The sequence below is a fragment of the Tasmannia lanceolata genome, unplaced genomic scaffold, assembly GCF_043159265.1.
Source record: "Tasmannia lanceolata isolate RefF3 unplaced genomic scaffold, GAP_Taslan_0.1 ptg000037l, whole genome shotgun sequence".
Classification (NCBI taxonomy): domain Eukaryota; kingdom Viridiplantae; phylum Streptophyta; class Magnoliopsida; order Canellales; family Winteraceae; genus Tasmannia; species Tasmannia lanceolata.
Window position 1 is genome coordinate 42,213,941 of NW_027518714.1, and position 72,089 is coordinate 42,286,029.

The 72,089-nt window shown below is 40.1% G+C and overlaps 2 protein-coding genes across 3 annotated transcripts; both read left to right on the forward strand.

The window, feature by feature from the left end:
- The first annotated feature begins 4,190 nt into the window (after window positions 1-4,190).
- On the forward strand, window positions 4,191-32,346 carry LOC143861455 (uncharacterized). The gene is made up of 3 exons (XM_077372385.1): window positions 4,191-4,588; window positions 4,733-5,031; window positions 32,207-32,346. Exons 1-3 carry the CDS (start codon window positions 4,191-4,193, stop codon window positions 32,344-32,346), a joined length of 837 nt encoding a protein of 278 aa, XP_077228500.1.
- A 12,824-nt stretch (window positions 32,347-45,170) lies between these two features.
- Window positions 45,171-49,830, forward strand: FRO8 (ferric reduction oxidase 8). Of its 2 annotated transcripts, XM_077373297.1 has the most exons (9): window positions 45,171-45,374; window positions 45,459-45,552; window positions 45,914-46,099; window positions 46,190-46,427; window positions 46,971-47,031; window positions 47,176-47,298; window positions 47,812-48,070; window positions 48,390-49,063; window positions 49,393-49,830. In XM_077373297.1, exons 1-9 carry the CDS (start codon window positions 45,221-45,223, stop codon window positions 49,566-49,568), a joined length of 1,965 nt encoding a protein of 654 aa, XP_077229412.1. In that variant the 5' UTR covers window positions 45,171-45,220; the 3' UTR covers window positions 49,569-49,830. The 2 variants fall into 2 exon arrangements, with proteins under 2 accessions (XP_077229412.1, XP_077229411.1); XM_077373296.1 differs by having other exon boundaries at window positions 46,971-47,298.
- The last annotated feature ends 22,259 nt before the right edge of the window (window positions 49,831-72,089 follow it).

A 72,089-nucleotide genomic window follows, 5' to 3' on the forward strand; every position in this document is an offset into this window, starting at 1 on the left:
CCTCTCCTGCTATCTTAAGTATAGTAGATCAAATCCCTGATGGGGCTAATCCTGTCCCACTCATCCTTGGAGAGACTCTCAATGGTTTAGACGACATTATTGAAGATCCAAGTCTTCCGTTCTCATGGAGCCCCATCCTACTGTACATCTGGCTTTGTTTAAAGCTTTGTGTTTTTATTCCTCAGTCTAGGATAAGCGTCACAATCTACAACTTCAATACATGAGTCTATCCAAATATACTAGGACCTCCTCAAAGCAGCGATAAAATATTGGGATCCTCGGTACCATGTCTTTTGCTTTGGTCTAGAGGAAATGTGTCCTACCTTCGAAGAGGGTTGTGCTCTGTCATAGTACCTAGATGACAGACCTCTCATCCGCCTTGAGCTTAGGTACGGATCAAACAAACTCCTATGTCTTTAGCTACTTTGTATGCCATTGCAAGATCCTAGTGACTTCATGACACCAGAAGGTGTTTACGTAGATAGGCTTATCGAAACCTATGCTCTCGTTGGAGACCCATAAGACCTGTTATTTCAACAGCATCATCACGAAGCCTATGTATTCTGTGTATATGCAAGGCATCTTCTGTGTCAAAGGTCCAATGCAGCCTCTATGTCCCTCCTTAGTGTGGTTGACTAGTTGCCATTAGATGCCAATCCTATACCAACCATACTCGCTAAGACTTTCAATGGGCTTAATGATATCTTCCAGCATCCTCATCTCCCATTCACAGGGTGTCCAACCCTCTCCCGTTCGTATCGGAACCCCTCGACCTTGGAAAATCGCTTGCATCCTGAATTTCGAGTGGTCTAACTAGCTAGGAACCCGTACGAATGAGGACATACTCTGGAGACTCCGAGGTCTCAATATTGCCACCATAACTACTTTCAAATCCAACTACGTTCACATCCTTGGCCTTCATGATACTTCGGAGGTAAACAAAGGCCGTGGGAACCTCTCCCACGCTTCTATCCACCAGAAGAATTCGATGCGTACATAGCCAGGACTGTGTATTCAGCGTGGCAAAAGCACAGATTAGTCTCTATCTACCACATTTTCGTTCCTCGTAAAGACAGGATACATCCAAAGTACTACTCAACACTCCGTATGCTACTTCCCTACGGTATCGAACCTTCAGACGTCTCCACCGATTCAGAGCCATAGGGCTTGTTCAAACATCGTCCTTACGGCTCAAATTTGCCAGTCAAGGGACTACTTCCATAATAGAAGATATCAAGTTCCTTTCCTTTTTTGTAAATTTTGTAAAAATGCTTTTGAAAATCAGGCTAGCACATGCCTCTTGTACAAATTATAAAAGTTGATCAGACATGTAAATAAAATGAGATGAATTCCATGAAAAATTTTGTTTGAAATCATAAATGTTTGTATAAACTCTTTCTCCTTGCATGAAAAAGCTCTAAAGCTAGTGTATGGTTATTCTCATCTGCAGGTACAAAGTTCATACACTCGAAACCATTGCACCTAGGAAAGAGAAAATCTGGTCCCGAATCAACTCTTGATTGGTGAGAATCTCAGAACTACCTCGTTCTTCAACTCCTACTCACTCAGTAGAAATTTCAGAACCATCTAGTCCTCCAGCTCTTCCCACTATCATGGCAGAACCCACGAATCAGTCCCAGGTCATCCAGGAAGTCCAACAGGCATTAACATGCTTCTTTCCTGGACTAAACCAAATATCTGAAGAGGATGCTAAGCTGAAGACCCATCTTCAAGTTAAACCAAGTCTTGGAACCATTCGGAAAACCAGAATTCAACGGGTCCGACCAGCAGTGCAGCCGGTTGCACCATTGTTAGATCTGTTTCTGCAAGAAGGAATGTAGATGAGACAACCAAATTTGACTTCCCTCTCCCTACATCACATGGCCGTTCATTGTTTCGGAAGTCTCATAAATTTCGTTGACACTGGAAGTAAAATAGAGGCCCACATGGTTCATTGATGGATTTATGAGGCTAAACTTTATACGAATCTTGCTGTGCCTAAAAAGCCACCCGTGTCCAAAGAAGTTAATACGACGAAGTCAGTCATAGAAACCTCTAGATCACCTGTTGTCTAGCAACATGGCGATGAACCCCAAGGGCTCACAATCGTAAACAAACCTCCAACGGAATTTACTCCTTTGCCTGCTAGCCTTTCCACTATCATGAGAATTCTCCTTCAGAAAAAGAAGTTATCCTTACTTACAGCCCGTCAGCCTCCCAACCCTCTGCCAAAAAATTGGAACAACAGAGAGTACTTTGAATACCACCAAGGTAAGGGACACTTAATTGATAGATGTATCGCTCTGAAACATGCTATCCAAGATCTCATTGAAAAGAAACAGAATAAACACGAAGAAATGGCGGAGTTTAACCAGAGTGATAGCTTGGCCCCTGGGCTGCAAGAACCCTTGTTCCTAGAAGATCTTCCAATAGTTTGCATGATCGAGGAATCCATTCCATTATTTTCCCCACAGGGTATGATTACCAAAGCTGGCAATGCAGAACTCTCCAACTGGTCTGATACCTTCATCCCATTGCTCACTTCGAGCATCCCTTCAGATGCAGACTTCTCGTCCTCTGAATCAGAATTCATCTCCAATTCTGATACTTTCTTTTGAAACATTGTCAAATGTAAGTGAGCTCGACGAGGGCATGTCAATCAGTTCTTCCTCTAATGTATCTTGCAAATCAATGAAAGAACTTTCTTTGTACACTCCTTGTCTCAATTCTTCTTAAATATATGCTTTAAATAATAATGAACAATCCTGCTCGGACGAGAATGCAGACGAAACTCCCCTTAAGATTAAAGAATTAATCAAACGAGAGGAGGAGTGTCGAGCACAACCTTTAAAAGATGAGATTGAAATTATTAACATTGGCACTAAATCCTTACTTCAGGAGATAAAGATTGGCAAAACCTTATCCCCTGAAGAGCGCCTTATCCCCTGAAGAGCGTGCGGGATTAATCAAATTGTTAAAAAAAATTCAAAGAAGTCTTTGCCTGGTCATATGAAGATATGCCAGGATTAAGTGAGGATATTGTCCAGCACCATATCCCTCTCTACACAGAATTTAAGCCAAAGAAGCAGAAGCTCGGAAGAATGAGACCAGAATGGGTTCTTAAAATCAAAGATGAAGTGATCAATCAGTTGAAAGTAGGATTTCTAGAGGTTGTCACATATCCCGAATAGTTAGCAAACATTGTTCCAGTACCTAAGAAGGACGTAAAAGTTCGGTGTTGTGTTGATTTCAGAAATCTGAACAGAGCCAGTCCAAAGGATGACTTTCCTTTGCCTCATATTGACATCCTGGTTGATAATATGGCAGGTCATCCCTTACTCTCCTTCATGGATGGATTTTCTGGATACATCAGATAAAGATGGCTCCAGAAGACAAGACAAAGACAACATTTACTACACAGTGGGGAACCTACTGCTACATGGTGATGCAATTCTGTCTCAAGAATGCCGGTGCTACCTATCAAAGGGCCTCGACTACCCTTTTACATGACTTGATTCACAAGGAGGTAGAGGTGTACATCGACGACATGATTGTCAAGGCCAAGTCTAGATCAAATCATGTTGTAGCTCTGAAGAACAAATTCTTTGAAAGGATTGCAAAGTATAAGCTTCTGCTTAATCCTAATAAGTGCGTTTTCGAGGTAACCTACAAAAAATTACTCTATTTCCTTGACAGCCACAGAGGAATCAAAGGAGATCCTACCAAGATCAAAGCAATTCTGGAGATGCCATCTCCGAGAACTGAAAAAGAAATCACAGGTTTCTTGGGAAGAGTTCAATACTTAAGTAGTTTCATAACCCAGCTCATAAGTACATGCGAACTAATTTTCAAGCTTCTAAAGAAGAACATGTCCAAATGGTGGAACCTTGAATGTCAAGAGGCCTTCAAAAAGATCAAGAATTGTGTCATCTCCACCAATGTTATCACCTGTAGTTGCTGGGCGACCGTTCCTTCTATATCATTCGACCACTGATACATCTCTCGGATGTATGTTGGCACAAGAGGATCCTGAAACCAGAAGAGAAATGCCAGTTTGCTATCCCAACAAGAAGATGTTGGAATATGAACTAAGTTACACTCCATTGGAGAAAACTTGTTTAACATTAGTATAGGCCACTCAAAGGTTCAGGCACTACTTGCTATCTCAGAAGATCCTTCTCATATCTCGAATGGATCCATTAAAATATCTGTTTGAAAAACCAGCCCTGGTCGGCAGGACCACTCAATGGCTCTTGTTGTTGTCAGAATTCGACCTTACATATGACACTCAGAAATCCATCAAAGGCAGAGTCATAGCAGAACAGTTAGCTGATGCACCTACTGAAGATACAGAGCTGAGCCGTGAATTTCCAGATGAAGGAATCATGATGATCAGAGATGCACCTAGAGACATTACATGGATTATGTACTTCGATGGTGCTTCAAATGCTAGAGGAAGAGGAGTTGGCATTGTCTTTGCCTCACCTCGGGACGAGCACATACCAATTCCCATCAAGTTGCAATTCGAATGCACCAATAACATGGCTGATTACGAAGCTTGCATAGCCGGTCTCAAAGCAGCCCTATCGTTAGATATACAAGACCTTGATGTATAGAGAGACTCGCTCCTCATCATTTGTCAAACAAATGGGAAATGGCTGACTAAAGAAGATAGGATGATTCCGTATCACACTTATCTCACAAGCCTGATGAAAAGTTTTCACAATATCAGCTTTACTTACATCTCTAGATTGAGAAACATATTCACGAACGCTTTAGCCACACTCACATCCATGGTTGATATCCCGGTAGAAGTGAAGGTCCATTCTTTGGCAATAAAGCGACATGTGATCCCAGCACACAAACACACAGTTGAGATAACAGCCAGATGTCCAAATGAGAAACCTTGGTATTTTGATATCAAGAATCTTATCTCCGACAGGGGGCACCCCCCAGATGCCTCATTAAAGGAGAAAAGAGCATTACAGAAACTGGAAGTTAGGTATGTCATTTATAAAGGAGAGCATTTAGGTATGTCATTTATGAAGGACAGCTGTACCGCAGGTCCTTCGACGGAATTCAATTCCTGTGCATCAATGAAGACAGAGCAGTAGAAATCCTAGAAGATGTTCTTTCAAGGGTCTGTGGTTCTCACATGAACGGTAGAATGTTAGCTTAAAAGATCCTTCATCTTGGTTACTTCTGGACTACTCTCGAACCAGACTGCTTCTCATTTGTCAAGAAATGTCACCTGTGTCAGATTCGTGCAAATTTGATACATATGCCACCTTCATAGCTACACTCTCCTACTTCTCCATTTCCATTCTCAGTATTGGGTATTGACGTTATCGGAAAAAATTATCCAAAGTCCTCCAGCGGACATGAGCATATACTTATCGCGATTGATTACTTCACTAAATGGATAAAAGCTCATTCATATGCTCCGATATCATTTGCATCGGTTGCCAAGTTCATCAGGGCCAACATCATCTGCATATATGGAGTCCCGCACGAATTGATACCATACAATGGCTCCCACTTAAAAAAGTAGCTTCATTATGCGAAGAGTTCAGAATCAAGCACCATAAGTCGTCACCGTATCGGCCACAGACTGATGGTGCTATCGAAGCAGCCAACAAGAATACCAAATCGATCCTTCGAAAGATAACCCGATCTTACCGGGATTGGTCAAACAAGCTTCCGTTCGCACTATGGGCATACTGTGGGACCCGATCCCGCGAGAGGGGTGGGGCGCGAGCCGCCGCGCTCTCTCTCTTGGTCTCTCGTACCCACGCGATTGGCGTGTGCATTTTAATGTTGATTTGAATTAATCTTTCCTGTGAACTTGGGATCACTAAGGCAATCCGAATTCCACACGAAAGAGACTGACAGAGTCGCCACCTAGATGTGGGATCTAGGACCCGTAATTAACCAGAAATCTAGACTCGCTACCTGGTTACGAGAATGGAAGGTATGGGGAGTTATCCGCCACATGCACCATTCCTGCCCGATAATCGGTCTTCGATTCCAAAAGCTAATTCTTTTAAATTTATTTTAAATGGCTCATTCAACTCTATGTTAATGTGCGAACTAAGTGACATGCATCCTATGATCTAATTTTAATGTGAATCCTAGATGTGTATCTTGATTTATTAATTTGTCTGGATTCATTCTAAGTGAAAGTTCTCCTAGAATTCTAATTTCATGGAAAATCCTAAGTGATTTGATTAAGCATTTACAAGAAAATTAATATACAAAACACCACAATTTGTTTGTGGTGCCGACTCGCGGGTGGTATGCCATCAGACATCCAAGCTGCCTACGTACCCAAGCCTTACTGGGATCAGAGTCGACGTAGTTCGGTGCACCTAAGCTAAGCTACTTATGCCTAACTCAACTAGGACACCGACCTAGACAGAATTGACTGTTTCAACAGTTTTGAGAGAAGTTATTTAATTCAAGTTGAGGATTTTATTATCTTAGGATTTCATCTGAGATGCTATATGATTCTTATCTAAATGCAAATTGTTCCTTAGACTAATGCAGGTTTGCCTACATCCTAGTTTACTAGGCTTGTCTTAAGGAAAGATTGGGTGACTAGTGTGACTAGACCTATGGCACGGTTGTTATACATAACAAACGTTCGTGATGAGGCTGGACTCCTAACTCTAGGACTCCCTAAAACCTAGGACACGACCTGACACCAGGGTTCCTAAATTGGGCTCTAATGGTTCTTAGATCGGAAACCATGATCCAATGGTTCCGAAAGACACAAGATAAATCGATTTGAGTTCTTGAGGTTAACGAATTTCAGATTTTAAGGATTTTCAGTTTTTGGACACTTAAGGAATATCAATGGTTCTAGGGTTCACCAATTTCGGCCCAGAATGGCATCCAAAGGAGGGAATCGTGCGCTCTTTCCTTGTGCAATTTAGTACTTAGGTTATAGCATCTTATTGCCTGGCAAATCTCAGGATTTCCGTGGACAGTAACCTCGGAGCCAATAGCATGTTATAGCTTAAATATTCAAATTGTCAAAGATTGATTGCAATTGGGATACGATTATGGATACACTGGCCATTTTTCCAGGGAAATCTAAAGATCCTAAAATTTCTGTTTCAATGGATTAAGGAGTGAACATGTGACAGAATTTTAAAGTTCTTTGGAAATTTTCACAATGATTTTTAATTAATTTCGAATTTTCAATGGATTTTATCAATTTTAAGCATATGAGTGATTTTACAAGTGAAATTATTGCAAACAAATTCGAAATAAGTTGAACTTTTTACAGTAGCAAGATGGGAATGTATGTAGCTTACTGTATGAGTTTTGCAGATTTTTACATTAATTTCACATTTAATCTTGATTAAACAATTAAATGACCAGATTGCACAATTAACACAGAAACTAGTAGAAATATAAATCTAAATTCTATGAAATTTCTACAGAAATAAGATATGAATATAAATAGCATGCAGTGAGATTTTCATGAATTTTAGAAATTATTTACTACTGACTTCGGATTTTTCAATTTTCAGCCCAGATTATGAATTAACACTACACCACACATGAAACCAGATCCAAATCACTTGAAACTTTTACAGCAGAAAGAAATGTGAAATATAAGACTTCTGTAAAAAGTTTATGAATTTTAATGATGATCTGATGTTAGTACAAATTATCCTAAAATCTGATAGTTTTCAAAGAAAACATTAAATAATATACCAAATAAACTCCAAAAATCTTTACAAATTCATGGTAAAATGAATCAGTAACATATTATTTTCCCACGAAATTTCAGTATTTTTGGAATCTGTTTAGTATATCTTTTAGTTTTCTTCGTTAAAAATCATGTATACCAAATAATTCTGAAAAATTCCGAGAACAGTGTACCTACCTGTGATGAGTTCCTTGCCGAATCCAAAAGCCGAAAAAAACACGAGAATCCCGCCTATGTGCGATCGCTTCCGCTCTTCTTCCTCTTGATCTTTTTTTTTCTTCTTCTTTGTTCTCCTCACTTTGAATGGGGAGAGAGAGAGAGAGAAAGGGTTTTTGTTTTTAAGAGAGGGGTATAGCAACTTTGTTAGAACACATCATAGAAGAGAAATGAGTTGTCCCTTTTACTCTCCCTCATTGAACTATTTATAGCAAAGGAATGGGAGGGTGGTGGCCACCATTGTGGACTTATTCCATGGTAGGTGGCCACCATTGTGGACATATTCCATGGTAGGTGGCCACCATTGTGGACATTGAATTTTGACATGTGTGTGGCCCCATGCATGTTTTTTAAAGTCCTTTTGAGTAGGTAAAAGATAACCCAAGTGGGTCCCATATGTGACCAAATTCCCAATTGTGCATAAAATCATATGCCCCACTCCAAAGTATGATTTGAACCGTTCATTTGATGGGCGACAACGTGATTTAATTTGTGCTCCGCTAATCAATCCTATGGGCTGATCCAAGCCATCCAATAGATCAAAATGTGAATATGTTACCCCATTTTTAAATCACTCCCATTTGATGATCCGAACTGTCCATTTGATGGGCGACAATTGATGATCTTGACCGTTCAAATAGTGGGCTGCGATGTGATTTAATTTGTGCTCCACTAATCAATCCTATGGGCTGATCCAAACCATCCAATAGATCAAAATGTGAATATGTTACCCCATTTTTAAATCACTCCCATTTGATGATCCGAACCGTCCATTTGATGGGCGACAATTGATGATCTTGACCGTTCAAATGGTGGGTCGCAATGTAAATTGGTTGTGCCCCCTCAAATCATTCCTCTATGACGATCCAGACCATCCAATTGATGGGTCCCCTACCTAAGTAGGTTGTGTCCTCCTAAATCATTTCAATGGGCTGACCTGAGTAACTCAACCTGATGATCATTTCAAAATTGGTTGTTAAAACGACTTCTCTGAGATCTTGACCGTTCTCTTGATGATCATCTTTAGGTGTTGGATCGAAGAAGGTTTAACACTTATTTTCATTGAAACAATATGCGGGCCCCTTGATTGATCCAAATTTAAACAAATATCCGATACGGGCCCACCGACGGTCCAAGCTCCAATAAATGTCCAATGCGGGCCCACCGAATGGGTCTGAATTCTCCCCTAGCTTGGATTCTCCTGAATAACCATCCTCAACACTAGCGAAAAGAAAAATGCGGAACATTGCAGAATAGATCGGAAAGATTGAGAAAGCATAAGGGACGAACACGGGAATGGAAAACACTAGAATTCGACAACATCACACTAACTTCTTTGTTGATTAAAACGAATCAAAATGGGGTGTCTACAGATGCCCCTCTTTGGTAGAGATGATGTAGTTATCGAATACCAAAGCAAAGAATGACAAAACCATTTTGCGTAGCTTTAATCGACAAAGGACTCTCTAAACACAACGCAACCTAATATAATGCAAGACCTTAGATGAAATCCTAGAACTTGAACATATATCAAAAAGCACTTACTCTAAATACCATGAGATGGCAGTTTAGAATAGCGGAGAATCGGATTTATTCTGAATGGAAAGATCTTGCAATCCAGAATAAAAGATGCGGCGCCGTTTTTGAACAGGCAATGAAGGAATGGGATACCATTTTCAAATGGATTTTAGGAGGGAAAGGAATACCGTTTTTGAACGGTTTCAGAGGAAACAAGTCGCCATTTTCAAACCGTCTCAGAGAGAATAATGGGACTTTCGAAAGTTTTTTTTTTTTATTATTATTATTTTTTTTTAAATTTTGTTTTTTTTTTTTTTTTTTTTTTTTTTTTTTTGAAGAGAACGAAGCATCATTTTTGAATGGGCTCAGATAAAACAAGGCTCCATATTTGTATGGATTCAAAGGACATGAGATATTATTTCGAATGGATTCAACCAGAATGAAGCCTCGCATTTGTACGAGGTCAAAGGGCTAAGAGACGTATCTGTATGGATTTGATAAGAATGAGACCCCGTAGTTATACAGGCCCACAAGGAATGAGATATCAGAATGAGACACCATCCTTGTACGGTTTCCCAAAGAATGAGCAACCATATTTGTATGGATCCCAAAGAAGAATAAGAGACTATTTTTGAATAGACGAGGAAGGACGAGATATTTATACGACTTTCAAGAGAGTAAGAGATGTCATATTCGTATGGATGAGATATCATTGTTGTACGACGTTCAAATAGAATCAAAAGAACATTTTTGAATGGACTCAGAATGAAATATCGTATTCGTACGGCTTTCAAGGAAATGAGACATCATATTTGTATGATGCTCAAAGAGAATAAGAGACCACAGTTGTATGGATTCGAAGAGAATGGAACACCGTATTTTTACGGAGTTCCAAGGAAATGAGACATCACATTTGTATGATGCTCAAAGAGAATAAGAGAACATTTTTGAATGAACTCAGAATGAAATACCGCATTTGTACGGTTTCCAAGGAAAATGAGACATCATATTTGTATGATGCTCAAAGAGAATAAGAGACCATAGTTGTATGGACTTGAAGAGAATGGAACACCATATTTTTACAGAATTCCATGGAAATGAGACATCACATTTGTATGATACTCAAAGAGAATAAGAGAACATTTTTGAATGATCTCAGAATGAAATACCGTATTTGTACGGCTTCCAAGGAAATGAGACATCATATTTGTACGATGCTCAAAGAGAATAAGAGACCATAATTGTATGGACTCGAAGAGAATGGAATACCGTATTTTTGCGGAGTTCCAAGAAAATGAGACATCACATTTGTATGATGCTCAAAGAGAATAAGAGACCATAGTTGTATGGACTCGAAGAGAATGGAACACCGTATTTTTACGGAGTTCCATGGAAATGAGACATCACATTTGTATGATGCTCAAAGAGAATAAGAGAACATTTTCGAATGAACTCAAAAAGATAAGAAAGTTTGGGTTTTGATAAAGATTATCAGGGAAATGGAACTGAAATCCCCAATTAACAACTTTGGAAGCAAATGATTCAATACCACCATGCAGCAAAGGTCTTTCAAAGCTTGAATATGAGATGCCACTTCATTAGCATCCTGCCCCAATTTGAGGCACTCTAACTTTCTTCTAGTTATTGACCAGAGATCATTCTTCAGAGATTTTTCGCCATTCGTGACAGTCGCACCTTTTCCAAGTTTCTCGGAATCCGTTAATGAACCTGCCTTCAGAGTGATTGCATCCTACAACAATTCTTTAAAATAGCATTTGTAAATTTTTCTAAAAATAGAACCACAGACATTGGTAATAAAAAGACAAAATAAGAAAGATTACTCAAGTGATCTCGTGATGCTTCTGACTTATCAGTATTTTCTTTTGGGTTAGGTTAGCCTCTTTTAAAGAATGTTTCTCCACTGATAAACATCTTCACTTATTTTTTAAGACAGTGATACTTCATATATCCTTCTATCAACTTTCGGATTGTTTTGAAATTAATGCCCTTAGTTTCGGGAATCATTGTTATTTTTGCCTGACCTACTGAGAGTTCAGAGGTCGATGTAATTCTTCTGGCGTGAACCCCATCTTACCACGACCAAGTATTCCTTTTTAGATTTTCAACTTGGCGGACCGTTCAACCTTAACTTCTGCCTGAATCGCCTTTTCAGGTTTTCAACTCAGCAGGCTACCCCCTTAACTTTTGCCTAAGCTGCCTTTTCAGGTTTTCAACTTAGCAGAGGAATGATCCTAAATTTTGCCTAGATCGCCTTTTCAGGTTTTCAATCTAGCGGATCTTCAAGCTCCATTTTTTTTTTTTTTTTTTTTTTTTAAACACCAAAAGGACTTTACAGGTGAGGTAGAGCTTTTCAAAGAATGGCTTAAGGTTTTGCAAGAGTTTCGACCGAACCTGTGAACAGGTTGCCTACGTATCCCAGTGTAGGAATCAGGTCATGCGTAGTTCAGGGGAATGCCCCTAGTACATTGGGTTTTGAAGGAAAATTTTATGTAGGCTCGAAAGGGTTTGCAAAAGGTTATATATTTTTTGATTTTGGGTTATGAATTTGGGTTTTATTCGGCCAAAAGACGGCCTTCTGGTGTTCAAGCATAGAACCTCTTGAGTTGATCAAGATTTGTTGGTTCCGACAATATTTCTCCATTTAAATTACAGAGCTTGACGGCTTTTCCGGGTAAGATTTGGTCCACAATGTATGGCCCTGACCAATTAGGCTTGAATTTACCTCTTGGGTCAAACACTGGTGCTCGGTTTTCTTTTAGAACAAGATTGCCTTCTTCGAGATCTCTGATTTTAACCTTTTTATTAAAAGCCCGGGCTATTCTGCGCTGATAACCCTGCACATGGTAAAGCGCTTTTAACCTCTTTTCATCTAGCATATTCAGCTCTTTATATCTGGCGTCTGCCCATTCATTTTCTGGCAACTTGACTTCAGTCAATACTCGGAGCGAAGGTACACGAATCTCTACAGGTAGCACTGCTTCCATACCATAAACAAGAGAGTAAGGGGTTGCCCCAGTTGAAGCTCTAATTGATGTTCTGTAAGCCCACAAGGCGTACGGCAACTTATTCGACCAATCCTTATGAGTTTCTGACATCTTGCTAATGATAGTCTTGACATTTTTGTTTGCAGCTTCCACTGCTCCATTTGTCTGCGGCCGATAAGGTGAGGATTTGTGATGCTTAATCTTGAACTCTTCGCAAAGAATGATAACTTCTTTCTTGAAATGAGATCCGTTATCTGAGATAAGTTCATGGGGAATCCCATATCTACATATGATGTTGGTTCGTATGAATTTAGCAACTGATGCGGATGTAAGCTTTGCATAAGAAGCGGCCTCAACCCACTTAGTGAAGTAGTCAATTGCAACGAGTATGTACTCATGACCACTGGATGACTTAGGGGAAATTTTGCCAATAATGTCAATTCCCCATACCGAAAACGGCCAAGGAGAAGTAAGAGAATGCAATTCGGTAGGTGGTACATGGATGAGATTCGCATGTATCTGACATTTATAGCATTTCTTCACAAATGTGTGACAATCTGCTTCCAATGTTGGCCAATAGTACCCCAGACGTAGGATCTTCTTTGACAACATCTTCCCATTCATATGAGGTCCACACACCCCTTCATGAACATCTGCGAGAATTTCTTCTGCCTGATCTTCAGTGACACATAAGAGTTGAATTCCATCGAAAGACCGTCGATATAACTCTCCTCCACAAATGACAAAGTTAACTGCCAATCTCTGCAAAGTCCTTATCTCCTTATTCGACGCCTCATTGGGATGCCCCTGGCCCGAGATGTAGTTCTTTATGTCCGTATACCATGGTTTACCATCGGGACATCTTGCAGCTATCTCTATAGCATCAACATATGCAGGAGCCCATTGCTCTTGAACCGTGATGGGCCTCATCTTCATATTGTGAGGTATGTCAATCATAGAAGCTAACGTCGCTAAGGCATCGGCGAATCTATTCTTCAACCTTGGCAAATAACTGAAAGTGATGTGCTGGAATTGCTTAGCGAGAACATCCAAGTATTCATGATATGGCAGCAACTTTTCTTCTTTGGTTCTCCATTCTCCTTGGGTTTGGCAAATGATTAACATTGAATCTCCATATACGTCAAGATTCTCTATGCCTAAGGCCAATGCAGCCTCAAGCCCAACAATGCATGCTTCATACTCTGCCATATTGTTGGTGCAATTGAATTGTAACTTAACGGCAAGGGGAACATGCTCATTTCGAGGTGACACAAGCAATGCCCCTACTCCCTGTCCTGTTTGGTTTGCTGCTCCATCAAAATAGAGGGTCCAACCAGTTTCTGGATATTCATCTTCTACCATCATGATCTCTTCATCTGGGAACATCGTCTTGAAAGGCTGATTTTCTTCTTGGGGTGCTTCTGCCAATTGTTCAGCAATGGCTCGGCCCTTTACTGATTTTTGGGTTACATGGGTGATGTCAAATTCAGACAACAATAACAACCATCTGGCAGTCCTACCTGTCAGGGCTGGTTTTTCAAAGAGATATTTCAGAGGATCCATCCTTGATAGGAGCAAGACCTTATGTGATAAAAGGTAATGCCTGAGTCGCTGAGTAGCCCAAACCAAAGCTAAGCAGGTTTTTTCTAGGACAGTATACTTCTGTTCGTACTCCAACATCTTCTTACTAAGATAGTATACAGCCTTTTCATGCTTGGTTTCCGGATCTTGCTGTGCTAACATACAGCCCATTGTGGTTTCTGTTACTGACAAGTAAAGCAGCAATGGATGCCCCGGTATTACTGGTGCTACTATCGGTGGTTCAGACAAACTTTGCTTTATTTTCTCGAAGGCCTGTTGACATTCCTCCGTCCACTCTTTGGAAGAGTTTTTCTTTAATAGCTTGAAGATAGGTTCACAAGTTGAAGTCAGATGAGCAATGAATCGTCTTAGGAACTGTATCCTTCCTAGGAACCCCCGTATTTCCTTCTCGGTTCTAGGTGGCGGCATCTCCTGGATAGCCTTAATTTTCTGAGGATCCACCTCTATGCCCCTTTGACTCACCATGAATCCAAGCAACTTACCAGAGGTAACCCCGAATACACACTTGCTAGGATTCAAGCGAAGCTGGTATTTGAGTATTCTTTCAAAGAACTTCTTGAGGTTCGGGATGTGATCTCTCCTTTCCTTGGCTTTTACAATCATATCATCGACATAAACTTCGACTTCTCGATGTATCATGTCATGGAGTAAAGCTGTAGCTGCTCTTTGATATGTTGCACCAGCATTCTTAAGACCAAATGGCATTACCCGATAGCAATATGTCCCCCATTGTGTAATGAACGAGGTTTTAGCCATGTCTTCGGGTGCCATCTTAATTTGATTGTAGCCCGAGAAACCATCCATGAAGGATAGTAATTCATGCCCGGCCGTATTGTCTACCAAGATATCGATATGTGGTAGAGGGAAATCGTCTTTCGGACTTGCCTTGTTCAGATCTCTGAAATCTACACACATTCTCACCTTTCCATCTTTCTTCGGTACAGGTACTATATTTGCAAGCCATTCTGGATATTCCACCACTTGTAGGAACCCAGCATTCAACTGCTTAGTAACCTCTTCTTCTACTTTCAAGACCCATTCGGGCTTCATTCTCCTTAGCTTCTGCTTTTTAGGTTTAATTCCTGGCAACAAAGGTAGCTTGTGCTGAACAATGTCTTCGCTCAACCCGGGCATATCTTTGTAGGACCAGGCAAAAACTTCCTTATATTCCTTAAGTAGGTTTATTAATTCATCGCGCTCTTCAGAGGATAGAGTATTTCCAATTCGTATTTCCTGTATTAAATCTTCTGTTCCGATGTTTATAATTTTGATTTCATCTTTAAGAGGCTGGGCTCGGCGTTCCTCCTCTTGTTTGAGCATATGCTGCAATTCAAGGGGAGTTTCGTCGATCCCTTCTTCCTCGTCTGAGGAGGGAGTGTTATCATTATTAAAGTCAGAAGCAAACACAGAGACATACTGAGAATCGGATTTCATTGAATTGAAAGAAGTTACATCATTATTCTTGGACTCATCCTGAACAGGCTCAGGATTCATATAGTAAATAAACTCAGAAAACGACTCGCCTGGACTAGGCACTGACACTGATTCAGTTGGCTTGACTAGACTTGACTTAGCCATAAAATAAGATGGAAAAATATCAGAACTCCAGTTGGAAAGATTTTCTGTTGCAGGTGCAATCTGACTCTGAGGTTCAGTAAAGGTAGCATCGTCCTGAATAACCGCCACTAGCACATCTTCACAGTCAGTCTCTTCTTGCTTTTTAGAATGATCTAAAACGGGCAACTCCTGACAAACAACATCAGGCACATCTTCTTCGAACAAAGACCCCAACATATCTGGCTCAAGGCAGACTATCCAATCCTCAACAGTTTTTTCAACACAATATACCGGCGGTTCTGTTTCTGGGAGAGCAAGGCCACTGAATATTTCAAAACCCGGTATCATGATCCCTGTTACTGAGTCATACCATGGTTCAGAAAACCCATAGTATGGAGAAGTCTCACCTTCTTTGATAAAGTGACCATTCATTGATAAGGAATATGGAGTCATCGGGAGTACCCTTCCAGTGCGGCGGATTTCTTCCTTCAATTTCAACAATTCTTTCATGGATTCCTCCTCCTCCTCAGTAGGTATATACCCAAGACCGAAAACTCCAGAGTTTGCTTTGATTGGGCGCCAGTGAGACGCTTTGCTTGGATCACGGCCTAAATTCATACCCGGAAAGTAGTTCATTTTTCTCATCATCTTGGCAACCACAGGACTGATGGCAAAAGGCAAATACAACTCCTCCCGAGAGGCATCTTCATAGGAAATAGCAGTAACATCGAATGCGAAACCATTCAAGTTGTAATCATCTGCTTTTGTAACTGGAAGGATCCGAGCTTCTCCTGTTATCTGCCCTATTTCTGGCTCTTCGTCACCTCTGACAGTGATCAATTTTCCATCTTTGATGAACTTCAATTTTTGGTGAAGGGTTGAAGCCACAGCACATTCCTTATGCAACCAGGGACGTCCCAGAAGCATATTGAACGAGGCCTTGATATCGATAACCTGAAATTCCACCTCAAATTCTTGACCGCCTACAACGATCCTGGTGGTAAGGATTCCGACCACATTTCTGCGGGTGTTGTCATATGCGAGGATACCAAGGGTTGATTCGGCAAAATCAGTGGGACCGAAACCCAAGGTAATGGCAGTTCTTAATGGACACACATTCAACGCAGATCCATTATCGATCAACACAGATGGCACCTTCTTGCCTCCACAGATAATAGTGACATGAAGAGCTCTAGTATGATTCCGACCTTGAGGAGGCAGCTCCTGATCTGAGAAACTAATGGCCCTGGTGGCCTGGGTCAGAGCGACAACCTCAGCTAGTTGCTCTGGAGATATTTGTGAGGACACCGGTGTGGTATTCAATTCTTTCAACACAGCCTCTCTGTGTTTCTTCGATGCTATCAACAACCCCCAAACAGATATAACAGCCTGTGTTTTCTTCAATTGCTGCACAACTTCATCATCCGGGTCTTTCACATATTGCGGCTCCTCTCCTCGAGCTAATGCCCCTGGATTCTCGACTCTCAATTCAACAGGTTTGAAAATTCTTCCGCCCCTTGTCACATGTCTGACTTCACTTAATTCAGGCTCATCATAAGTGATAATTTGAGGGACTTGTGGCTCATAGGTGATTACCAAGGGAGGTACAGACTCCCTCAGGTATGATTCATCACAGAAGACGATTTGGGGTTCAGGAATGGGTTCTAAAGCACATATGAGGGTGAGAGGGTCAAACTCAGGATCTCCTATGGTTATGGCATTAACGGCAGCGGGAGGATTAGCATGACCGGGTAGCGGGTTTTGGGTGACATTGGGTCTTGGCTGGAATGCAATGACTTTCTCATCAATAAGTTTCTGGATTCTATATTTCAAGGCAATGCAGTTGTCAGTAAGATGACCAGGACCTCTGTGGTACTCACAGTGTAGGTCAGCTCGCCAATTTGCAGGTAGAGGATTGGGTGGAGGCCGGATGGCAGGTAGGGTTATGCGACCTGAAGCCAGACACTGCTTAAGCACCTCTGAAGATGGAATGGGGAGAGGGGTAAATTCTACCCGGGTTTGTTGCCGAGGTGCGGTTGCGGTTTGAGCATAGTCCATTACTAGAGGTTCTTGGGACCTAGAGGATTGAGCACTGGAACGGGAAATGCTATTGACTTGGGCTGGAGGGGACTTTTTGAAATCTCTGGGGTTTGGGTTGCTACGGTTGAATACACCTTGAGCCATAGCCTCTTCTATCTGGGTACCTGCCACTATGAAGTGTTTGAAGTCTGGATAGTATTGCAAAGACATGTGATATTGGAGCTGGGGGGAAATATTTTTCATGATTATCTGGACTTGCTCTTCCTCAGACGGACGCTCCATCATCTGAGCTGCTAATCTCCTCCATCTTTTCACAAAAATCAGAAAGGATTCCCTCGAGTCTTGCTTTGTTCTCTCTAAATCCTTTCTGGTGATTTCTGTCCCATCATCATATTTGAACTGCCTGATGAATTGCTCGCCGATATCCTTCCATGTCCTGTAACGAGTTTTGTCCAAGACCATGAACCATCTTCTAGCAACCTTGGTTAGGGAAACTGGGAACAATTGAGCCATTTGCTCAGGAGATAAGCCTTGAGGCTGACACATGATGGTGAACATTTGCAAATGTGTGATTGGACAACCCACACCATCATATTTGTCGAAATCTGGCATTTGAAAATTAGCAGGAAGGCGGATTTCGGGAAATAGAGTAAGATCACTGGGATTGAAACCACCCTGGTCTTGAAACTGAATGTCTTGAACTTTCTTGGTAAGAGTCTCTAATTTCTCCATAACAGACTTATCAACCATGAACTGAGAAGGCTTACTGTGGTCCTGACTGTACTGCTCTTTTTCCAGATCTTCTTCAATTTTATCAGTAATGGGGATAAACGCCGGCTGGGCAGGTGCGACTGAAGTAGCTGTATGGTGCATGGGCCTTTTATCTTTGGACAACGATTGTCCGAACTTCTCAGAAAGCTGAGCCTTGATAACTTGGTTCTCTTCCTTGAGCTCTTGAAGCTGCCGGAGAATCAAGGTAAGAGTATCGGTGATAGCAGCGAGTGGAGGACTGTCCTGGTTTTCTGCCATTGGTGAGGATGAGGACGGGAAAGAAGGAGATACTGGGGTTCTCAGAGAAGGTGGCGGGGATACAGATTTCCTCTGCAACCGAGAAGAGACCCGAACCCAAGGAGTATTAGGGTTAGCTATGGTGTCTACGGCCCTGTAATATTTGAAAGACATATTTAAAATCAGAAAGAAGTAGACACTGATGTATGCATAGACGAAGATACTGAAAGAAAAAGGTGAACTTTTATTGATAGATCATTAAAGCTTGAGTACATGGTTCGATCTTTCAAAGATAGAATGATAAGAGAAAACATGACATTAAGCACTCTTTCTAGACTTCTTCTTTGGACGACTATCTTCCTCAACTGACTCCTTTAAAGATTTGATGACTCGAACATCCCAAGCAGATGAAACGGCTTTGACAATCTTGGGCTTGAAATCCTCAGGCGGATAGAAATGACGAAGGGGAGGCACAATGGATTGCTCTCTTCCATACTGACGCTGAATCCTGGCAGGAATATAAAAGGAAGTCTTTTTTGAGGCCAAGAAGGCGAACGTAGTTAGCTTCTCCAGTATTGAAGACAGCTTCTTGGATTCCAGGGATTTGCCAATAAATCTGATCTTCATGGCGAGAACTCAACCACTCAGCCCAATCGCCTTTATGATTGAAAGAAACATCATGACGCCATTCACTGAAGGTGTATAACGTATGATCAAAATGCACAGGAGCTGCAATTTTTAGCTTGTGGCATAACCACACGTGAAGTAATGCAGGACATCCTGAGAAGGACCCAACAAAAGATCGAACATAAGAGCCTGGACCTGAGCTGGCACGAAGACGAGCCATCTCATCCAATCCATTAAAGGTTTCTGCAAGCATAGTAGGAATTGGATTGGCGCCACGATCCATCTGATCAACGAGGTCCAAGAGAACAGCTGACGCAAAGCGAGAAGGCTGGACAGTGAGGAACCTAGCAAAGGAGCAGAATCTCAGAGCACGACATCGGGCTTTTTGAATATCAACAGCACCAATATGCCCAACAGGAGGGTAAATATCAATCAGTTGTTGCATGGACACTTCCTGGTCTTTGATGAAAGAGTTCATGGATTCATCTGGATTATTCATCAAGCGAAGGAACAAAGGACGATAATCCGACACACAAGATGGCTTCACTAGAGGGCCATCTACAGGATATTCCAATAAGGCACACCATTCTTCAAAGGTGGGACACATTTCTTGGTTGCCAAAACGGAAGACATGATGATCGGGATCCCAACACTCTGATGCAGCATAGAGTAATCCCCAATCGAGCTTGATGGTAGCCACGTAACCGAAGAGATTTTTCTCTTGCTCCCTTATGGCATAGATATGGGATTCTCTTAATGTACCACGGATCCAATCAAGAATTGTACGAGTAGACATGATGCCTGTAAGCCAGGAGAAAGGATACAGGAATAATCAGGATTACATGAACATGAGATTGGGATGAGTTCCTGCCAGTATAAAGGAAGTATGGATACACGATCGAATCAGATAATAGAAGATTAAAAATCGTACGATCGAGATGAGAGGAGATAGCATAAGATTGTTTTCAACGGATGGATCATGAATGACTAATCCTATGAGATCTTTGGAAATGAATGGGATTTAAATCCTAACCCCAAAGGGAAAGTTTTTTAATCTTCGCACATTTTATCAGTGTTACCTGAAGGCATCAACCCTAATCCTAATCTAGCGGAGTGGAGATAGGATCTCAACTCATGACTTTGTTTGTGTACCTAGGACCGATCGTAGCCATTGGAAGATGGACTACGGCCTAATCTAGACACAAATGGGTAGGATATCCTGAACTAGGCTCACACATGTGGTGAACATGTGTTCGTATACTGCATGCATGTGTGGGTTAATCTAGGGGTAAGGCCAAGAGTTCCCTTAGCGCGAATCCATGTTCGATATACTGTACCAGTGTCCGGCGTATCAGTACGTGAACAAGAGATCCGTTTACGCACCATAAAGGTACTAGGCTAAGGGTGGAATGCTTCTCTAGCACAGAGGCACCGGGTGATGAAATCCCAGTCAACCATGCTAGATAACACTCCGGGTTCCTAAAATAGGACGTGTGTGCATGTGAGATGCAAGGGTTTAGATGCAAGTGATGTAAGTGTGTGCAATAAGTTCGCGCAATCTATGATGCCTTCAGGTTTTGTTAAATTAAGTTCGAGTAAAATGTGATGAGAAAATAAAACGAGACAAACTAATCTAACAAATATAGAGTTTTTATGAGCCAGTTAAATTAAATTCAAATGAATTATCTTTTGAAATTTTAATGAAGTTAGGTGGTCCCCAGCAGAGTCGCCAAACTGTGGGACCCGATCCCGCGAGAGGGGTGGGGCGCGAGCCGCCGCGCTCTCTCTCTTGGTCTCTCGTACCCACGCGATTGGCGTGTGCATTTTAATGTTGATTTGAATTAATCTTTCCTGTGAACTTGGGATCACTAAGGCAATCCGAATTCCACACGAAAGAGACTGACAGAGTCGCCACCTAGATGTGGGATCTAGGACCCGTAATTAACCAGAAATCTAGACTCGCTACCTGGTTACGAGAATGGAAGGTATGGGGAGTTATCCGCCACATGCACCATTCCTGCCCGATAATCGGTCTTCGATTCCAAAAGCTAATTCTTTTAAATTTATTTTAAATGGCTCATTCAACTCTATGTTAATGTGCGAACTAAGTGACATGCATCCTATGATCTAATTTTAATGTGAATCCTAGATGTGTATCTTGATTTATTAATTTGTCTGGATTCATTCTAAGTGAAAGTTCTCCTAGAATTCTAATTTCATGGAAAATCCTAAGTGATTTGATTAAGCATTTACAAGAAAATTAATATACAAAACACCACAATTTGTTTGTGGTGCCGACTCGCGGGTGGTATGCCATCAGACATCCAAGCTGCCTACGTACCCAAGCCTTACTGGGATCAGAGTCGACGTAGTTCGGTGCACCTAAGCTAAGCTACTTATGCCTAACTCAACTAGGACACCGACCTAGACAGAATTGACTGTTTCAACAGTTTTGAGAGAAGTTATTTAATTCAAGTTGAGGATTTTATTATCTTAGGATTTCATCTGAGATGCTATATGATTCTTATCTAAATGCAAATTGTTCCTTAGACTAATGCAGGTTTGCCTACATCCTAGTTTACTAGGCTTGTCTTAAGGAAAGATTGGGTGACTAGTGTGACTAGACCTATGGCACGGTTGTTATACATAACAAACGTTCGTGATGAGGCTGGACTCCTAACTCTAGGACTCCCTAAAACCTAGGACACGACCTGACACCAGGGTTCCTAAATTGGGCTCTAATGGTTCTTAGATCGGAAACCATGATCCAATGGTTCCGAAAGACACAAGATAAATCGATTTGAGTTCTTGAGGTTAACGAATTTCAGATTTTAAGGATTTTCAGTTTTTGGACACTTAAGGAATATCAATGGTTCTAGGGTTCACCAATTTCGGCCCAGAATGGCATCCAAAGGAGGGAATCGTGCGCTCTTTCCTTGTGCAATTTAGTACTTAGGTTATAGCATCTTATTGCCTGGCAAATCTCAGGATTTCCGTGGACAGTAACCTCGGAGCCAATAGCATGTTATAGCTTAAATATTCAAATTGTCAAAGATTGATTGCAATTGGGATACGATTATGGATACACTGGCCATTTTTCCAGGGAAATCTAAAGATCCTAAAATTTCTGTTTCAATGGATTAAGGAGTGAACATGTGACAGAATTTTAAAGTTCTTTGGAAATTTTCACAATGATTTTTAATTAATTTCGAATTTTCAATGGATTTTATCAATTTTAAGCATATGAGTGATTTTACAAGTGAAATTATTGCAAACAAATTCGAAATAAGTTGAACTTTTTACAGTAGCAAGATGGGAATGTATGTAGCTTACTGTATGAGTTTTGCAGATTTTTACATTAATTTCACATTTAATCTTGATTAAACAATTAAATGACCAGATTGCACAATTAACACAGAAACTAGTAGAAATATAAATCTAAATTCTATGAAATTTCTACAGAAATAAGATATGAATATAAATAGCATGCAGTGAGATTTTCATGAATTTTAGAAATTATTTACTACTGACTTCGGATTTTTCAATTTTCAGCCCAGATTATGAATTAACACTACACCACACATGAAACCAGATCCAAATCACTTGAAACTTTTACAGCAGAAAGAAATGTGAAATATAAGACTTCTGTAAAAAGTTTATGAATTTTAATGATGATCTGATGTTAGTACAAATTATCCTAAAATCTGATAGTTTTCAAAGAAAACATTAAATAATATACCAAATAAACTCCAAAAATCTTTACAAATTCATGGTAAAATGAATCAGTAACATATTATTTTCCCACGAAATTTCAGTATTTTTGGAATCTGTTTAGTATATCTTTTAGTTTTCTTCGTTAAAAATCATGTATACCAAATAATTCTGAAAAATTCCGAGAACAGTGTACCTACCTGTGATGAGTTCCTTGCCGAATCCAAAAGCCGAAAAAAACACGAGAATCCCGCCTATGTGCGATCGCTTCCGCTCTTCTTCCTCTTGATCTTTTTTTTTCTTCTTCTTTGTTCTCCTCACTTTGAATGGGGAGAGAGAGAGAGAGAAAGGGTTTTTGTTTTTAAGAGAGGGGTATAGCAACTTTGTTAGAACACATCATAGAAGAGAAATGAGTTGTCCCTTTTACTCTCCCTCATTGAACTATTTATAGCAAAGGAATGGGAGGGTGGTGGCCACCATTGTGGACTTATTCCATGGTAGGTGGCCACCATTGTGGACATATTCCATGGTAGGTGGCCACCATTGTGGACATTGAATTTTGACATGTGTGTGGCCCCATGCATGTTTTTTAAAGTCCTTTTGAGTAGGTAAAAGATAACCCAAGTGGGTCCCATATGTGACCAAATTCCCAATTGTGCATAAAATCATATGCCCCACTCCAAAGTATGATTTGAACCGTTCATTTGATGGGCGACAACGTGATTTAATTTGTGCTCCGCTAATCAATCCTATGGGCTGATCCAAGCCATCCAATAGATCAAAATGTGAATATGTTACCCCATTTTTAAATCACTCCCATTTGATGATCCGAACTGTCCATTTGATGGGCGACAATTGATGATCTTGACCGTTCAAATAGTGGGCTGCGATGTGATTTAATTTGTGCTCCACTAATCAATCCTATGGGCTGATCCAAACCATCCAATAGATCAAAATGTGAATATGTTACCCCATTTTTAAATCACTCCCATTTGATGATCCGAACCGTCCATTTGATGGGCGACAATTGATGATCTTGACCGTTCAAATGGTGGGTCGCAATGTAAATTGGTTGTGCCCCCTCAAATCATTCCTCTATGACGATCCAGACCATCCAATTGATGGGTCCCCTACCTAAGTAGGTTGTGTCCTCCTAAATCATTTCAATGGGCTGACCTGAGTAACTCAACCTGATGATCATTTCAAAATTGGTTGTTAAAACGACTTCTCTGAGATCTTGACCGTTCTCTTGATGATCATCTTTAGGTGTTGGATCGAAGAAGGTTTAACACTTATTTTCATTGAAACAATATGCGGGCCCCTTGATTGATCCAAATTTAAACAAATATCCGATACGGGCCCACCGACGGTCCAAGCTCCAATAAATGTCCAATGCGGGCCCACCGAATGGGTCTGAATTCTCCCCTAGCTTGGATTCTCCTGAATAACCATCCTCAACACTAGCGAAAAGAAAAATGCGGAACATTGCAGAATAGATCGGAAAGATTGAGAAAGCATAAGGGACGAACACGGGAATGGAAAACACTAGAATTCGACAACATCACACTAACTTCTTTGTTGATTAAAACGAATCAAAATGGGGTGTCTACACATACAGAGCGTCTGTCCATACATCTACAGGAGCCACTCCATACTCACTTACATATGGCATGGAAGTTGTCCTACCCAATTGAGTTAAAAATCCCTTCACAAGAATCTTGATGGAAAGCAATCTATCAGAATCTGAATGGGCACGCATCCGTCATCAAGAATTATGAATGATGGATGAGAAAAAGCTGAGTGTAGCGTACCATGTACAAGGCTACCAGCACAGAATAGAAAGGGCATTCAACAAGAAGGTTTGAGTCATAGATCTTAGAGAGGAGGATATGGTGCTTAGAGAATGCCGAACTCTTGTCTTCGGTCCTAGGGAAAAGTTTAGACTTAACTGGTCTAGCCCGTACATCGTTGATGAAATTCTGTCCGGAAAAGTCGTCAGACTTCTTTACCAGAACGAGGATAGAATGTCAGAGCCTACCAACGTTGATCAACTCAAAAGATATTACTCATAAATATCGAAGGCCTTCATGCGCCAATCAGAGCCTAAAATAACTCACTTGCAAATTTAAACCCTTTTTTGAAGATACCTTTAAAGCTTCGAACTACGCGGACCTAATCCCAACCTTCTTTGGGGTACGTAGGTAGCCTGACAAATTCAGGTTCGGTCACATTTGGCGAACCCAACAAGATCCTTCATTTCTTTAAACAGTTCGCTTCCCCACTAAAAAGCCTCAAACTACGCGGACATAATCCCAACCTTCCTTGGGGTACGTAGGCATCCTGGTGAATCCAGGTTCAGTCACATTCTGCAAAACAAATCAAAATCCTCAAAACTCTACCCGGAAGTCATGCTGATATTCAAATCGAGATATTCGTAGGACAAAAGAAAAGAGAAAAAAAACAAGAAGGTCTGAAGACCCGCTAGGTCGAAAACCTGAAAGGGCGACTTAGGCAAAATTGGGGGTCATCACGCCCGTAGAAATGGAAAAAACATAAGAAACGTTTTTAGCAAAACTCAGGGCAAAATGGTACGGTAAGTCGAAAACTTGCAAAAGGCAACTTAGTTGTTGACAAAGCATGCCTTCAACAAAGACCGGGCGAAGCACTCTTTGTTCTAAAACAATATGTTTTAAAACTTTTAAAACTCCAAACAATCTAAAGGATTTTTGGACCATGATTGAAGAGCCATGGGACAGGGAACAATGTCCGTGAACAGATATATCCAAACTCATCCTCGAAGATTCGACCCACCTAAAATAAATCGAAAGCATTTGTTTCGGTAAGACTCGAGTCCTATTCCTTTCTTCTAAACCTCGCAGGGAAACTCAGAGAAAGATGAATTTTTCCCTAGCAAAGCCATTACCTAGCAAAGGTAATCATAAGTTGAAGGAAAAACACATCGGACCTATCCCCTACAAGAAGGAATCAGGGTCCAGCCTAGCACTCCATGTACAAAAGAATAATGTTCAGAAGGATGTAACTTCATGATCAGGGACACTCAGAATGTACTCTTCTTTCATTGTAATGAAATTGCCCTCGTTTCTTAGCTTGTGTTAACTTTCTCTTATCTATGGGAATATGTACAATAGGGGCATTTTGTATTATTAGTCATAGTAAGATATGACTAATAATACAAAATGTTCAATCAAATCATCAAAGAAACCATGCAAGGGGCATTTTGCATTGTTAGCCTTCTCTAACAATGCAAAATGCTCAACCAAGTTGTCAAAAGAACTAAACTAGGGGCATTTTGTGTAAATACCCGCCTAGAACGACAACCATTTACACAAAATGCACTTTATTTGAAAACAAGACAACAACACAAACAAGTGCAAATAAAAGTCAATGACCCATATATCTCATAAATCTAATGAATACATGTCTGATCAAAATACAAGAAAAATAAAAATAAAATACATCTCATCCCAATTCGGGGTACATCAAAAGAAAAATCAAAATACTACTTGGCCGGACGGTTAGTGGGGCCCTGCTCCTGAGAATCCTGGACTGCGGGTGGGCGGACGTCGGGTCTGCCTAAGGCTGGGAAATTGAAGACTCCCTTGGCTCTCCTGATCCTGCAGCTGATCCTTCTCCGAGGTGACGTATCAGAGAGCTCACTAACATGTCCCAGCAAAGAGCCCTGGAACTATCTCCGGAGGCACCCCTACTGCGGCAGCAACTGTCCCCTCTTTGATCTCCCTCACCTGATCAGAGGAACGAGGAGCAAACATGCCCGTTTGCGCCCGGTCTCGCCTGTTTTGGCCCATTTCACCCACGTATCCTCTGCGGACCCTCTAAAATCTTTCAAAACCAAGTCGAGTAGCCCTCTGGTCACTCCCCAAAACTTCTCGGCTCCCAGCTCCTGATGAAGATACGTCAAGCTCTTCAAAGAAGGGTCCTCACCTTTGCATCATGCTTCGTCAGGGATTTGGGAATGAAGCGCACTTTTAATGATAGCAAATTTGCTTCATTAACTGCTTAGGGACATCATCCCATTAATTCCGAGGTCGGTGTCCTTCCCGCAGAGTCAAATTCTTCGAAACCCCAATTCGCCAAGGATTGTCAATCCTTCCCAACGAAGTCTGCACTACATCCTCCCAATCATCATCGAGGCAATCTCCAAACCCTCTCCAACAGAGTCTCCAAGGCAACCCAATGCCTTTCCAATCGCCCCCACTAGGACACCAAGTACTTACAAATGACGGCAAAGTTGTCATGCAACGAAAATACTTTCCCATCGAGTTCATCCAACTCATCGAATCACGAGGCCCGTCCCCCTCGTCCCTAGAACCTTTGCTTAGATTCGGACTGTCATATACAGATCTATGACCAAAGATTTTCCATCCCCAGCAAAGTACAAACTAACAAAGATTTTCCATCCCCAGCAAAGCACAAACTACCAAAGATTTTCCATCCCCAGCAAAGCACAAACTTTTCAAGATAAGCTATCCGTCATAGCAAAATTGATCCAAGGCATCCGATCACCTCTTGGATATTCCTCGGCAGAGTACATGAGGCAACCAAATGTCTCCCGATCAAGCTCCCTGGGACCAGTCAGGATTCATCCCTACATGGAAAATCAGGGGCCCGTCCCCCACATCCTGAAATCTTTGTTCATAGCCTGGTTCTCGAAACCAGGTCTCCAACATAGATACTTCGTCAACTACCTCCAAAACCATTTCAAACCAATCGAATTCCGTGTCAAGGATCCCTACCCCGAGCATTCAATCGGGTCCTATCGTCGCAGATCTCGATTTATCCTAAGCGAATTCTCCACGGTCGACAGCTATCCACCGTCCCTATCTAGAGTCAACTACCTACTCATACAGTAGAGAGAGCATCAACTTCCCAGTAGGGTCAACCCTCTCCAGGAGAATCAACTCCGGCTGAATCTCAGTCGAATCAAGGCAATCAAAAGACCATTCTAGCTGTGACAACTTCTATGGTCTTCCCTATCAGAATCGAAGCAACAAAAGTTGCCAGAATATTCAATATCTACCATACGTGCGGGGAAAATAAGGGGGCCATCCCCCGCATCCCGAACTCTTTGTTTAAAGCCTGATTCTCGAACCGGGTCTCCAGTAAGGATACCTCATCAATCAACTCCGAAACCATCCTAAATCAATCGGATCCCTTGTCAAGGATTCCTACCCATGTCTTCAACAGGTCTTCTGTAATTTAATTCTCGTCAGAGAATATGCACTCCTAAGTTTTCCCAGCAAAAGACAATCACTCCCCGGTGGAGTCTATTGGAATCATCTTCCAAATCCAATCAAATCATCCAATCAGCATGAAGCCCCTGAGGCATCTGAACATATGTAAATCCCTTGAGGCATAAAAAATCAGAGTGAGTCCGTTACCACACGGTGTCAGAGTGAGTATGTTACCACATGGTAGCTCTTCAGGATAAGTCTGTTACCACACGATAGCCTTTCAATAGTAGAGTGAGTCTGTTACCACACGGTAGCTCTTTAGGGTAAGTCCGTTACCACACGATAGCCATATCAAGTCAGAGTGAGTCTGTTACCACATGGTAGCTCTTCAGGGTAAGTCCATTACCACACTGTAACCCTTCAAAAGTAGAGTGGGTCCGTTACCACACGGTAGCTCTTCAGGGTAAGTCCGTTACCACATGGTAGCCCTATCAAATCAGTGTGAGTCCATTACCACACGGTAGCTCTTCAGAGTCAGTCTGTTACCACACAGTAGCTCTTCAGAGTAAGTTCATTACCACAGGGTAGCCCTTCCAGAGTAGAGTGATTTCGTTACCACACGACAGCTCTTTAGGGTGAGTTTGTTACTACATGATGACCCTCCTAAATCAGAGTGAGTCCGTTACCACACAGTAGCTCTTCAGAGTGAGTCCGTTACCACATGGTAGCTCTTCAGGAAAAGTCTGTTAGCACACGGTAGCTCTTTCAAATCAGAGTGAGTCTGTTACCACATGATAGCTCTTCAGGGTAAGTCCGTTACTACACGGTGACCCTCATAAATCAGAGTGAGTCCGTTACCACATGATAGCTCTTAAGAGTAAGTTTGTTACCATACAGTAGCTCTTCAGGGTAAGTCTGTTCCTACATGGTAGCCCTTCCAAGTTAGGGTAAGCCTGTTACTACACGGTAACCCTCAAAAGCCATGGATTTGATGCTAGAAAAACACCCCATCCTTGTAGGTGTTCGTATCCGTACAAACACTTGTCTTTTGCCAACCCTCAAGACAATCAACTCTAGATGCCAAAAAGGAGTCTTCCAAGATCAAAACCCATTAAAATACGGTACTACATCTAATCAAACTACCCATCCAAATCCAAGAACAGACGGCGATCATGCATCTGCTCTATTTCAATCAAATCTCATGAACAATCCATCGTATTAAAGAACAGACGGCGATCATGCATCTGCTCTATTAGCACTGGATGTCAGAATGACATCCCTCGAGGTCCATCCCCAAGTCAGGCGTCAGACCTGACTTCAAATGACCCTCCCGGCTGTTAGATACGACGTTCACCCAAGACTCATTCTAACAGCCGTATTTTCAAAACTCAAAAAATGTCAGCCAGAGGTTTCCACTCAAGGACCTTACAACAAGATTCCTCGGTGAAGGTTGTACGCCTAAGGACCCAATGTGAGTCTTACAAACTTATCATTAGGCCCCAGTGACAAAATTTTGTTGTCACCTTACTTTGGCATTCAGGTGCCTTGCACCCCTACCAAAGAGGGACATCTGTATTCACCCAATTTTGTCAAGGTGGAACTTATGATAGGTTGTCGCGAGGAAGAGTCTCATGATGAGTCATAGAGCACCTGTTCTCTTTCTCTCAATCTCTCTCTAGGTTATGAAATTAAAAGAATTTCTCAAAAATGAACTTTACCCTAGAGGTGTAACAAAAGCCCGTCTTTACGCGGCCTCCCGTCTTTTACGGCATAGCCAGAAAGCCCGTTTTCACACGACATTTCATCTAAGAAGTTAACTTTGGATCAAAGACATCCGTTTTTACCCAAAAACACTTGACGTCCCGAAATCTAGCAATATTAGATTCGTTAGAATCTCTACGGAATAAGGAATCGAACGGATCAGACTGCGCGCGATTCGAAGTCGAAACGGAGGAGTTACGGTCCGCCAAAACTCCCCGAAAACCTGTCAAAAGAGATGAAAAGTCACATTTTTTGAGATAAAAAAGACTAAAAATCACATTTTTTGAATTTTTGCCAACCTGACACTGACATGTCTGTGTTAGGAAAAGGGAAATTTTTTCCTTCCCCTATAAATAGGGGGGTAAGAGTAAAATCTGATTTTTTGAACTTCCAGAAGTTATTTTCAGAAGATTTTACTCTGATTTTTAGTTCAAAATTCCTTCTGACTTTCAGAAAACCTTAGTTTCTTTACTTTAGAAGAGAAAAAGTAGAGAAATTCTTAGGTAGCTCACACTGGGCGTCGGCATTCTGCCGGATTTTCGAAGACTCGGAGCGACATCCTCCAAATAGCGCCGATGATTTGATGAATTTCGGAAAACGTTTGGGCTATTTTTCTATAATAGCGCCGTTGTTCTACCGAATTTTTGAAAAACCCGAAACCCCTTCGTCCAAATAGCGTCGTTGTTCTACTGAATTTTAGGAGAACACAAGACTCTATCGTCTGAATAGCGCTGTTGGTCTGCCGAAATCTCAGCAAACTCGAAGTGCCTTTGTCTAAATAGCGCCTTTGTTCTGCCAAAATCTGGCAAACCGAAACCCCCTTCATCCAAATAGCGTCGTTATTCTGCAGAATTTTTAGAGAATTCGAGGCTCTATTGTCCTACTAGAGCCGTTACGCCACCGGTTTCTAGGCAAGCATCGTCGCTCCTCTGGTAAATTTACATTTATTTCCCAGCTTTCTGCACTTCTATTACAAAAACTCAGTGCAGCGTAGTTATGAGATTTAGGGCTCCTTTTGCCCTAAATCCTGTAACGTAAACCCCTCTCCTCTGTTTAAATAGGGCTATATTCCCTCTCCTTATCCCACCACTCTATCTCCGGTCCTACCATAAACAAAAGAGACTGAGACGAGAGCCCTGGTGCTCTTAAACCCAAAGTTTCTTTTCTCTTGTGTGTTGTATTTTCCTTTTGAATTAGTTAACCTGATTGGGGTCAGCTGCGAGATCTTTCAGGACTCATATTACAGCATACGACTTCAATGAGGATAACAAGATGCCAAATCAAAATAAAGGATAAAAAGATGAGTTATTTAGATTAAATTTTTCAAAAATGCCAAATCAAGTCAAGAGACCGGGTTTACCCGGGCATGAGGGATGCCTAACACCCTCCCTGAATGTAATCATAACCCTTACCCAGATATCTGTAAGGACCATGCCTTAACAAATAGAGCAAACTTACGGGTTCCCAGAAGAACCCCTTTGGTTACTGCTCCTTCAATGAAATTGGGATCTTTATCCACGTTTCATCAGAAGAGCAGGCACGGGTCCTAAGGCCTAACCTAGGTGGTGATACTGAGTTTCTCTTTCTTGTGAAATCTGGACTACGATCCTGAATTCACAAGAAACGCAGATCAACAAACACTCCCAGAAAATCCGACGTGGTGATCCCTTGCCGCCTCGCGCACTAGGAAAAAAAATCGGCACCCACAGTATCTTGTTAATATAACCAAACATATATTTAATGCTTCCAAATAACAGGTATGAAGATAGGTGAAGAAAAAATTTATAAAGTTTCTGAATGGAACAAAATCACAAAATATCATCAAATGAGATCTAAACGATGGAAATGAGTGAAAACAAAACTGCTAGAAATGAGTGAAAACCAAATTACTCAAATCAAGCCACTATTTGAACACTTCAAAACAAGCAGATCGAAGCAAGAATAAAGCCTTGTTCTACATCCCTATCAAACTAAAAAAGCTAAGAAGAGTTCATATAACATCACAACCTAACTAGAACCCATTCAATTATCATCAGGAAAACAAAGCAAATATAGAAGAAGACCTAAATATTAGTTAACACATTAGCACAATAGAGATTAAAGAAGAAATTGAAGAGAAATACCTGTTTTCTCCACTCTCTATAGTGATCGAATCTTTCTCTCTGCTTGAATTCGTGTATGCGATGAATCTTCAGAATTGATTCGATTTTCTGCTTCTTTCACTCCAGATAATATTGTTGGATCCGGTGAGGTTATCGAATTTAATGAAGATCTATCAGATCTAGAAGCAAGGAGTGATGGTGAGAGGGTTTTAGAGGAAAAAGAAAGCAACTTTGAGGAAATGGATCTGGAATTTCTAAAAGAATAGCTAGGATTGAGAAATCGAAGTATTGTTGGCTGGATCTAAGGTAAAATGACCTAATCTAAGGTAGAGAGAACATCGAATGGCCTGATTTCAAGAAGATCTCACCGAAACTAATAGATCTCGTTGGAGAGGATAAGGTAATGAGGTTTCTGGCCGGATTTGATGAGAAGTGATCAGATTCCGGTGGATCTAGGGTAGAATGAGAAGATTGTGGTTTGGATATAGGTTAGGGTTTACAAAGATGGAATTAGGGTTTAGATGGTGGATCAAGGGTTTAGAGGAAGATGAGGTTTGTTCTAGGTATAAGGTGAGAATATCGGCAGTAAAACTAAAAGGTAAAGAAGACAAAAAAGGTGATTGGATGAGTAAATGTTAGTCAGAGCTCCGGTAAGCCTCCCGGAGAAGAGGCTCTCTTCCTCCTCCTCGTCCTCCTCTCTCTCTCTCTCTCTCTCTCTCTCTCTCTCTCTCAAACCCTAAAATGAGAAATTCCTTAGCAAATGAGAGCCTTTGAGCTCTATTTATAGACCTTCACCATAATTTTTGGCCTCCCAATCTTCCTTGGGACAGCCCACTTAGGTATTGTGTTTTAACTTCATTTTGCTGAATGAGGGTGGTCTCGAGGAAAAAGTTTAATGAAAAATTAAACAGGATAATCCATCCCCCTTTACCTAGTTAGCTTAGATCTTAAGCTAAGATTTTCCCTGGTTTTGCTAATTAACCCCTGATGCAGAACGTGTGGCGTGGATCAAATCTTTTATTTTTTATTTCTTATTTTCGTCATTTTATTTGTGGTATTTTTTTTTGGGACGTCAAATCTTGTTCTTTTAGCATGATTTTGGTGTTTTTAGAAAGGTTTTTCGATTACCTATCTAAAGAGCTCAAGATTACACTATTTGGAGTTGATTTGGCTAAGTTATAGGCAATTTTAGGATATGGTATAATTATATTGCAGGATTACTGTTTTAGCAAAGTTTTAATCATGTTGCTTTTTATTTATGTTACTTTAGTTAGAAGATTGAGAATAATAGTTAACCAAGAATTTAGGGTTGCTATTCTTAGGTTTTGGCTTTTTATATAATGTAATCGCATGAGTAAAGAAAGATAGATTTGAATAAAGTTTATTTTTGAGACATCTCTTGTGAAGAGAGCATTAGCTCTTTCACGTGGGTGAAGGAGCTTTGCTCCTTTCTCGTGTTATAATGGAGCTTTCCTCCAAACCGTGGCATGGGTTTTCAAGCCCCCACGATATTATTTTAGTTGCTTCTTGTGTCGATCTTTATCTTGGTGTTGTCGCTCTCACGTTCCCTGCGTCACCCCCCTTCTATTATAGTGTATAGATGACTGGTTAACTAGATAATTCACTCCTCTTTTGCACTACAATTCAAACCTGACTCGTCTTTTTAGGCAAATCTTACCGGATTTTCATGAAATTTTGCAGGGATCTTCCTAAGATCCTAAACTACCCTTTGGTGAATTGTGGGACTCAAATTCACTAATTTTAGGACTTTATTCAAATATATGATGGTTTAGGGTCTTGTTAAAATGAGGTATCTACACGCTTCAAAAAACGCAATAACTCACAAGCTTCTAGATTACACAAATTTACTGAATTGTCGCATACCAGTACAACCAGCTCATATGCCAAACCAAAAGCTCCCGATCTTCACAAGTGACTATACTATCGTATTCCATTAGAACTGATCTCACGCTAGACAAAGCACTCAAGATATGTGCGAGCTCACCATGTCGTCCCATACCAACACAGTGAACTCACACGTGAAACATAAGGCTCTAAATCCTTATGACAGACTATGCTATCCTACACAAGTACAACTAATCCACATGCTGACCAAGCGTCCCTAGTGCATACGAACTCATCGTTCTATCTCATCTCAATACAACACTGACCAAGCATCCCTAGTGCATCCGAACTCATCGTTCTATCTCATCTCAATACAACACAAATAACCCACATGCTAAATCAAGCTTCCCAGGTGCATGTGAGTCTACCGTGCGGTCTCTGACTAACACAACTAACTCATGTGCAAAACCAAGCGTCCCCGGTTCACACGAGTCAGTCATGCTATCCTCGCAATTATTTATCATTGATGTCTGATATTCTCAATTTAATCAATAATTGCCTCAAAATCCAAATCTTCAACTTTTTCAAAATCTTGATCGATAGCTAGTTGTGGGCCCCGTCACCGGTGCGCCACTGGTCCTTTCCCGGTTTAGTAGCAGGGGTGTTCATTTGTCTGCGTTTTCTGTGAAATTGTGATCGGGATCCGAATTCCACAGGAAAGAGAGTCTCAGAGTCTCCACCTAGGTTAGGGCTTAGGACCCGTGTTTGCTTTTCCGATGAATTTGGGATAAAGAAGAGCAGTAACCAAAGCTGTCATCTAGGTCTAGGCCTAGAACCCTTAATTTGACTCTGTTTTTAGGCATGGTCATTACAGAAATCTGAGTAAGGGATATGGTTACATTCAGGGAAGGTGTTAGGAACCCCTCATGCCCAAGTAAACCCGGTCTCTTAACTTGATTTGGCAGTTTTAAAGAACTTTATCGAAACCTTATCTTTTTTATCCTTTATCGCGTTTTATCTTAGCACCTAAGCGGAAAAGATGTGGATTTACAAGAAAAATCGGTTGAAACATTATTCGGAGTAAGAATGCATATCCCGTGATCCGTGTCCTGAGGGATTACTCCCGAATCTTATACTAACAGCCTCAGTCGGGATAATTAAAATAAGGAAATAAAGAAAATGGGTGAGTTTTGATTCCTTCCATTTGTCCAACACCGTCGGAGTGCTAGGCTCTCACTCCTATCTCTTTTGTCTATGTGGGACCGGAGAAAGGGTGGTGGGATAAGGAGAGGGACGTCTTCCGAAATGCGGAAAGCTACCCTGTACCGGGTTTCTGCATTTCTGTTACAATACCCAGACCCTATAACTACCCTATACCACGTTTTATAACAGAAATGCAGAAAGCTGGGAAACAAATATAATTTTACCGATGAAGTGGGATGTCTTCCGAAAATTTGGCGGCATAACGACACTATTCAAATGGTGTAGCTCCGAATTCTCCCAAAATTTGGTAGAACAACGGCGCTTGTTAGACGATGGAGCTTTGAGTTCTCCGAAAATTCGACAGAACAAAGGTTCTAGTTGGGTAGTGTAGCTTTGAGTTCTCCAAAATTCTGCAGGAACAACGACGCTAATTGAGTCGTGTCGCTCCGAGTCCTCAAAAATTCGGAAGAATGCCGACGCCTAGTGTAAGCTCCCTAAGTATTTCTCTACTTTCTCATTCTTATGAAAGGAAACTAGGGTTTACGGACGGTATTTTCTTGAAAATGACAGAAAAATGGAAAACCAGAGGTTTTTTTTACTGAAAATCAACTTAAGGAATCACTAAAATCTGATCTGAATCAGTTCAAATCTTATTTTACACTTACCCCTCCTATATATAGGGTTCGGATCCAAGTTCAAATCTTATTTTACACTTACCCCTCCTATATATAGGGTTCGGATCCAAGTTCAAATCTTATTTTACACTTACCCCTCCTATATAGTGTTCAGATCCAAATAGCAACCTAGGATTTTAAAATCGTAACCTCTGATTTAGGTCACCATCCTAGGTCGGTTGGGGGTCTTTTCGGGAGCTTTGGTGGGCCGTAACTCCTTCGTTTCTACTCTAAATCTCGCGCGGTCAAATTTTTTGGACTCCTTACGGCAAGGAGGATCTAATGAACTTAATTACGCGCTTCGAAGTGGTGTGGGCAACTTTGGTACATTTTTTACTCAAAGTTAAAATTTGGGGGAGTGCCATGTGAAAACATGCTTTTTGGTTGTGCCGTAAAAGGCGGGTACTGTGTGGAAACGGGCTTTTGGTTTCGGCTTTGGGACAAATTCATTTTTGAGAAGTGTTTCCTTTTTTATGAACTAGAGAGATTGAGGGAAAGAGAACAGGGGCCTTGGGATCGTTATGGGACTCATCCTCGCGACAGCCTATCATTAGTACCACCTTGACAAAATTGGTGTCTCCAGATGCCCCTATTTGGTAGAGGGTGCAAAGCACACGAATTCTAAAGTAAGGAGACAATAAAATTTTGTCACTGAGGACTAATGATAGGGTTGCATGACTCGCATTGGATCCTTAGTCATTCAACATTTACCGAGGGGTCCTGCTGTCAGGTCCTTGAGTGGAAACCTCTCGCTGACAGTTTTGAGTTTAAAAGTGCAACTGCTTTAAACGAGCCTTGGGTGGATGTCGCTTATAATAGCCGGAAGGGTCATCTGAAGTTAGGTCTGGTGCCTGACTTGGGGAGGGATCTCGAGGGATGTCATTCTGACATCCAGTGCTAATGTTGATAAAGGGGTGCCTGTGCGGCATCCTGTGTTTGATACGATAGATCGAATTCGAGATTTGATTGAATAGAGCATATGCATGATTGTCATCTGATCTTGGGTTTGAACAGGTGGTTTGATTAGAAAAGGTACCGTGTTCTAACGGGGTTCTGATTAGGGAAGACGCCTTTTCGGGATCTAAGGTTGGTGTCCGTATGGATACAAACACCTACAAGGATGGGATGCTTTTCTAGCATCGAGTGCTGTTTTTGAGGGCTACCATGTGGTAACAGACTTTTTCTTATTTTTTAGAGCTACTGTGTAGTAACGGACTTACCCTGGCGGGCTACTGTGTGGTAACAGACTTACTCTGGTTTTGAGGGCTACCGTGTAGTAACGCACTTACCCATGAGGGCTACCGTGTGGTAAAGCACTTACCCAGGTGTTTGGAAAAAGGGAACGTGCACGGTTTCAGACTGCGGCTTATCAACAGAGTGTTGCTCGCTACTACAACTCTAGAACAAAGGAGCGGTCGGTTCGACCAGGTGACTTAATGCTAAGACTGTCGGGCCTTACCGGGTGATCCAAGCGCTCCGTCCGGGAGCCTATTAGCTGGGGCACCTCGACGGCACGCCCGTTCCTCGTAGTTGGAACATGGAAAATCTCGGAAATACTACCAATGAAAAATGACAGTGAAGTAATTTACATGTTAAACTCTTATTGTATGAATGTTTTCTGTTCTATAAACAGGGTTGAAATGTTTATAAGCCCCATAAGATAAATGAGATTTTATCTTCCCCAAATGTGTCTCCATAAAATTTCGGCCTACATGATATATCTCCACCCTCCTCTCTGAGCCTTGAGAAGACTAGGAAGAGAACCAGGAACGAAGGGGGTGAGATCAAAGTGATCTCCCAAACACCGCCTTGGAATGTTTCTCTTAAGAAGTTCTGATCCTTTTCAGGGCAGGCGGGTCAGCCAACTACGAGCTGATCACTCGAGAGGACAACTACCGGCGTGCATGTAAGCACTAAAGGAACGTTCCGACACTACGCTTCTCAGGGTCTGGTAGAGACCTTCCTTCTCCTAAAAATAATAAAGGGTAGGATTCTAACCCATCCCATATAAGGAAGAGGTCAGGAGACCCGTCCCTAAGAATCCTCAGAGCATTTCGAAAAAGGGTTAACCCATGAAAATATAGAACATGACGATCACAATTTAATGATTAAAAGATCCTCAAGCCAAACTTTAGCTATTAAATCAACAAAGTTGCCTCAAAAAGGCAAAAACCAATGAAAAGGAAATTGCCTCAATAGGGCCAAGTTTAAGGTTGACGAGTTTCTGAAGTTCTGTGGAATTTAAAAAGAGAATTTAGCCTACTGACCCTCACAGGAACTGGGCACAGCCCCAGTAGGAACTTCTGGATCTTCTCCATCTCCGGTCTATCTCGGTTCCATATCCTCAGGAGGAAGGCTCTTGCCGACTGCTACCTCTTCATCATGAGTGGCCTCCACTACGGCTCTCTTGGAATAATGAAGCAATCGATCGGGAATTTGAGATCGATCTCATGCACCTGCTTCCATCATTTAGCAAAGCCATCAGATTTGATCGAAAGGGAGTATAGGGTGGCGGCCAGTTGAAACTCCGAGGAGTCTTTCCACTCTTCCTTAGCTTTGGCTAGCTCTTTGGCATGTGTGGATCGGGCCACAAGCAAGGCATTTTCTGCCTGATCCCTCCTTCGTTTAGCTAGTTCGAGGTTCTTTTTGAGGTCTTTCACGGTGACGGCATATGATGCATTCTCTGCTTGGCTCTTTCCCAGATCCTCCTCGAGGTTTTTAATGGCATTGTTCTTGAGAGGGTCCTTCTCTGGGAAGGTATCCATCTCAGAACCATACTCAAGCATCTGTTCTACCACCTTCCTCCCAAAGCTTTGAGCCTGTGAAGGGAAGTCAAGAGGTAGTCAGAAGAAGAAAAGCTAGAAAGTGCTCGGAATATCAGGAAGCTAAGGCATGGACAAAGGGTCAGAGGCACTTACACAATGCATGAAATTGTAGTAATCAATCGCAAGGGAGTTATGGGAATGACTCTCTAGCTCGGCCTCCTCACCCGGAAGTGCCCCCATGAAGCCCATCTCATCACCAACACGAGGATTCTGAAGCCCGTTGTCCTCGACTCCTATCCTCCAATCTAGCTGAAAAACCTCCCCCCTGCATTTTTAATTGTAGATCTACCAGAGGGGTCTGACAGAGAATTAGTTTAGTCAAGCTTGACCACTTAACTCTGCTTGGAGGATTGGAGAGGAGTATTGACTTGGTTTTGAGGGCTTCGGCGGACTTCCCCTCGGTGGATCAGAAGAAAGTTGTTTTCTTTGCTGTTGGATCTTTCTCTTTTGTCGGAGAAGGCTGGGTTTTGTCTTTGACCCCAACATCTCTCAGAGGGGTACCCGAAGGTGAGGCCCCTGGCACTCCTAGTTGTCTCTGGGGCGTCGCCATCACTTAGTGGGGGGGGGGGGGGCACCCTCGCTCCCGGAAGAGCGCTTTTCTACGTTCCCCCCATAGTAGGTATTTTCCTCTTGGAAGATGTGTGCTTGGATGCCATTCCTGCCGCATTCAAAAAATGAATTGTGCTTGAGAAAAAAGATGAACATATTTCAATAGTAGAAAAGGAAGAGCCTATAAAAAGGAAAAAGGATCACCATGATGACTGGCGGAGCTCACTCCCACCTCTTCTGTCATCTCCAAGGCTCCTCCTTTCGGAATTTGGCACGGCTTATATCTTATCAAGTTACTCTCCTCCTTGAACTCGGAGATGTCGATAGGATCCCTGCCTATAATCTTCTTCAGGTCAAATTTATTAAAATAAGAAGGGTCGGGTATGATCTTCCTCCTCCATTTTGCGGTTTTCTTCCATGATCGAGGGAACCTCCAATCCGCGTCCTCGTGAGGGGTGATAAAAATGAATTCCTCTTTCCACTTCTTGATGGAAGAGGGTAGGTTTGTTCCCACATTTATTTGAGGACGGTGCGACAAGTACAACCATCCACCCCCGCCCTTCACTTTGGTGCTTAAAGTAAAGCAACAACGAAGTAGGTTCAACGTGGTTGTAGTTTCCTTCGAGTTAGCTTTGGCTATAAAGGCCAAAATATTTCACCAGCTATTGGGAGCTAATTGGGTGGGGGCTACCAGGTAGAACTCTAAGGCCTCGATAATGACACCTAAAAGAGGAAATCAGACATGTGCCCTGAAGGCTTCCACATAGAAAGCTACTTCTCCTTTGGACGAGCTCTCGTGCCCCCGCTCCTGAGCATTCGGGAGCCCAATGCCATACTCTGCAGGGATTCAGTAGTCCCTGTGGATCCTTTCTGCTGCCCCTTCTTTAAGGTGCATTCAAACAGCACCACTCCCTCAGAACGGAATGTTTCCTCTCCCTTTGGCCTCGCGACATCACCCTCGTGGATGGGCAGGGCAAAGGGAATGGTATATGATCCTAGGGCATCGGATCTAGTTGCTTCCGATGTCTCCACCTCGTCCCTTGATACCCGGGATCCCTAAACGGACTCCTTAGACCGTTGAAGGACTTGAGATGTCCCCTCTTTGCCCTTACCACGGGGGTAGGCCTTCCTCTTCCTAACGCCCACGCTCTTCTTCCTAATCCTTTCCATTACAACTATTGATTCACTCGACATATTCTGAGAATCAGTTGCATCTGACATTTCCAGAAAATAAGAATCAAAACTGATTAAATAAAGGAGTGTGGTACTCACCGGAACAGTTGATGATGGAGAGTAAAGATCTTGTGGGGAAAGGGAGAAGAGCCGAAAAATAAGGACAAATTGAAGAAAACCCCCGCGAAATAGGTGGAAAAGCAAAAGAATCGCCGGAAAACACTTGGAAATCTCGCCAGAAATCTCCTCTATGCGCCAGAACCCTTACTATTTGAAAAGGTAGAAAGGTAAGGCAAAGAGGCCAAAGAGTTTCTTTATGTTAGGGATTTGCCACGTGCGAATCTACATCCCCATCCTATCATAGGAAGGGACCCGCACAAGTGACGCGATCATATGGGTTCAAAATGCATAGGCATTGAAAGCGCCGTTTACTACTTAAACCGTTTTCTTGTGCAAAGATGCATTTGCCCCTAAATTGAACCCTTAGCTTGCAGAACAAGCAACCCCCAAAAATTTTCCGCCAAAAGCAGTCTTCTGGAAACCCTATTGCCCCTAGGCCAGAATGGATTACCCAAAACCGAGAGGTTTATGATGAAATCCATCCGAGCCATTGTACCAAGAACTAGGAGTCCTGGCGTATGAAAGGGCAAGATTGAACTCATTTTACTTTAACTATCATTTTTAGTAGAAGGATTTTCTTGATTCGTCTGAGATTCCAATGGATAAAAAGTTCCAGACGAACCTTCTCTCTCTCGCCTATTATCTACCCTATATACAGTTAAGGGTATCATTCTCAATTAATCAAGACAAAAAACACCAGAACATAAGCCAAGCCAAAACAAATTCATTAATGATTGAGATTTGATACAGTTTTGGGGCTCCTTGGCCTACACAAAAAAAAAAAAGAAAAAAGGAAAGAAGAGAGAAAGGTCCATAACCAATAGGACCTGGTACAAGTTTTCATCCAAAAAAATGAAACAAAGATCCGTTGCGGTGCCTCACAGCCCAGAATCCGCAATCATAACCCTACCGACTCCAAAAAGCTTCCGCCCTACACCCAACCTCCTCTATCCTTCAATCCGAATGGTTGTTCTGCGAGTTGTCTTCATCGGAGGTGTCTCCGGTCTCCCTCCACCCCTCTGACTCCCCCTCCATGGAAGGGGTGGGACTTCCCACGAGTTCATCTAGGTGGGCGTTGAGGTTGTTGTTCCTCTCTAGTTCTCTGTTCCTGAGTCGAAGGGATTGGACTTCGGAGTGAAGCTTTAGCAACCAGTCGCATAGCTCCCACCCATTCTTTTTGGCATAGGAACTTCTTTTGCTGGGAGATGTATTTTTCCATAGATATCTCTCCTTGGCCGGGAGAGGGGGAGCGAATGGGAGCGGTTTGGAAGGGGCACCCTCATCTCGTTTAGCCTTCTTCGGAGCAGGGGGTGTGGCATAAGGTCCTCATCTAAAGAACTATCTGCGTTGATGACGGGAGACTTGCCCTTGTTGGATGAGAAAGCACTTGAAATTCTCGACATTATGAAGATGTTTGGAAAAGAAAGAAGCGGTTTTTGAAATATGAAGGGATACATAAACCTTCAACACCCTTCATATAAATAAACCCTTACGTGAAGAGGAAGACGGGCAGACAGAGACACGTGGCATCTTCACGTTTGGAGGTCAACCAGTGTGTTATTATTACATTGAAATCTCCCAAAGGATATTGCTGACTAAGAGTCCTGTCGTTTCAAATTACCACAAGATCATGCCACGTGTCATCTACTCATCAAGAAGATCATCACTTCCTTCTCATCATCACTATACCTTTGCATGCATATCTGCCGTACCGTACATGTTACCTTGCTAACGGATTAGATGGAGTGTCCTGCTATTATCCAATCCAGGTCATAAAACTTGCCTCCAAATGATTATAAAGAAGGCCCACTTATCCCAAGTTAATTTGGTAAATGTGGAGCACAATCTGGGATTTAATGCATGCATCCAGTATCAAATGTATGGATTTACATGAAGAGAGGGATCGATTTCTCTCAAAGCTTTCTCATTGAAGAGAAAAAACCAGAGAGAACTCTCCCCACTCCATACGAACTCCACTCTCTTACAGCTTGGTCCTACTAACGGGAAAGACGGACAAATGTCTACTTAGACGCTATAACCTTCTTTCTCCCGAGTCTTCTACTGCTATTTTACCACTCAATTCCTAGAGAAAGCCCGTTCATAATCTTGTTTGATTATTACCTGGTGGAGCAAAATTCTGAGTTTGAGTGTCGAACTGGTCGTCCGGAACCAAGCCCGGGAACCCTGACCTCATTTTTTGTGATTGTAGATACCCCGCGGACCAGCCCTTCGATCTCAGATCCGGATTTTGGCATCATTACTAGGATCTATGAATCCTTAAGCATGGTATTCCTCCTTTGCTCCCTCAAGACAAATATGTGTAAAACAAGTAAGCACATCTCACATATTTATTTAATTAACACTCGTAAATGTTATGAAATGAAACTTTTATTAACAAATAAGCAAATTACACTGGTGTATAGGGCACTAACTCTTAACAGTTTTTTCAAACCCCGACAAGATTTTAGTTGCTTTTTCTGTGATCTCCATCTTGTGTAGATGCTCGACGGTTCCTAGATATAAAATGTTGAGATTTTGATGGAAGCTGGCTGCGGTCCTGAAATAATCTTTGGCTAATCGTCGCCTTTGTCGGCTTTCAGTGAAGGCTGGTGAAATTTGTTTTCACTAATGATGACATCGTGTCTATGCATCGATGATGGCACTGAGCACATCGATGAGAATTGAGGCGAGATCGTAAAACAGTACAGGCTCTGATAGTAACAACGTAAAGCAAGAGTAGCCCAGTCAGGCCTTAAAATTAGCCCAAGCCCAATAAGACAGAGAAGTAAAAAACAAAGCACACACTGAGCCACAGTTAAGCTTGCTCGAGCTCATATGATAGCTTAATCCAGCTACTTCATTTTCTTCACCCCGTTAAGTGCATTTCCTCTCCCTCATCATTGTGTTGACAGAGCAGGACTTTAGGGGATTCATCAAGAGCCGTGATATACCAAATGAGTGGCCAAACCCTAGTGGATGTAGCCAAGATGGTGGTGGTGAGGATCACTTTAAGAGAGAGTGATCCTCTCCTGCCTCATCCAACCACGAAGCATCAAATTGCTTTACCACCTGAATATGGGCGGCAAGAAACAACTGGTCCAGAAAAGTGACAGTGGCGTGGACCTAAAAGAGACGTGAGGGGACCTATTCCTAATTTTGCACACACATGAGTATATAACCCAACAAAGAGACTCCAACGATCCAGTGGCCACTCATGTATTGTCTGACTCTAAGCCTTACTTTATCAACTAACATATCTAGTGCTGCACTATGCAATCATCTATCACAAGATCAAATCCACGGGTACTGAAAATAATGATAAAGATATGCAATTGGTAATTAGTACATCATATCATTCTTACAAAACCCACTCACGCGCAGTGCAGATCAGTGCCATAAAGTGGCTATGGAGATGATAAGCACTATCCTTGAAGCTTACATCATATCATGCAATGCGTGTAATATATACAAAGAGAATGATCAATGATGCATGGAGGGCAAAGCTTTTCACATTACATCATATCACGTCGTCGGTGCAAATTGTTGGTGGGAATTTGGAGAAGATAGAAATCTGTAGAGTTGCTTCAAGGCGCATAATCGCTTTCCTTAAGACAAATTTCGCCCCCACCAGTTGTCTGCAAAGGGGATCAACGAATTGCCTCCAAGATACAATGAAGCCTTGTAGGAATATCCTCCAAATGTTTGATGACACTTAGCACGAGTGGAATCAAACCCAAAACGCCTTTCAAGAACTCAAGCCTTAGAGAAAAACACTAAAGTTGTTTCTGCAGAAAACAGCCTTTAGTGCACTATTTTATGAACAATAATATTGAAAACAAGAGAGAAGGGAATTGTAAGAGAAAATCTACAGCGATAACTGTTTTCTATATATGAAAAGACATATTTTGTGCTCTTTTTATAGAGCATTAGATTTCTATTCATTAAGGGAAGCATCCCTTCAAGACATCTATTGGCTTGGTTTGAATAATGACCATTCGATCACAACTCTTTTCGATTTAAGTGTTTTGGATCATCCACAAAGTGTCCATTGTGTTTCAAAATTCTCCATGACTGTTGGGAAGCAAAAGACATGAAGGAAGGTTGAAAAACGGAAGTGCAAAGTCATGTCTATTTCTCCCAACGGATAAATTTCCGAACATCCGCGATCAACCGGGCTACCGCAGTCGCCCACCGACATGCTTCCGTTCCTTTTATTTTTCCGATCCAAAGAACCGCAGTTGACCGGGCTACCCACGGTCGCCCGCCCACACCTTTCTGGAAATTATTTATGTTTCCAGAAACCAATCCGAGGTCGCCCGGGAACCCCTGGTCGACCGGCCCTGTTTGAAAATTGTTTTTCTAATTAAAACATAAAATTTGAAAATTGCTTTAATTTTCCAATATAATTTTGAAAAATCTCTAACACAAAATACACAGAGAATGATCAATGATGTACGGAGAGTTCATTTTGATTTTACATAATATCATCACATGGGTGCAATATATACAAAGGGAATGATGAGTGATGCAGGGAGGGTCCTACTTTTGACTTGAGTTTAGTGGTGGGACCAAGCGTGATGCGATGCCCATCACCATCCACTCGTGATCCAATGGAGACAAGATTCGCATATACTAAGAGAATCATCATTCACTCTCTATATAATGATAGAGAGGAGAGCCATTATAACAAATTGTCTTAGCCCTCCTTCCCCAACACCAACTGTTTGCAACCAACGAATTGTACTGTAAAAATGGCACCGGCCACCTCTGCGATTCTCAAAATGTTGATGATCCTAATATTCACTGGTTGGGTTTGTGTTTGGGTCCTCTACCCGACCAACCTATGGCGAAAATCATGGCACGTAGCTGAAGAAAAAGCGCGTCACACGATATTCGGATACTATGGTAAAACCATCCACAAATAGTTTTATCTTATCTACTTGTAATTCTGTTCATTCCTCCCATATTGATTGTTTTCTCACTTGCTAGGCCTTAATTTTGCGGTTTTCTCCTTTCCCATTCTTGCCGTGGCTATGGTTGGATTAATTTACTCGCACCTCCATGATGGGACATCAATAATCAGGTAATGATCTTAAAGAGTTTGGAGTTACTTGCTAAAACTGTGACAGACGGATATTTTCTCTAATCAGTTTGTCAGTTACTTTGATGTTTAGAGATAGATTCCAACATGCACTAGCCCATATGCTCGTGCAAAGTCCAATGAGTTTTCGATTCGAGTAGGTAGATTCGGGTCATCTAACAAATATGTACTTGTGTGGATTAAGTTGAGTTCTTTTGCGTGGGTGCTTTTTTTACTATGTTTAGGGACAACTTGTCCCCTTTGTAATCTTCTTTTGGGTAATGAAAGTAAATTTTCAAAAAAAATATTAACTCTTAACCTTTTTTTCAAAGATATCTGATATTATGATCGAAATTAATGGCAGACGGAGAAAAATCTCCATCCCTTATCTCTCGTCTCCAATCATTATTCGTAGCCCTCTCGGTGTACTATCTGGAGCTGAGCTTCTCATGGGGACACTCTTTGTTCTGTTTCTTGCCTGGACCTTCTACTCTCGCATCTCGGTTGATTTCAAAAAGATGACGCCTGTTAGATCCCTACGATTGAATGAGTGAGTAATAGAAACTGTTACTAATTCAGTATTTTGTTGCAATTATTTTGTTGATCTTATCAACAAGACTGTAACTGGGGGATTTATCAGGTGGCAGTATAAGGTCATGAAGGTAGGAACCAGGTCCGGGTTGCTAGCGGAGGCATGCCTTGCACTGCTTTTGATTCCAGTATTAAGGGGAATGGCAATATTTCAGCTACTTGGCCTTCAGTTTGAAACTTCAGTAAGATATCACATATGGCTTGGAAACATAATGATGTTATTCTCAATGTTGCATGGCGCAATCACAATGTTTATATGGGGAATCAAGCATAATCTTAGAAATGAGGTATGCAAGTACATAGTTCACGAGATTGATTGTTTTTTTTTTGTTCTTTTAGCTCAAGGAATATGAATTTTAACTTGAGAATTATTATCTACTCTCTATGGAACGGATATGAGGGGCTTTTCAGTTTTTCATCCCTTTCTATCACATAGGAGAGTGAAAATCCATCATAAATTCATCTTTTGGTGACATTTAAGGCTTCTTTCGTTTACAAAAATCTTAAGCCAAGGTTATTTTTGGTTATTTTTTTGTATTCTCTCAAAGTTTTCTTCTACCACACTATTCTAAACTTGGCAGTGTTTCTTGAAATGAAACACTGGAATGAGCGGATCATTGGAATGCTCTAATCCAGAAGAAAAACAGAAAGGCCCCCAAAACTAAATTTACAACTAATCAGTACTACACAAGAACTTGATGCTTTTAACTTGCGCAGAATCATTAAACTTTCAAAGATAATCAATTGAACAATCAACAACTGTAGTTCTGTCAATATCCATTCCTTAATTTACGATCTTACCTTATACAAGTTCTTTATCTTGATAACAGATCTCACAGTGGCAGAGTACTGGCCGCGTTAACCTTGCTGGGGAGATTGGCCTTGCAGTAGGTTTGATAATCTGGATCACATCACTTCCTCAAATAAGAAGGAAACAGTTTGAGCTATTCTACTACACCCACCATCTGTACACAGTCTTCATAGTATTTTTCTTACTACATGCCGGAGATCGACACTTTTACACGGTATTCTCAGGTGTTCTTCTATACGCCATTGACAAGATAATACGGATTATACAATCAAGAACAGAGACATGCCTCATTTCTGCATGCATACTGCCGTGCAAAGCAATAGAACTTACTCTATTGAAACCTCCTGGTACGCCTCAGTTAAAATAAAACTATCTGAAATCAAATCATTTTCATTTGCAAAAGATAAGATACATTATTCTCTAGAGCTTAATCTCTTGAAACAACCTGGTACGCCTCAATTGAAAATCAAATTATAATAGCTTATGATATCTCAGTTAAAAGTATAAAAGATTAAATAACGCCATCTCCAACAGCTAAAGCTTTTGGAGTAATTAGTTGTTTCATATGGTATAAAAGCTAAGGTCATGGGTTCAAAACTCATTGATATTAAAAATTCACGTATAATGGTCAACCCAAAAGAGGGACCACCTGTGCCACGTGTAGGCCAACCCTAAAAAGAGAGGGGCCACAGCCCCACGCATGAGGGGAAGTGTTAAGTATAAAAGATTAAATAACGCCATGTCCGACAGCTTAAGCTTTTGGAGTAATTGGTTGTTTCCCAACCTCAAATGAAATATTTTTGTTTAACAAAAGATTAGATGGATATTTTTTTCTAGATGGAATTCCTCTGTTATTACAGGACTGAAGTACAGCCCTACAAGTGTGATATTCATAAAGATTCCAAGTATATCGCGCTTCCAGTGGCACCCTTTTAGTATAACATCCAGCTCTTGTATGGAAAATGAGAGAATATCCATAATAGTGAAATGCCAAGGACAGTGGACAAATGAACTCTACAATAAAATACATGCAGCAGTAGATTCAGATGCTGGACATTTGATGTGCCTCCCCATTGCAGTCGAAGGTCCATATGGTCCCACATCCATCTACTACCAAAGGTATGCATTTCCAATCCAGCAAGGTGTTTTAGAATTGTTTCAGATTTTTCAAAGAAATTTTAAAAAATTACCCACTTTTGTTTTGCTTTCCTGAAGACTCATTAAAGGTATATTTCGGAATCACTTTTCCCTTGGGTTCAGTTTCTTCGTAAAATTGAATGTAAAACAAATTTTACGCCTATTTTTCAACTTAAAAATGGGCATAAAATTTGTTTTATTCCCATTTTATGTCAAAAGAAATAGTCTTAATTAAGAAATCAGATTGGTAGTGCAAAACACATCTTAAATGACATATTACTTATTTGTCCCTTGATGGCAGATATGACAGCTTACTTTTGGTCGCGGGAGGAATCGGCATAACCCCATTCCTAAGCATTTTGCATGAAGTTGCTTACCGAAATGGTAACAAGAAGAATTTCGCTACAAGAGTGCAATTGATATATACTGTTAAGAAGTCCCAAGACCTCAGTATGTTAAATTTAATTTTACCATTACTGCAAAGCCAGTCAAATGAGCAAGAGTATCTAAGGCTGAAAATCTTTGTGACTCAAGAAGAGAGATCAAGTACCACATTAAGGGAAATATTACCAGAGCTTTCTTTGGTTCAAACAGTATTCTTCGACACCAAATGTTCAAAGTATACCATGGCCAGACCTGAAAGTTTAGTGTTGATGGCTGCAATCACGGCATTATCTTCTGTTATCTTCTTTGCTTCACTTCTATGTTTAAACAACGCCTTTCTTCTCTCCGAAAACAAAGCCACAGACAAGAAAAACCCATCGTGGGTTAGCGATCTTTTAATAATATGTTCCTTCATTATTGCTACAGTTTCCAGCACCTTGGCCACAGTTTTATTCAGATGGAGAAAGAGAAACAACGTAATTCCCCCAGTCTCTCTGGAACAAGCAAAAAGTACAGAGCGACAGTGTATCGAAGCAAGATGTGCTTCTGATAAACATGAGATCCATTACGGACAGAGGCCAGATTTTCACGGTACTGTTTTATCTTCTTTTTTTTCTTAATGGGTAAGCTGGGGCTTGGCGGACCCCTACAAGTATATTAAATAAAGAAAGATGATACAATAGCTAGAACAAGACCACTGCCAATCCTTAGAACAACGTTTAAGGAAGAGGGCAGAGCAACCAGGCTCTTGATTTGTTTTATCTTTTCCCTGTCACATGTAGTTTTGAATTTTGGTAGTTCATTTCTTTAGGAAATACTTTCGATGTCTCCTAATTTAGAATTCATAGCCATATTTCTCAACTATTGAACATCTCTAGAAGAGTTCAAATAGTAATCCTAATAATTGTTTAATTGTGTAGATATACTTTCTAAATTTCCGGCGCAAACTGGAGGATCCAACATAGGAGTCCTGGTGTGTGGACCAGAACCCATGCAAGAGTCGGTTGCATCTCTCTGCAGGCAATATTCGTTCGATATGGGTGCGGAAATCAGAAAGGGTTCCCTCAGTTTTCACTCACTTAATTTTGCACTCTAGCCAACTTCATCAAAGCAAAGAGAGAATGTCACAAGTAACACAAAGATCATTCAGAAGTTTACAGCCTATGCAGGATTTCCATGCAATCCATGCTGCAAGAATGTAGAATTACATCTAAGATTGCTATGCAATAATATGAAATTAATGTTACAGAAAAGACGCAGAATTACAGCTGGGTTTCAGTGCTCAATCTCGTTTTCGTTGCAAAATGTATTTCCCTTTGGAGCCTTAAATGATAAAATATGTAAATAGTGTTATTTAACTTCCAAACCATGCATGCAATATAAGATTATATGCATATAAGTTTGATAAAATGTCTGAAAATTGAATCTATGAATTCTCTCATATGTAGATCAGATCATCTAGTAAATGTATTTGATTGAACATTATCTTTTGGTGATAAACTAACCAATCCACCTGAGTTTTATGTGAGATAGAATTATAATTGATCTCAGTATTTGTAAATTCTGGAAGATTGTTTTTGGAACTTCTGTTGTTTCCTCTACCATTATGACTAATTAACAATAATAACCATTAACTTGAAGGGCAATGAAGGAATAGCACTTAAGCTCCGGCATGCTATCCGTATGGAGAACAACCCCAATAATTACGGAAAAACCCAAACACTTTATTGTTGTAGTGAAACTAACTAGATGGGGAGATAAGTTGAGGTTCAAGATAAGAAACTTGTTCTCTTGATACCAAACACTCAAAGAATGAAGGCCAAGTTGTTCTATTACTCAAGAAAATTCAAATTTCACTAAAATGGCTTATTGCAGAAGAAGATATAGTGTCCAAATTATAGCCTACAATGCAAATCCGAGATTGACACTTCTTAACTACACGTAGCTTTTCTAAGAAACCATTAACACTGTTAAGGTCTTGAGTGGAGCCCCCCAGGTATGGGACTGGGTCCCACCCAGCCTGGTATGGGACTGGTAAAGTGCCTTGCCTAACGCGTTCCTTCAGCTCTGGAGCTTTTGGCATATTGTTAAGGTACATAATATTTGGTATCAGAGCAGCCATCACGTCCTGTATTCAAGTGACAGAAAGGGCAACCTATGGAAAGGGCTACCTGGAAAAAAAGGCTAGAGTACAAAGCCGTCACAGAGTGGGCCGCAGAGGATGGCTGATGTGGAAGCGTGGTGGTATGTTACGGTCGTGAGTGGGGACCCGCCTATGGGACTGGGTGGGACCCATCCTGGTATGGTACTAGTTTAAAGGGCATTGCCTGACGTGTTCCTTCAGCTATGGAGCTTTTGGTGTATTGCTAAGGTACCTAACAAACACACTATCAAATACAAAGCATAGAGAAAGTAAATGACTTGTACATTTTCAAAACAAAGACTACGTCCCAAGAATATAAACTTCTAAGGGAGTAGATTTCCAGTGCAACAAACTCCCGATGTAGCAGAGTCAATTAGTAAGTGTCAATTTAGCAAGTAGAGTCAATTAATAAGTTTCAATGTCGCATGTTTGACTGAAGCAAAGTTCCAATGGTGAAGGAGGCAAGCTCTAATGAGCGTGGGTGGTCAAGTGGTAAAGCTTTGAATTCAGATATCCCCCCTTTAGCTAGACAACTACCATGTCGAGTTTCTTCTTCGTCTTGATGAATATATCAAACTTCAATGCCTTTGTGAAAGTGAACGAAACCTGCATGATCTTGCGTTTTATAAAAAAATAAATGATGATAATTCCATCCTTGACCGTGTCTCAATTTAAATGATACTTGATGCCTATGTGCTTTCTTTTACCGTAAAAACTCGATTCTCCAGGTGTGTAATTGCCAAACCATTATCACAAAATCAATTTGTACCATTTTCTTGTGGATGTTTGAGTTCTTCTAACACCCATCACTACAAGAAATACTGTCATTGGCGGTGGCTTTAACCCTTCGCCAATGAATTGAATTATGTCGCTCTATGTATTTACCGAAGAAAATTCCTCCATCGCAAGATAAGGGATCCCTAAAGACTTATTGCAATGGTTGGGACGACAGATGAACTGCCATCGTTGATAATTAAGGAAACAGTGATGGTCTTATTCATCGCTAGTGGTTTTTTATTTTATTTTTTCAAAAATTAATATGGGATTTATAGCTCCGAATATAATCCGGCACTAATATTAAATTTATAATGATAGATTCATTTCGTCAAGATTTGTTTAAATGAATTGGAGATGGAATCAAATTGTTGCCAACAAGAATATAAATCACTTTTAACAAAAAAGATCTAGTGATGGAAAAAATCATCACCAATATGAATAATGCTTTTTGAAAATATATTTGGTGAAGAAAAAAATAACCGTCACTATTAATTCTTTTATAATATAATTTTAACTTATAGGGCAGATCTGTAAACCTTGAAAGATAAACAATTATTGTTAGTATAATAGGGATTTGCTAGCGTCCACCTCAGAAGGCATTTCACGGATGGTCTGTTGCATGTGAGAGCAGCCACACAGGCTCACTTTTCAGCAGATTTTGTCTCCATTCACGAGGTGGCTGCTCTCACGTGCAACAGGCCATCCACGAAATGCCTTTTGCGATGGACGCTAGCAAATCCCAGTATAATAATATAAATGCAAATTGTAAATAATAATTAATATAAATAGTAGTTTCTTGATCACCATCGCCATCGGACCGAGTCCGGGACCTCTTTGAATGTTGAGGTGGAATAGTATAATCATGAGGATGTGCCTAAACATTTGCAAAGAATATTAAATATGATAATGGGCTGATAATTTTGCAAACACAATTATATGCATTACAAAACTTATTAAATTTTACCTCGTACTCTCTCCAGGACTGGGTGATGAAGAGAAGTGTGGGTTGTAATGTGGTTGTGCTTGTGTAAACATCATCATTCTCTGCATCTCCTCCACAGTCACTTTCAGCTATCTCAGACTGATTCACTTCAGCCATCATAAAAAGTTGCGTACGATGAGCCTCATAATATGCTTGTATACTGAAATCCTCTGTCGCAAGTGTAATCCCAAGGGTTCTCCCAAGGGGTTCTCACAACTTCACCTATTTTTGATGATCCACAAACACAAATTGATTAGCTTGTAAGGATTGATATGTTGCCTTGTGTGTTGTGCTTGAACATGATAACTTTATTTCATTACCCAAGCACATCACTATGGATGGTTTGGAGATCAACTTGTACACCACCTAGAAGAACTCAAAATTGATGGAAGCAAGCTCAAAATGTCATTCACTAGAAGATCCTAAAATATGGAGTTCATATTTGAAGATCTCAAGCAAGTCAAGCATCAATCGGAGCTCAACGAAGATTGAATTCAATGTGAAGCTCAAAAGCATTTTACATTGTAGGTTGTATCTCTAACTCTCTTGAGGTTTTCATCATCAAAGCGCATGTAAAAAAATCCCTAGAAATATTGTTTTAAGCTTTAAAGTAAAAGTCCCAAGGGTTGTACCAAGTTTTAAATTGAATAATACATTTTCAAGGGAACCAAATCAACGAACCCTAAGTCCTGGTCGCTCGGTCCCTGTGGACAAAAGAATTAAAGAGAAATAGAATGTGGGTGGTGGGCGACCGGACTGTCCCTGGAGACCAACAACAGTCAGCCACCTTGCCCCAGTATACCGACCCATCAGCACCCTATAGGTGGCCAACCGGCCCACTGCGGCCGACCGAGTCTGTGCGAAAATAGATTCGTTGGAGTTTGACGGCTACTTTTCAAAACGACCCATTTTTTATACTTTTGCCCCCCCCCCCCCCCCCCCCCCCCAAACGGCTAGTTCTTTGGAAAGGCTTTAAAAGAGGGTTTCTACCCTCATTTGATCTTAATGAAATTATTTTCCAGAGTGACGAAGACCCATACAATACTTATTTTTCATATTTTTGGGTTTAAAAACATCTCACCTACCATTGTGCCTTGATCTTGAAATCTACAAGTGAGTTGGTTTAGGGTTTACTTTGCATCTTATTTAAGAGAGTTTGTAGTAACCTTTATCATTGTAAAACACACCAACAAAGAGGTATTGTACGCATCAAATTTTTCTTCTTTATTGTACTTGAAAAAGGGTTTGTTTTCTTGTAGTGTTGATTGCCGTGGAGATTGTACGGCTTGGGATCCAGTTTTAGTGGGAATCCGGAATTAGTGGAGAATTCTTGTGTAGCAAAACTTGAGGAGTGGAGTAGGACTTAGCAAGGTACGAAGTGCTGAACCACTATAAATCGCCTGTGTCGTCTCCTGTCGTGGTATTTGTCTCTTTATCCTTCTCCTTCACTAATTGTGGTTGCTTGTATGTTAATTACCATCTAAGCCAATATTACAAACTAAATGTTGCTAATTAATCAATCACTCAGATTATCAAGTTTATTATCAAAAGCTCTAAATTACACATTAATCTAACTTGAATAATCCTAATTGAAACTACGGTGGCTTTTTAAAGACATTAAAAGGGCAAATTTTTTAATTACAACCAATTCACCCCCTCTTGGTTGCCAAACCTTCATTTCAATTAGTATCAAAGCTAAAGGCTCTTATATAGATTTTCATTCAAAAATTTCCAAGATAAAAAGATCAAAGGCAACTAATGGACTCTAGACTCCCTTCTTTTGATTGTTCGGATTACGGGTCTTGGTCAATCCATATGAAGACACTTCTCAAGAATTTAGATTTTGGTGTTTGACAAACTATAGAAAAAGATTACTAAGGAGCCAATGTAAGAAACCTTAGCGATAGTGCCTCCAGAGGGTGACAAGGTAAACATTTTAGCCAAACAAATGAACAAGCAGGCTAAGGTGCTTCATAAGGTGGTTGCTTATAATTTTAATCCCAGTGCAAGAAATTTTGATGCAGTAAAGCCCTTTGAAGCCCTCACGATCCACTGCATAATTAAGAAAATCAATTTGAATATGGGATACATCATTTTTGGATGTATGCATGAGGCGGCCAAAAGAGGCCAGCGCGAATTGACCTTTAGGATGATCATCACAAGGATCCTCAAGCATATTATGGTCAAGCTTGATTATGCCTTCACCAAGAAGGCTAATCTGTCTCTCAATTCCACCACTATAGTTCATATGGGGATTGAGAAAGTAAAAGGTGCTTCAAGGGCAAGTAGAAGTGGAGCAGGTGCAAGAGGACTTGAAGGTGATGAGGAGAACATTGATGAGTAGGTGAGAGGCTGAGGGCCAGCATGAGCATCCAGAGCAGGTTCCTTATGTTGGAGATCATGGTGCTCAGCCTGCTAGGACAAAAGTTTCCTATGAGCAGCTGGTTATTCAGATGGGACACATGAACACACAGCTGGGTCAACTTGTAACCAAATTTTATCAGGCCGAGACTCAGAGGTCCACTGGCCATGCACAATTGATAGAGGCCATTGCCTCTGATAGAAGAGCCCGAGCTGGGGGAGAATGCAGAGTTCATGAGGGCCTTTGCACCCACGCAGAGCAGATTCTATTACGGCTCACAGGATCCCCAAGGTGCTTAGATGACATACTTTTATGATGATCTTGCTCTCTCTCTCTCTCTCTCTCTCTCTCTCTCTCTCTCTCTCTCTCTCGCTGTATTTTGATGGCTTGTATATGCAGTTTTTGGATGTTCTTGCCTGGAGTGGCTTTTATTTTTGGACAGAGGCTTTTGGTGTTGATGGTTGTATATCTTTTTGTAGTTATATCTGGACAGTTAGAAGTCACTTGATTTTGTCTGCCTTTTATAGATGACATGTAATGGTGATAGAAGACTAGACTGTCTCACCTTTCCTTTTGTCTTGTAGTGGATATTTTTTTAATGTCAAGAGGACCTGTCTCTCACATCTCGTACACCTTGTGTTCGATTGACTTGTCAATATAAAGCCTTAGTTTTATATTTCCTCTCTCTATTTCTATGGATGTATGTGTGTCCTACTTTCTATATCTTTATGGTTATCTCTCAGACTCTGTATTTCTCCTTCATTCCAATATCCTCGTCTGAGATTCATTTATATGATCTTAAAATGTCGAAATCTCTATATTATTCTTGATTAAATGGTTAAGGATGTTAAACCCTCTAAGTTTAAAAGATGTTCAAATTACTACTCATGCCTTCTTTTGAAGTAACATTAGGTGGTTGATATCTCCATACCCTATGTTGCTTTTATTCAAAGGAAGGATATCGCACTCAGGGGAGGCTTTCTAACTCTATGATATAGAATGTTTCAATCACCTTTCAATCACTTTGAAGTCCATGATAAGGAGACTTGAGTATTCCCCTCTCAAGTGATCTTAACTGGTTCATCCATCTGGGAAGTCAATCACTAAAAGAAAATCCTCATTGTAGGCGAAGGGTTCAATCTCAATACCCTGAGGACTCTTTACAAATGTCTTTGTTCGACCCTTTGAGTTTTCACACTGTTATCTTCATTTTCAAAGGGGGAGCCAATTTGTCAAATCTTCCATGATTGAGCTTCACTTGGCTATTCATTTTTTATGATTCCCATAGGTTTGACTTGAACTTGTCATCCCTTAATCCTATGAACCTTGAACTTGAAAGTTATATATCACTATTGGGAAATGGTCAGGCCATAAGACCCACTGCCTTCACTCAATTGCCTGACAAATTTAAGGGGAGTTTTGGACTCCCAAATACCTTCATACTGTCTATAATTACATGTTTGAAATGTCTCTTAAATATATCTTTGCGACAACACTTTATAAGAGACTTACTACAAAAAATAACTGCTTGTCATGACTTGCCTTGATCTTTTCCTCTAAATTTTACTCATGATTATGCATTAAACTGAGCTGAAATATTCTATTATTCATGTCTTATGGGTCTTTGGGGTATTTCACATGCTTGTCTTATCGTTCATCCCTTATATGCTTCAAATTGCTTGAAACTGGCCTTTTTAGTTGATGCCAAAAGGATGAGACATTTTGGTATTGATTTGTAGTCCTTATTCCATATGCATCTCTAGCTTTATATTGACTATTTACATATGTGCATATACTTAAGAGGTTCCTCAGCCTCCTAATCAATTTGAATCAATTTGAGTTTGTCATCACAAAAAAGGGGAGATTGTAAGCCCAAGGGTTCCCCAAGGGCTTCTCACACTTTCACCTATGTTTTGATGATCCACAAACACAAATTGATTAGCTTGTAAGGAGTAATATGTTGCCTTGAGTTTTGTGCCTAAACATGATAACTTTAGTTCATCACCCAAGCACATCACTATGCATGGTTTGGAGATCAACTTCTACACCTCCTAGAAGAACTCAAAATTGATGGAAGCAAGCTCAAAATGTCATTCCCTAGAAGATCCTACAAGATGGAGTTCTTATTTGAAGATCTCAAGGAAGGCAAGCGTCAATCTGAGCTCAACGAAGATTCAATTCAAAGTGAAGCTCAAAAGAAGCATTTTACATTCTAGGTTGTATCTTTAATTGTCATGAGGTTTTCATCATCAAGGTGCATGTAAAAAGATCCCTCGAAATTCTGTTTCAATTCTTAAAGTAACAGTCCCAAGGGTGGCAAAGTTTTCACAAAGTTTTAAAATGAAAAATACATTTTCAATGCAACCTGGTTGCCCGACCCTAAGTCGCGGTCGCCTGGCTCTTGTGGACAGAAGAATTAACGAGAAACAGAATGTGGGTGGTGGGTGACCGGACTGCCCCGGGCGACCGACCCACTCTGAAAAGCATTTTTAAAAATATGATCAGCGCACTATCGATGGTCGACCAGCCAACATTGGTCGCCCGAGTCTGCGGAAAAGCAGATCCGTTGGGGGCTCAACAGCTAGTTTTCAAAATGACCTAGTTTTTACAGTTTTGCCCCCCCCCCCCCCACAATGGCTAGTTCTTTGGAAAGGCTATAAAAGAGAGTTTCTACCGTCAAACGATCTTGATGAAATGATTTTTCAGAGTGCCTAAGACCCATACAAAACTAATGTTTCATATTTTTGGGTTTACAAACATCTCACCTACCATTGTTCCTTGATTTTGGAATCTACAAGTGAGTTGGTTTAGGATTTACTTGTATCTTATTTGAGTGAGTTTTTAATGAGCTTTTAAACATTGTAAAACACGCCTACAGGGAGGGATCGTGCGCATCAACTTCTTCTTCATTGTACTTGAAAAAGGGTTTGTTCCCTTGAAGTGTTGATTGTAGTGGAGATTGTATGGCTTGGGATCCAACTTTAGTGGGGATCCAAAATTAGTGGATAATTCTCAAGGAACAAAACTTGAGTGGAGTAAGATTTAGCAAGGTGCTAAGTGCCGAATCACTATAAATCGCCTGTGTCTTCTCCTTCTATGGTATTTATCTCCATATCCTTCTCCTTCACTAATTGTATGCTAATTGTGATTGCTTATATGTTAATTAACAATTAAACCAATATTAGATATTAAACGTTGCTAATTAATCAATCACTCAGATTATCAAGTCTATAATCAAAAGCTCTAAATTTCACCGGAATTACAATAAGCAGGAAAAATAAAAATAAAAATATAATTCAAATAAAATCCATTAAAATTCCATCCTAGTTAGTGCGATATCACAATGACATTTAATGGGCTAGGTATCAGATTCTTGCATTTTTCTCCCTTTAACTCCGACTCGGTGTTAATTCCACCCTTGACTGAGATCATTTATTTGAACCAAATGCCCGAATCGACGAGAATCGAAATAAGCTGCCCATCAATGTACCTTATTCCGGCAGTCAAAGCACACTATAACGGCGTTTTGACTCGTGTGAAGTATGTGCCTAACATGTAAAATTATTTTAACGGAAAAGATGGGTAAGCTGTCGGTTACACGTGCCAGCTATGGTATTATAGTACTTGTTAAAGCTAGATAAGATACTTAAGAGCGGGATTGTAATCGCGTCTCTTAGCAAGGGTTAAAAAGTTGCAAGTGATGAGAAAAGCAGGGACTACATTGATGGGCATGTGTATGTCGACCAGCTGAGCTGCTTCCAAGAAGATAAGGATATAAAGGTCAGCATACATTGGACCTCATAAAACACTCCAAAAGTAAGAGAGTGGATAGCTAGACAGCGAAAGAAATAGGCCCACTTTTGTGCTCATTTGAGGTTATTTGGCCTTTTGGGGGAAGTGATATATTCGCCCCCTTTCCTTCCCCCTGCCCACACCCTTCTATTGTACTTTCACTACTCTTATTACACATTTACAGTACAAGGGGTTGGCCCGGTGAAGAAACGAGTGTGAAAATATTATGTCACTTCATCGAAGTAAATGTTGAGATAATTGCGAAGCAGATTAGCGGCTAGAGTACTCTAAGAAGGAGATGAGGACAAAGAAAGGCGTGTTATCCACGGAGGAAGCCAAAACAAATGGAACTTTCTTTGGCTGCAACGAGTTCATAGAAAAATCCAACTTCTTCTTCAACAAACCGAAAGTAGTTCGGTTGTGCATTTGGACGGCACGTGAGAGGGTTTTGTTTAGGATAGAATTGTTTTTCTAGGGATGGAAGCAGAACGACTCTTTGTAACTAAAATTGGGAATTGCTAGCGTCCATCGCAGAAGGGATTTCGCAGCTAGTCTGTAGAATGTGAGACCACCACTCCCAAAAGGCGTTTCACAGCTGCTATCTTCATTCATGAGGTGGCTGGTCTCACATGCGACAGACCAGCTGCGAAATGCCTTTTGCGATGGACCCTAGTGAATCCCATTAAAATTCCTAATAAAGTTAACTTCTAAAATAATTACATTATAAAAAGAAAAAAATGGGAAATTATAAATGCACCCCTTTTCATCTCATGGGACACCCAACTGTAGTGTACATTACAATGAAGTCCGTTGAATCCTTTTGATGTGAAGTACATCAGCCCCTCCGCAGTCATTGATACACTGCTACTGGGTATCCAAAGTGATGAAAAGTGGCACATTTATCATTTCCCCAAAATTTGTCTAACCAGACATTACATTGGGGCCATGTTTGGCAGCCATGAAAAATATTCCATGGAATATGAGTAGGGCTAGTTGTGAGAGATGACTGAGAGGGAGACCTGATAGAGTAGGTGTTGCTACTCGAATCAGATTCCATGCCTCTCGGTCTAGATGAGGTAGAGAAGTAGTCAGTTGGATGATCTGCAATAAAATGATTAAGTTAGGAATGCCAGGAGTCGGAACTTTGGGAAACCCTTCGACACTCAAGTCAGACGAGTTCGTAGATCAAGGTCGCATGGATGGAGTTCAGATACTAATTTTGATGCAGAGGTTCCAAAGTTACTGAAATAGAACCTCCTCAAAAGGGCAACCATCCAGGATGAAATACTTCCAAGAGCAGATAAATTGTTTTCAATCTTCCTTTGGCGAATTCCCAAGAAGAGATTTCACTCCATGACCTTTTTGGCATGAGATGGAAAAATACTTTGGAAAGGAGACGCCAAAGATCAATTGCAGTAAAGCAACAAAAACCTTGCAATCAACAAGGATAAGGGATGGATTTTGGGAGAGAAGGAGCCCCAAATATAGCCCCTAAACTCTCTTCCCAAGAGAAAATCAAGAGAAATCTCTCTTGAACAAATTCTCAAAAATAAATCTTATTATTTTTATTTCCTCAAAGGCGCTCTTCTCAATATAATGATAAAGAGAGCTTTTATATGCAAGCTCTCTAAGACAACCGTCACTACATAATATATGTCCATGCCCATCAGTGGGCATGAGGCCCATGAATGTCGTACATGACATGGGCGAAATAAGAATGCAAGAACTGTCAAAGAAGAATCACAAAAATGCAAATCATTCCTAGCAAGCATAAAAGCTGGAAATACCACAAAATACTCCTCCTAGACTTGCGTAATAGCAGTGGGCAACACCAATTCCATTTCGATCTTTGAAAAGTCATCCCAGTGAAAGAAACCTTTGTGAAGTCATCCTCCAGTAAGCATCTACCAAATTCCTCAATAATAACATCCTTTGAAATGTTCTCAAGATTAACTAAATCAATCTTAATGAGTGTCATAGCCTCCTAATTAATATGCTCAATAAGCTTATCGGTGTCGGAAAAAATCGGATCGACAATCGTTCCAAATATCCTCTGATGTACTAGATTGCTCTATATCGGCTTATCAATAGGACCCCCCCTCTAGCAGTAAGCAATCCATCCTCTTGACTCTAGATGCTCATCTGCCTACTTTGTCAATGTATAATTGTGTGGATCTACCAATGCATCTATGTCATGTGATGCGGCCAATGTATCGGTATTGTTAGGCTTAAAATCGGTAACAGACATGGCAGTGACGTCAGAACTGAGCTGAAGTGAATAAGCTGAGTCCTGCGCAAGAGCAAACGAGGTCAGAAGACCAATCCAGAGTCGTACTCCGGACAGGCCCTTCGACACTCAAGTCAGTATGAGCAGGAGTGCAGAGCGAGTTTTAAGAGTGGTGGGTGAGAAGTTATTATCCTTTTTTTCTCTTTTTGGTCTGAGCTCTGGAAGCCCTTTTATAGAGGGAAAATCTGGGGTGGTTGGATAACTGTAAGCCCAAGGGTTCCCCATGGGTTCATTCAATCATCTTGTTTTGATGATTAACAAACGCAAATTGATTAGTCGTTTATGGACTGATCATTTGCCTTGAGTGTTGTGCTTTAGACAGGTCCTATACAAGTCAAATCATACTAGCACGCACCTTGTTGGCCTATGCTTGAAGATGAACCAAACACAATGGCAAAGGAGCTTGGAACATACTTGGACCAATCACACCTTGGAGGTACCAAGGAGAAGCTCATCATCAACCATCTCAAAGCATTGAACAAACAAAGGAAGATCAATGAAGGCCAAAGCTTGTGGATCAACAACTTGCAAAGGAGCTGGAACCAAATAGTGGCATCATCCTTGGAAGGTGTCAAGCAAAGTAGCTCAACCTTGAAGATCCCAAAGCAAGCCATGCACTCAAAGAGAAGATCAAGCAATGGCTACCTTAAGAGTTCATTCAAGAGAGTGGTAAAAATGGTAGATTGTATCACCTATCTCTCTTGTGTTTTCTCTTATTAAGGCACATCTTAAAACCCCTAAAAATATGTTTTTCAAAGAGACTAACATACCATTTAAGAACTAAAAAGGTTTAGTGAATAGTTATGTGGTGGACCAACATGTTGGGACCCTCATAAACGTTCCAAAATTATCATAGGGATTGAGTTCCAAAAGCCCAAAATCAAATAAGCAATAAAAACACAAAATCTGCTTATTTTAGGCTTCTCGGAACTCCGAGCTCGAAACTCCGAGAAATGGTCCAGTAGTTTTTTTTCTGGTCATTTTCTCGGAACTCCGAGAAATGGTCCAGGAGAATTTTTCCATCTTCTGGCCGTTCTCTCGGAACTCCGAGAATATGTCTCGGAACTCCGAGAATGGTTCTCGAAACTCTGAGAACCTCGCGACAGCACAGAAAAGAGCCGTTGGGATTTGAATTAAAATGTGGTTTTTGATATTAACACCCCCAAACGGTCATATTGAGTTGGAACTCTATATATACACATTGTATGGATCTAAAACACAAGATGAACATTGTCCAACTTCAACAAACCCTAGAAAATCATTTGTGAACTATTTTTGGGTTAAATTCTCTCACCTACCAAACTCTTTGTCTTGATTTGAGAAAATCATTTGAGATTGGTTTAGGCTTAAACTTGTTTATTCTTGAGAGCATCCTTGGAGCTTCAACTTGCATTGTAGCCTACATAGAAGCAAAGCTTTTATCATCTTTTGTAAGCCCAATGGTTTCCACCTTGGCATTCCCATCTTATTTTGATGATTCCAATACACAAGTGATTTAAGATCACTAATGTGTTTGAATGTCTAAGTTGTAGATCATAATGATGTTAAGACAAGATTGCTTGGATTGAGGCCAAGAAGCTCTCATTGGACCACATTATGAAGGCCGAAGACATCGGAGATCTAAGACGATTGAAGACTTGAAGAATCTATTGAAGATCGAAGTCTATTAGAATGTATAAGATCCAATCCAAGTATTAGATTTTAAGAGGCATAAAATAAGTTAAACTCACTCACCCTAATTATCTAAGAGATTGTCCTTGTGGTGTTCCAACACTTTGGAACCCTCATAACAATCCCATCTTTGTGTAAAGTTGGAAGCCCAAAAACAAGAATGAAAATTTGCTCAACATAGGCTTCTCGGAACTCCGAGATTTGGTCCAGTAGAAATTTTCCAACTTCTGTTTGTATTCCCGGAACTCCAAGATTTTTTCTCGGAACTTCAAGAAAATCTCTCGGAACTCTGAGACCACTAAACGGGAAGAAAAATGTGACCGTTGGGACTTTGCCAGATTTACGACAATGCCCCTCAAACGGTCCTATTGGGTTTTCCTATATATATGGATATTCTAAACTTCCCAATGATCAATCCTAACACTCTTAAACTCTATTTGAATATCCCAAGAGTGAATCAAAGCTTGTTTATCCCTCTCATCCTCTAAGATTAGGATTTGGATCATTAGGCTCAATTTGTACATCTTATTCAAAGTTGTAAACCCTTGTGAGGGATTTTTTAGTTCTTTCTTTCTTATTCTAAGATTGTAAGTGGGCGAGTGCGAAGGGACGCGGAGCCATCCCAAGAGGGCTAGTGCGAAGGGGGCGCGGAGCCATCCCAAGAGCGAGTGCAAGGAGACGTGGAGCTTTCTCCGGTTCGTGGCAAGTCTTGCGAGACGGAGCCGACCCAAATTGTAATTATGTTGATTCCTCGCCATTAAAGGAATCCTTAATGAAGCCATCAACGGGTTTGGATGGTGGAGTGGAGTAGGCCTCGCGTTTTGAGGACCGAACCACTTTAAATCTCGGGTGTACTCTCTCTTATCTTTTGCTTTAAATTTGCATTGCACTTAGGATTTAACTTGTTTGCTTAATATTCATTCCTTGATCCCTTGATCTACAAAATTAGGTTAGAGGTTTTCAAAAGATTAAAACTTGTTAGGAACCTAAATTTTTATCTCCTCATTTGTTGCCATATTGGGACCACCCTTGGATTTTCACTTGGTATAAGAGCCTTGGCTCTTAAAAGATTTTCATTTCTTAAAATCTTTGGTAAATTTTCTTTAAAAATTTCAACAAGGGAAAGATCATAAGATCTTTGGCAACTTTCTAATTGTGAAATGGCGGATAAAAATGGAACCGGACTTCCGGAACGCCATTCCACAACTAGACCTCCTTTCTTTGATGGGTCCAACTATGGACATTGGAAGACAAGGATGCGCATCTATCTTCTTTCGATAGATGTGGAACTTTGGCATATTGTAGAAAATGGATACATTTTGCCTTCCAAGCCTTTTGAAGAATGGAATGCGGTAGAGAAAAGGCACGCAAATTTAAATTACAAAGCTATAAACTCTTTGTTTTGCGCCTTATCTACGGAGGAGTTTAATAGAGTAGCTCTTTATGATTCCGCCAAGATTATTTGGGATACACTTGCCGTTACCCATGAGGGAACATCACAAGTCAAGGATTCCAAAATAAACTTGTTAAAGAGCAAATATGAAATGTTTAGAATAGGTCAAAATGAAAGTATTTTCGATATGTATACCCGATTTTCTAAAATTTCTAATGAATTAGCTAATCTTGGTAAATCTTATCCTACTGATGAACTTGTGAGTAAGTTGCTTAGGTCACTTCCTCCTTATTGGGACCCAAAAGTCACCGCCATCCAAAAATCAAAAAATCTCAAGACGCTATCTATGGAGGAGCTTGTAGGATCTCTAATCACTCATGAGATGCTCCTCACTAGCCGTCAAGAAGAGAAGAAGCCGAAAGAGAAAGCCGATCTCTAGCTCTAAAGGCCTCCAAGACAGACTCATCATCAAGTGATGTGGATAGCGATGAGGAAGAAGCGTTAAGGAAATTTAAAAGCTTATGGAGAAAGCAACATAAAAATGATAAAAAGAAGAAGAAAGAAGAAAAAAAAGTAGAAGGATGAATTATGTGCTATAATTGTAAGAAGACGGGACACATAAAACCGGAGTGTCCACTTCTCAAGTCATCTTCCTCAAAATACAAGGGAAAGAAGGATTGGAAGAAACACAAGGTTCTCGCCGCCGCTTGGGATGCCTCTAGCACATCGGGCAAAAGTTTAAGTGAAGGGGAAGAAAAGAAAGACGACCTTTGTCTCATGGCTCTCTCCCATGAAGTTGAGGTAAACTCTAATGCCTCTTCTAGTTCATCAAGTAGTGATAGTGAAAACATATCTTATGATGAATTATGCATGACCTTGCATTCTCAAATTTCTAAAAATAAAGTTCTTAAAAAATCTATTTCAAAATTAGAAAATGAACTTGATTTTTTGAAAAAAGAGTCATCCTCTTCCATATCTAAATCTCAAGAACAACTTGAAAACTTTAAACTTGAGATTAAAACCCTTAAGGGTAGTTTGGATGAGAAAACTTGCCAAATTGTTAAACTTCAAGATGTGGCAAGCTCTTCCAAATCTTATGAAGATGAAGCTAATATTTTTTAAATCAAATAACCCATCTTCATAATGAAAATGAAAGGTTAAGATTATGTCTCCATGGATTCTTAAATGGTGACAAAATTATTGACATAATCTTGAAGAAGACTAGTCAAAGACCTAATCATGCACATTATGATAGGACTAGTTTATCTAACCCTCATGTTAGATGCCATTATTGTGGAATTAATGGTCATTACCAATTCCAATGTGCATCTAAGATTAGGGATTATGGTGGAACCAAGAAATCTTGGGTTCCCAAAGCCCCCATAGATTAGGGGCTAATGCTTAATTGTACATCTTATTCAAAGTTGTAAACTCTTGTGAGGGATTTTTTAGTTCTTTCTTTCTTATTCTAAGATTATAAGTGGGAGAGTGCGAAGGGACGCGAAGCCATCCCAAGAGGGCTAGTGCGAAGGGGACGCGGAGCCATCCTAAGAGCGAGTGCAAGGAGACGCGGAGCTTTCTCCGGTTCGTGGCAAGTCTTGCAAGGTGGAGCCGAACCAAATTGTAATTGGGTTGATTCCTCGCCATTAAAGGAATCCTTAATGAAGCCATCAACGGGTTTGGTTGGTGGAGTGGAGTAGGCCTCGCGTTTTGAGGACCGAACCACTTTAAATCTCGGGTGCACTCTCTCTTATCTTTTGCTTCAAATTTGCATTGCACTTAGGATTTAACTTGTTTGCTAAATATTCATTCCTTGATGCCTTGATCTACAAAATTAGGTTAGAGGTTTTCAAAAGATTAAAACTTGTTAGGAACCTAAATTTTTTTCTCCTCATTTGTTGCCATATCGGAACCACCCTTGGATTTTCATCTTCTTTATTCGATTGGTGGCAAGGGCATCCGTTGTTTTTAATTCCCTTGGGTGAAGCGCTTAGAACTCGGCGGAGAAGGAGAGTCATTGTAAAGGTGGAATGGCATCCTCATTTAATTCCTTTAGAGTGTAAAAGCCTTGGATCCGGGCGTCGTGGAGGTCTCAATATTGGAAATCCTTAAGTGCGACCTTGAGAAGAGTGGAGTAGGCCGTTTGTCGAACCACTATAAATCTTTGTGTCACTTCTGTGATTGGTATTTCTCTCACTCCCTCTCACTCTCTTATTTGATTATTTGTGCTTAAAATTGAGTGAGTAGTTAGCATTGATAATCAACCTAAATATCTTAACCTTGCTAACTAGGCTATTAAAATCACCTAATTAAGTTTGCTAATCAACAAGGGTTTTGAACTTATATTAATTTGTAATGTTGTTTAAGTTCAACTATTTCAAACTTAATTAAACAAGGGATAAGTCTTGGGTGAAATCTTAGGAAAAGTTTTTAAAAGGCAAAAGTTTTATAAACATCCTATTCACCGCCCCTCTAGGTTGCCAAACCAAGTCACTACTTGGATTTCAATTGGTATCAGAGCTTGCACTCTTGATTAAGACCCTAACCGGTTAAGAGTTAAAAGATCAAATTTTTTGGCAACTTAAAAGATGGGATCTAGACTACCTATTTTGGATGGTTCGGATTATGGATCATGGTTGATCCATATGAAGACATACTTAAAAGGTCTAGATAAAGATATGGTAAAGATAATTGAAAATGGATTTATGTTAACTGCTAAATCTAAAGGATTAAATCAATATAATAAAAAATTATCTTTACTAAATACAAAAGCCCTAATTGCAACATGTTGTGCATTACCACCACACATTTATGAGAAAGTATCTTCTTATAAAAATGCTAAAAATGTTTTGGACTCTAATGAAAATCTTCAAAATCAAAATATGTGCTTAATGGGATTATCTAATGAAGACCCCTTGAATAATGTCGAATTCACATTTGAAGAACTTGTTGAAAATGTCCAAGAATTACATAAGAAACTTGAGGATCAACTAGCTAAGAATTCAAACTTGAAAAATAATTTAGCTAGTATTCACAAGGAGTTTAAGTCACTAGCAATAGATCATGCACATCTTAGTGAAGAAAATGAAATCTTTAAAAATGATTTTATTGAACTAAGTGATATCATTGCTTCACTAAGAGAGGAAAATCAACTCCTTAAAGAAGAAGAAGAGAAAATCAAAAATGTTTTCATCTCTTGAATTATTAAATTTTAAAATGGAAATCGTGACTTAAACATCAAGAATGAAACATTAATGTTGGAAAATCATTATTTACAAGAAAGTGCAAAACATAGTTTTCATCATAGTCATTCTTATAAATCATCTTGTTCATCCCGTCCATCTACCTATTCATATATGTCTTGTGATTTTTGTGGTAGATTTGGAAATTACAAATCTAAATGTATGTTTAGTTTTGTAAAAAGTAGTAAGTTTGTTTGGGTTAGAAAAGATACATCAACTAGAACAAACTTGCTTGGAACCAACATGGTTTGGGTTCCAAAATCCCCTACTTGAATCACATCATATGCTTAGTAAATTTAGGGGTAATGAGCTTAAAATGAAATATCATTTGAAAATGAATTTTTGATACAATATGCTTATAGTTGGTTAACCTTTTTGTATCAATATCCAATATGCTTAATTTGAAAATCTTTTCAAAATAAAATTAAAAATGAGTGTATAGATACTATATGCCTGTCTCTGTTTGAATAACATGTATCTATATATCTTATTGTAATTCAAAGTCAAGATGCTTAAATGTAGTTAATATGAGACTTTGATATATTGAGCTTAATTGAATATCATAATTAGAAACATCTCTCTAAGTGCATACATTATGATTTAGATCTTCTTGCACTTAATAATCATCCACGAAAGAAAGCCACTCTAGAGAACATTAATGTGAAAACCATAAATTGTGTTTACAGGATATTCAACCACACCTTTGTGCCCTTGTGTTCAAATTGTACTCACAAGTATATCATCATATTGGAACATTATTTTGGTAGTTGCTAGAAGCTAGGTTGTACGATCTATCACATCTCTCTAGCAAAACCAAAAAGAGAAGAAACCCATAGGTTTAAAGACTTGAACTTAAATGAAAATTTTTGGCAATCAAATAATACTCACAAAAATTTGAGAAAATGCCAAAGTATCATTCTTTAAACTCTATTTTGGACAAATATGGCACTTGCTAGATAATTATGTACTTGAATTGTTCTAATATATCATTTCTAGGAAAACTAAGGTATTAAATGTCATGTCTAAGAAAACAACTCAAATCCCTTCTTAGACATCTTTTTGTGCCTTAGGTGAACAAACATGTTTATTACTTTGCACCTAGTTGTCCTATCAAAACCCATTTTATTACATGCTTAATGATTTTCATCAAATCTAATAAGAATCATAGATGGGTTAAAAATTAGTGTATTTCCAAAGAGCTTTAATTGGATATCTCATGACTAAGATGAACCTTAATATGTATAGATATGTTATATGTATTTTGTTCAAGTAGTTATGAAAGTTCATAAATGAAATACATGTGTCCAAGGTAGTTTGCATCATTTGATACATATATATTATAAAATCCTTGGATCTTTCCCTAAGTTCATAAAATTATATATATTATATAGGAAAGTTAAATCATGAATCTAGATTCAATGTATGACTTGAAATGAAAATATCATAGAAATCTAGAATCATATTTGGGCATTTACTCACTTGAGTAAAATTAAAATTCACTAAGGTGGTTGTATACATTAGATTGTGATGGGAACATGTGCCTCCCACACATTTTTGGTTTTCAATGGGCTTATGCACTTTGTACCTAATGCCTTGCCATTTTGCATGTGGTTGTGGATGTAGATGTAATGTTTGGACCATGCACATTATATGTCATGTCTTTTGTGTCCAAACATGGTAGATTATCCATGAAAACCTTGGTGATCATATCTTTCTCATAAGGTATACTCTCACCTTCATGAATCATGGATGTCTCTCTAAGACATGGTATTTTATTGACCATTCTCACTATGCCTTAGTCCTATAGAATTGAACTCAAATTGGTATATACATATTCTATAGTTATCACCCCTTGTTTAATTATATTTATACATATGAGATGTTAAACCTTAATCTTAAAAGTCACTCAATTGGTACCCTTAGCCTTCTTAGATTCTAAGAGGGAGATCGTACATTCACCTTAATTAAAATATCTAACAAATTGGCCTTATGCCAACATCTCAAACATGAATAGGTATACATTTATATGTGATCTCCCTAGCAGTTATGTATGTTACATACTTAGGGAAGTAAAGCCTGAATTTAAAAAATTATTATATCACATTTAGGGGGAGCATGAGCCAAAGATTGAAAATCTTTTGTGCTATGCTTGTTTATCATGATGAGCTACACTATGACTATCATTTTATCATGATAAACTGACACTTGGAGAGTAAGTGTCATTGTAGCCCAAGGGTTGAGTTTAACTTGGTATCTTTTGAAAAATATATCCAAAAACCTTTGAAGTCTATGCAAGGACATCCCTTTGGATTCATGCATTGCATGACTCATTTTCAAAAGGGGAGCTTAGTACGATAAGATTTTGTCCTAAATGGCTTATCATATGATATTAAATGTGTATATCATTATGCATATGATAAGTACACTCATTTGGAGCATTGTTACTCCATATGGATTATGCGGGCTTGTCATGTGTTTTCAAGTGTAGTTGAAGACAAGAAGCCCATTGCCTAGGTGTTAGTGTCATATCCTTTAGGCGTCTTGAGTTATTTTGGATGGTCTAATATGATATCATCTATTCCAAGAATAAGTTTTGGTAGCCAAGTATTCCATTGTTATATCTTTGGCCTATTCTGTCATGCCATGCCTTAAATCTTAGGTTTATCTAAGGCCAATGACAAATACTAAGGGGGAGAGCTAATTGTTGCTATCTTTATGTTTATATGGATCATTGCAAGATGCTTACACTATCCATTCAAACATTTTCCCACTAAATATGTTAAAAATTGCATATCATTATTTTATTTTTTTTAAATAATAAAAAAAAACAAAAGGGGAAGCTTAAATGATCTATCATTTTAACCAAAAGCGTTAACTTGCCAATCTATTATTATATTATGGGTCATAGGGTAGATTAATATTGGATTTATACATATACTATAATATACCCTAAAATTTTTTGCTAAAATTGAAATGTCTCTTTGTTTTGCCAACATATGCTTGATTTGTTTTATGATAATTCATTTCCTATGTTGATTGTCTCTTATCATGCCATATATACTTTGGATTATACTTTGATTTTAATTGGTAACTCATGAAAAGAAGTTAGGGGGAGCATCATATTCTCATTGAATATCTTTGATGCTTTATGTAATTCTGCGTAAATGCTTAATCCTTCCTTTTTGCTAATGCCAAAAAGGAGAGAATTTGTATAATTGATTAGATCCATTATCATATGCATTCTTGTATTATAACTTGTTAAATATAACTCATGCATATGTTGAGGGGGAGTAGTAATGATTAAATTGTCTATCTAATCCTCATAAAAGGTTCCTCCCACCTATCTAATCAATTTGGTTTGTCATCATAAAAAAGGGGGAGATTGTAAGCCCAAGGGTTCCCCATGGGTTCATTCAATCATCTTGTTTTGATGATTAACAAACGCAAATTGATTAGTCGTTTATGGACTGATCATTTGCCTAGAGTGTTGTGCTTTAGACAGGTCCTATACAAGTCAAATCATACTAGCACGCACCTTGTTGGCCTATGCTTGAAGATGAACCAAACACAATGGCAAAGGAGCTTGGAACATACTTGGACCAATCACACCTTGGAGGTACCAAGGAGAAGCTCATCATCAGCCATCTCAAAGCATTGAACAAACAAAGGAAGATCAATGAAGGCCAAAGCTTGTGGATCAACAACTTGCAAAGAAGCTGGAACCAAATGGTGGCATCATCCTTGGAAGGTGTAAAACAAAGTAGCTCAACCTTGAAGATCCCAAAGCAAGCCATGCACTTAAAGAGAAGATCAAGCAATGGCTACCTTAAGAGTTCATTTAAGAGAGTGGTAAAAATGGTAGATTGTATCACCTATCTTTCTTGTGTTTTCTCTTATCAAGGAACATCTTAAAACCCCTAAAAATATATTTTTCAAAGAGACTAACACACCCTTTAAGAACTTAAAAGGTTTAGTGAATTATTATGTGGTGGACCAACATGTTAGGACCCTCATAAACGTTCCAAAATTATCATAGGGATTGAGTTCCAAAATCCCAAAATCAAATAAGCAATAAAAACACAAAATCTGCTTATTTTAGGCTTCTCGGAACTCCGAGATTTTTCTTGGAGCTCCAAGCTCGGAATTCCGAGAAATGGTCCAGTAGAATTTTTCCATCTTCTGGCCGTTCTCTCGGAACTCCAAGAATATGTCTCGGAACGCCGAGAATTTGTCGGAGCTCCGAGAATGGTTCTCAGAACTCCAAGAACCTCGCGCAACACAGAAAAGAGCCGTTGGGATTTGAATTAAAATGTGGTTTTTGATATTAACACCATCAAACGGTCATATTGAGTTGGAACTCTATATATACACATTGTATGGATCTAAAACACAAGATGAACACTGTCCAACTTCAACAAACCCTAGAAAATCATTTGTGAGCTATTTTTGGGATAAATTCTCTCACCTACCAGACTCTTTGTGTCTTGATTGGAGAAAATCATTTGAGATTGGTTTAGGCTTAAACTTGTTTATTCTTGAGAGCATCCTTGAAGCTTCAACTTGCATTGTAGCCTACATAGAGGCAAAGCTTTTATCATCTTCTTTATTCGATCGCTGTCAAGGGCATCCGTTGTTTTTAATTCCCTTGGGTGAAGCGCTTAAAACTCGGAAGAGAAGGAGAGTCATTGTAAAGGTGGAAGGGCATCCTCATTTAATTCCCTTGGAGTGTAAAAGCCTTGGAGCCGGGCGTCGTGGAGGTCTCAATAGTGGAAATCCTTAAGTGCGACCTTGAGAAGAGTGGAGTAGGCCGTTTGCCGAACCACTATAAATCTTTGTGTCACTTATGTGATTGGTATTTCTCTCACTCCCTCTCACTCTCTTATTTGATTATTTGTGCTTAGAATTGAGTGAGTAGTTAGCATTGATAATCAACCTAAATATCTTAACCTTGCTAACTAGGCTATTAAA

Excerpts from the sequence above, each read along its gene's own strand:
- LOC143861455 (XM_077372385.1), top strand. The coding sequence starts at position 4,191 with ATGGATCCATTAAAATATCTGTTTGAAAAACCAGCCCTGGTCGGCAGG. Across the intron at positions 4,589-4,732 it reads GGTCTCAAAGCAGCCCTATC|CTTTACTTACATCTCTAGAT; the intron begins GTTAGATATACA and ends TCACAATATCAG. Across the intron at positions 5,032-32,206 it reads TTATAAAGGAGAGCATTTAG|ATAATATTGTTGGATCCGGT; the intron begins GTATGTCATTTA and ends CTTTCACTCCAG.
- FRO8 (XM_077373296.1), top strand. The coding sequence starts at position 45,221 with ATGGCACCGGCCACCTCTGCGATTCTCAAAATGTTGATGATCCTAATA. Across the intron at positions 46,100-46,189 it reads AGATCCCTACGATTGAATGA|GTGGCAGTATAAGGTCATGA; the intron begins GTGAGTAATAGA and ends GGGATTTATCAG. Across the intron at positions 48,071-48,389 it reads ACATCCATCTACTACCAAAG|ATATGACAGCTTACTTTTGG; the intron begins GTATGCATTTCC and ends CCTTGATGGCAG.